The sequence below is a fragment of the Canis lupus genome, chromosome 6, assembly GCF_011100685.1.
Source record: "Canis lupus familiaris isolate Mischka breed German Shepherd chromosome 6, alternate assembly UU_Cfam_GSD_1.0, whole genome shotgun sequence".
NCBI classification, from domain to species: Eukaryota; Metazoa; Chordata; class Mammalia; order Carnivora; family Canidae; genus Canis; species Canis lupus.
The window spans coordinates 18,649,363-18,720,014 of NC_049227.1; the positions used below are offsets into that span (position 1 = coordinate 18,649,363).

The 70,652-nt window shown below is 51.6% G+C and overlaps 1 protein-coding gene across 2 annotated transcripts; it reads right to left on the reverse strand.

Moving 5' to 3' along the window:
* Nucleotides 1-10,152: 10,152 nt before the first annotated feature.
* Nucleotides 10,153-58,180, reverse strand: SBK1 (SH3 domain binding kinase 1). Of its 2 annotated transcripts, none has more exons than XM_038539971.1 (4): nucleotides 56,082-58,180; nucleotides 12,529-12,761; nucleotides 11,621-11,823; nucleotides 10,153-11,025 (listed from the first exon to the last, which is right to left on the reverse strand). In XM_038539971.1, exons 2-4 carry the CDS (start codon nucleotides 12,752-12,754, stop codon nucleotides 10,153-10,155), a joined length of 1,302 nt encoding a protein of 433 aa, XP_038395899.1. In that variant the 5' UTR covers nucleotides 12,755-12,761; nucleotides 56,082-58,180. The 2 variants fall into 2 exon arrangements, with proteins under 2 accessions (XP_038395899.1, XP_038395900.1); XM_038539972.1 differs by lacking the exon at nucleotides 56,082-58,180 and adding an exon at nucleotides 30,707-31,436.
* Between the last annotated feature and the right edge of the window lie 12,472 nt (nucleotides 58,181-70,652).

Genomic DNA, 70,652 nt, shown 5'->3' on the forward strand with positions numbered 1-70,652 from the left:
GGGTCTCTGCCTCTTTCTCTGTGTCTCTCATGAATAAATAAATGAAATCTTAAAAAAAAAATTGACAAACAAACCAGCTAATAAATTAAAACAAGAACACAAACAAAACACTAGCCACTAAATTGTAGACTGATCTTCCTCTGATTTTGATGCAAGCATTCTAAATCAAATGCTAGCAAATACATACAAGTTGTATTTTATCAATAGCAAAGGAATAACATACTTTGAGCAAAGAGAGCTCATTTCAGCAATGCAAGTCATTTATCAACATAATTCTTTACATTACATTGAAAGAGAGTAACAATGTGATCCTATCAACTGATGTTGAAAAAACTCAATTGCTTTCTTAGGGAAAAACTACTAAAAAAATAAGAAACTACTAAAGTATGATAACGGTTCTTTGCCCAAACTAACAGCAAACATGATTCCAGATACCAAAACCATTTATGTTAGAATAAAAAAAAAAAAACCAGTGTTTTTGGAGGTTCTATCAAATGCACCAGGATAAAAAACAATGAAATGCTCACAACTGAAAAAGATGAGATAAGGCAACTTGATATTGTAAGGAATCATTGGCTGGAAATAGAAAAAGAAAAATATTTCATCGCATTTATATTATTAGGGGAATCCATCTAACAGAGGAGGTGTAGGAGCTCCAGGAAGAAAAAATGTGCTGAAGGATAAAGAAGACAGAACTAACATCAAAATACAGTATGAGTTAAAACTTCAGAAAAACATGATTGTCCCCATGTGTATTGGAAATCAAAATACAACAGAGCCTTTCATAAATTAGATAACTCTACATTACGTTGCACACGGGAAATGCCCCAAATCTGCAACCATGGTGACTAAATAAACAACCCAGGAATGGAACCCATTATCCCATGGGAGTTGACGCCAGGACAAAAGTGGGAGTCTGAGTCAGTCAGAAGAGACCAGTTTACTTACTAACAGGTGCCAGCACAATTGGCTATCCATTGGAAGAAATAAAGAAATCAAATTGGATCAATACCTAATACCAGCAGCAAAAGTAAATTATAGATGAATTAACACGTCATAAAAGTCTTAGGAGAACACTTAGAGAACTATACTTAAAATCTAGGGATTGGGGACCATTTCCAAACCCAGAAAAGAAGCTGAGAGGCCATAGAAACTCTTTTAGCTGAGTCTATTTAAAATTAAGAGGGAAGATTATGGGAAGATACCCAAGCTAAGTTAAAGGATGATTTGTGGGGGCACCTGGGTGGCTCTTTCAGTTAAGCGTCTGCCTTCAGCAGGTCATGATCCCGGGGTCCTGAGATTGAGCCCTGCATGGGACTTCCTGCTCTATGGGGAGCCTGCTTCTCCTCCTTCTCCTCCTCTCTCTGCTGCTCCCCCAGCTCCTCTCGCTCTCTCTGTCAAATAAATAAATAAAATCTTTTTAAAAAAAGATGATTTGTACTTGCAAACCTGGCAGGTGAATGAGCCATCCCTGCGCCGCACAGACAGTCCATACAGCAAAAGACCAACAGCCTCAAAGAAAAATGGCAAAGGGTACGAAGAGACTATTTACAGAGGGGCAAATTCAAATGGCAACTACATAAACTAAAGATTTTCAGCTTCACTAGAAACCAGGGAAAGGCAAATTAAAGTACCCATGAGTTAGCCCTTTATTTTTTTAATCTTTATTTTTTTTTAATTTATTTATGATAGTCACAGAGAGAGAGAGAGAGAGAGAGAGAGAGAGGCAGAGACACAGGCAGAGGGAGAAGCAGGCTCCATGCACCAGGGAGCCCGACGTGGGATTCGATCCCGGGTCTCCAGGATCGCGCCCTGGGCCAAAGGCAGGCGCCAAACCGCTGCGCCACCCAGGGATCCCTTAAAAAGATTTTATTTATTCACTCATGAGAGAGAGGCAGAGACACAGGCAGAGGGAGAAGCAAGCCCCATGCAGGGAGCCCAACGTGGGACTCGATCCCAGGTCTCCAGGATCACGCCCCAGGCCAAAGGCAGGCACTCAACCGCTGGGCCACCCAGGGATCCCCAAGTTAGCCCTTTATGCTGAGAGGTAGGCAACAATGAATGACTGGGGAGCTTTAGGGGAGGCACACTGTCATTTTTGCTCATGGAGAGGCAAACTCTTAATAGCTCTTTTAAAGAGAAATCTAGCAATATCCCATACTACTTGTTTGGAAGATCTTAAAAAATTTACTTCTTACACACCCCTTATTGGATAATTACACGACAATGTGCTCCATCAAAATGAGAGAGTAAATCAAGCAAGAGAAACATAATTCAATACAGGAGTAGGAGCTCCAACATAGAAAAGAGGTAGAGAAACCCCTCAGACAAATGATGAGAGAAGACAGATAGATCCCAGGATAATCCTGCAATAGGTCTCGAGAGCAGCCAGTTCATCCAGGAGCAGGGCAGGGGGCTCTAGCCATTTTCTAGAAGGTTAAATTTGGAAACCACTCAATCAAACTGAACCTCTTGAGAAATGATGTAAACAACTGGTGGAGAGATTGCAGTTGAATTAATAATAAGTACATAGATTATTCTACACAAATAAAAAAGGAGATACCAGGAGAATAAAATATCGTACAGAGAAGAAAGGTAATCATAATTTACTACATGGCTCGGGTAATATAATAATAAATGTTCGGTAAGATTCTTGAGTGGATGGGATCCCTGGGTGACTCAGCGGTTTGGCGCCTGCCTTCGGCCGAGGGCCTGACCTGGAGACCCGGGATCGAATCCCACGTCGGGCTCCCTGCATGGAGCCTGCTTCTCCCTCTACCTGTGTCTCTCATGAATAAATAAATAAAATCTTTAAAAAGAAAGATTCTTGGGTGGACATTCGTGTTTTCCACCAAACTTAGGAAGTTTTCCGAGGCACCTGGGTGACTCACTCCATTAGACGCATTAAGCGTCTGCCTTCCGCTCAGGTCATGATCTCAGGTTCCTGGGAAGTAGAGCAGCTGGAGAGAGAAACCTATCCGAGTGTCAAAGTTGAAGCCTTTGCATTAAGCTACACTTGAAGTTGGTTCCATCTCAGAACTTTTCTTTTTCAAATCAGTCACTTTGAGTTGGGTTTTCTGTCAGTTGGGACCAAATGAGCCCTGGCAAATACTCTGGTAATCTCAGCTTCAGAAGTGAGCATCCAGCCCCAGAAAGGCCCAGTGGCTTCTCTTGATCAAGGCCACTTGTCAGTCAGGAGATGCTGTAAGGCAGAGCTTCAGAGATCTTGTGGATTAAGTTTCTCTGGATATTAGCCAGAACTTCTTTGTTTGCAGACTACGCACACCAGACTCAAATGGATTTATGAGCATATATTAGCTCATGTAACTGAAAAACCTACTTATATCTAATTCCAATCTTGGATCCTAGTGCTCAAATAATGTCACCAGATTCCTTTCCTCTTAATCTCTTGGCCTTGCTTCAGTTGCTCTGCATGGGTTTCATGCTTGGACAGAATTTACCCGAGTGGTGGCCCAGATGGTCAGCAGCAGGTCCAGCCTTACACCCCACAAACTTTAGCAAGTCTAATGAAAAGAGAACACTTGACCCCCTAATAGGTATAGAAAAAGGCCAGGAGCTGCCTCACTTGGGTTATACTTCCATATCTGAGCCAATTGCTGTGGCTCAAGGGATGGAATGTGTTGGTTGACTAGACGTGGGTCATGTGGCCACCCCTCCCAAACCACGTGGATCAAGAACATGGACGGGAAACTTAGGGGGCTGTCAACCAAAAGGGGGTGTGAATGGATGCTAAACAGGCAAAAATAGCAGATGTCTACTACCTCTTATGCTATTCTTAGCATCCATGATTCTTATCACAACTATAATTAAATATAACCCCAGGGACGCCTGGGCTCAGTGGTTGAGCATCTGCCTTCAGCTCAGAGTGTGATCCTGGAGTCCCAGGATGGAGTCTCGCTCCTCTTGAGGAGCCCGCTTCTCCCTCTGCCTATGTCTCTGTTTCTCTCTCTGTGTCTCTCATGAATAAATAAATTAAAAAAATATATATATATACCCCAGCCCACATATATAAATCCTCCACCTTCTGCAGGAACCTTCTGTTTTCCTTTAACTCCCAAATAGAATGACTTAAGGCTCCCTTACCACGTATTAAGGACAACCAGGTCCCGCCATAATCTCTCTGAGGATTTCCAAATTGGGGCTCACGGTCTCGAGTCAGTCATGACCAACCTACTTCTCTTTCTTCTTCTTGGCTTTATTGAGGTGTAATTGGCAAATTAAAACTGCATATGCCTCAAGTGTACAACTTAGGTTTTGAAATATGTGTACATTGTGATCACCACAAGCCAATATATGTATCACCTCAAATACTTAGGGTTTGTGTGTGTGATTGTGTGTGTGTGTGGTGAAAACACCTAAAATTATGCTCTCTTAGCACATTTCAAGTATACAATACTTGCTAATTACACAGCCTACTTATTTGGCTGTCCCTGTATGCTCTTGGCCTCTGGAGCCACCATACTCTTTCGTCCTTCTTTGGCTCCAAATGAAAACCCCTGAATTTCTCCATTGCCCTTCAAGAACCAAAAACCAAGCTGGGTGAGGAACATTCTTCTCCGCTCAACTGCCAGTAAATAACTCTAAATTACTTTTTTTACACCCACATTCCACCCTGAACCAGGCACGAGATGGGGGCGGAGGGTAAGGCTCTACATTTTTTTTTAAAGAGAAATGCTGTTTGGGGACTCTTTCCCTCAGTAAGTAAGTTGAGTTGGCCTCTACTGCCCTGTGTGAAGGGTATAATGGGAATTTGAGGGTGGCCTTTTTTTTCTTTTTTTAAGATTTTATTTATTTGAGAGAGAGAGAGAGAGAGAATGTGAGAGAGCATGAGCGGGGGGGGGGGGGGGGAAGGTCAGGGGGAGAGGGAGGAGTAGACTCCCTGCCAAGCAAGGAGTTTGATCCCAGGACCCCCAGATCATGACCGGAGCCGAAGGCAGAGGCTGCCCTTTCAATACTCCCTGTCTGGGCACGGTAAGCTGTTGCTGGCAAGTAGCTGGGAAAACTTGCCTAGAACTCAAGAAGCATGTTGAGAGAAAATGAAGAATACAAAGAATACAATCCCTTCCCTTCTGAAGTTCAATGTTACTGGAACCTTTTTGGTGGACTGAGTCTAGCCTGAAGACCATGGGCAGGAGAAGACTAAGTGCCCTTGAGAAGGCACTTGCCACGAACAAGGGCAGGTGGCCCAGGCTAAATGGGAGAACCTCTGGGGTTGCAGGGGTTGGTCTGGTTCTGATACCGTGTGTGGGCGGGCCTGGAAAGCCTCCTGGTCAAGCCCCGTGGCAGGGCAGAGCACACTCACCCAGTTCAGTAGGGATGCGGAGTGGCAGACACAAGCAAGAGCGGCGGAAAACCAAGGCCCCCTAGTGGTAGGTCCTGGCATTCTCGGACACACTGGCAGTTAGCCCGTGTTATTTGAACACGGAGGGGTGGGGGAACCAGGGATGCTATTTCTAGTTGTAGATTTCCCCTCCACCCCTTAATAAGCCATTAAAGTGTTCTGTGAAGCCCCTGGGTGTCTACCCTTATCATTTCAGAGAAGTGGCAGATGGTTTGAAATGGCAGGTTTTTGGGGTTTTTTTTGTTTTATTTTGTTTTTAAAGATTTTATTTATTCATGAGAGACACACAGAGAGAGGCAGAGACATAGGCAGAGGGAGAAGCAGGCTCCTTGTGGAGAGCCCGATGATGTGGGACTTGATTTCCGGACCTGGGATCACATTCTGAGCCGAAGGCAGACACTCAACCACTGAGCCACCCAGGCGTTCCAACAAGGTTTTTCTTTAACATACCATAGAGAAAATTCTTGGGGATGAGTCCTTACCCCTCTGATCTAGGTTGGGTGGATTTTTTTTCTCTTATTTCTTTCCTATTTTTTTTTTTTTTTACCCTCACCCTCATTTCATAGATAGTTGTGTGATCTGATTAATGTCTATTTTTGTCTTCAGGGAGTAAGCTTCAGGGGTTAGGGATTGTCTTGTTTGTTGCTGTATCCTTGGCCCCTAAAATAGCATTGGGCATTCATTCATTAAGCTGACAAATCATTAGGGAGGGTCTGTCCTGTGCCAGGCCCTCTACTAGGCATCGGAGGGGGGGGGGGATAGCAATTTGCCAAACACTGACTCTGTTCTTATGGAACTTCCGTTCTAGAGGGTAGAGATGGAGAACAAACGAGAACATGGTACCGCGAGTGACGGTGAGCACTCAGCATAGGAGGGTAGGGTAGCTTCTGCAGGGTAGGAGGCTTCTACTCTAGGAAGTTTTCTCTGATTGCTTGAGATTTGAGCAGGTGCCTGAAGGACTGAGGACTGGAGGGAGGGGGGAGATTTGGGAGAGTCCCAGGCAAAGGTCCAGGCCCAGAGCAGAGAGCACGCTGGGCAGTCCTAGGGGCCGATGTGGCTGGGAGGCAGCACAGGACAAGGCAGGAGCGCAGGGGGTGGGATCTTGGAAGCCACCCTAAGGACTTCAGCTTTGATTGGGTGGTCTAAGGAGCTATGGAAGGGTCTGGAACAGAGTGACAGATCTTATCTATGAAAAGGAAATAAATCTTTGCTGAATGAATGTGGAATCATGAATCTCCTTAAAGCCCACCCAACCCTCCCCCCACTTCGCCCCCTTGCCTGGAGTCTGCAGGCACCACCCATGCAGCCTCTGCCTCCCGGCCATGTCCCGCTGCCCAGAGGACTCCGACTCCTCTGGTTCCTGTCTTTGGTGAGCTCCCGACACCCCCAGACTTGATGAGCTTCCCAGTTACATACTTTCCCAACACCCAGCCTTAAATATGGGTTATGTCTGTCTCTATCATTCCATTGCTGGCTGCCTGAGGACACCATCTGTCCCTGCTCACTGCTGTATCCCGGGTGGGACACAGAATGTGCTCGGTAAATATTTGCTGGGTGGCGACCGGATGAATCAGCCTGCTCTGTTCCTCTGGGCTATTGCGTCAATTTTCTGCCCAGCCTGAAGGGCTCCAAGCTGAAGCTGGACATCAGGCTGGGGCCAGGGCGCCACCCCTTCCCTCCCAGAACCTGGTCCTTGTTCCCATCGCCTTCAAGCCTGCTCTAGGCCTGAGTGGTCCCAGGGGGCCTGAGGTGGGTGCTCAGACGCTGCAGACCCCACCTGAGAACATCTGTCAGGTTCAAAGTTCAGGAGTAGTTCTGCATGTCCCCTCCCTGCTCCATCCGTATCTGAGGCAAGACAGCCACCCAGTGGTAATTTTTCTAGACTTTTGTTTATTTTATAGCAATTGTCATGATTAGAGAAGTAAATAACACATTTAAAAACCTTCTCAGGGCCAAAGGATGCCAGAGTATTTACAAACACATGGTGGGGGTGTGTGTGTGTGTGGCGAGACATGAGGGGCTGCGGCTCGGGGGCCCCGGATTCCGCCCAAACCCTGAGCCAGGCTTGGGTGCTGATGCTAGCCACCACGACTGTCCCACGGGCCACAGCGCGGGCTCAGGGAGTATTGGCAGCTCTGCTCGGTGGGCCTGATGGGAGGCCCTCTAGCTAACCTGTGGCCCTGCCTCCCGCCCAGGGGGCTCCCCACACCCCACAGGCCAGCTCAGAGGGGTCTCTGGGAAGCACCGAAGGACGGGGCAGTGTGGGGGCCTAGGGGCAGGGACAGAGATCGAGGATGACCCGGCCTGCCCGGAGTGGGACACACACATACACACACACTTTCACAGAAGAATCGAAAGAGGAAGATTTTGTGTGTTGTCTTCTAAGTCTTCGTGTCTACGGTGTTATTAATTTTTTGCTATTTGTTTCTTCGACAGTGACGTAAACTGAGGTAAACATCTGTAACCAACACCTCTCCTAAGGGGCAAAGGGTCCCAGCCCAACTAGCAGAGGTGGTGGTGGCGGCGGCGGCGGCAGCAGCAGGGCCCCGACAGCTAGGGAGCAGGCCTGGCTGGGGTCCTGCTCCCGTGTGGGGCAGTCGCTGGCCCTCTCTGTGCCTCTGAACACGGGGGCTGGGCTACGTAACTACAGTCCCCTTTCCAACTCTAACATTCTAGATACTACGACGAGGGAGAAACTCCCGAATAGGATCTTAACAGAGAGAGAGAGAGAGAGAGAGAGAGAGAGAAAGAGAGAGCGCGCACGGCGAGGGACATCTACTTGGAATCTTGCGTCCGTGTTATTGCAGGAGAGACAGGATGTCAAGAGGCCTAAGGCAAAAGGAGACGTCGCGGCTGGGAGAGAGAGGTGGCCCGGGTGGGCTCCAGCTGGGCCGGGGGCAGTGATGGGGGGCCTTCTCTGAGACAGGGCCCATGGTGGGAGGAGGGTTTGCTACTTACCTGGCATGTGGAGGGCCCTGGGGCCCACTGCAGAGGTGGGTCTCAAGTGGGCGGGCACACCGAAGAGGGGAGGGCCAGGCCCTGGGGCAACCGCACACTTTGTAAACTGGACCCGGGCAGGGCAGGGGGACCTATAGCCCTTTTGCGCGGTGGGAATGAGGGAGGAGTGGAGAGGTGGGGGCTCCAGGCCAGATGGTAGTTGGGCCCTCTCTGGTCAGCCGGTGGGGCTCATCAGAGGGCCCCCTCGAATGACCTAGAACCCCAGTAGGACCCTGGCAGGTGTGGCCCTGGATGGCGGAGGGGACCCTGCCAGGCAGGAGTGGCCTCACCCATGTTGAGGTTATTGCGGGGTCCTGGGCCTCCACAGCAAGGGCAGGGGTCACGAGGGAACACTGGGTGAGGTTGGGGTCCTGTGTTGCTGCCTAGGGGCCCGAACCAACCTGCGGGTGCCTCCTGGCCAGATTCCCTGAGGGGCGCGTGGTGAAGCGTAGGCCTGGACACCTGCTGGCAGCTGTCTGGGTTGGATCCTGGGGCCAGGAGGAGCTGCTGAGGCGTCTGGATGCCATCGCTGAACACATAAGACTACACGCATACATGGACTCTACTCACACTCATGGGGCACACACCGATTCACCCCCCCACCCTGTGTTTCCACAGACCCCCACCCTCGTTCCCACTGCATCCTCACACCCACGGGGGCACACTTCAGTACCAGGACGTTGGGATGGCGGCAGCCGTAGGCTGACATGTTGGTCCCCAGCAGAAACCCAGGGGGATTCCTGGCCCAGATCACCTCGCCGCCACCGGCCAGAAGTCCGGCTGTGTCTGGGCTCAGAGGGTGAGCACCCAGAGGATCTGAGGTCCCCGGGCCTGGGGAAGTGCGGCCAGAACGGGGAGCTGCGCCGGCCTGGGGCTCTGCACTCACTGCCCCTGTCCTGGGGATGCCCGGGCACTGAGGCCCCCTCTGGCAGCCCTTCCCTCTGCGACTTTGCCGGGAAATTCCTGGGGAGGACACAGAGGGCTTCTAGAGCCCACCTGTCCGGGTCGGTTGCCCTTCCCAGGGGCTCAGTGTTCTCATCGGCAAATGGGTTGTGGGGGTCACCAGGTTCTTCCGGCTTGTGCCAGCACACACACACACACACACACACACACACACACACACACGCACGCGCGCGCACACACACACTTTTGCCACATCCAGACATTTGCTACATTTTGCAGAGGGCTTGGCCTCTCCCCCGCAGCCTCCTAGGAAAGGGGCAGGGCGCAGCTGAGCAACATTCAGCCCTCAGCTCCTGGCCCTCCCCTCCCGGCCAGCGTCCGGCCCCAACGCGTCCTTCCTCTTCTGTGCCCGGGTGCGTGCGGGGGGTGGGGGGCGGGGGGGGCTGGGGGTCGCAGGCTGGGGCGGCCAGGAGAGGGGATTAGGGGTGGGGCTGCGGGACGATCTGCCAGGGGGTGCGAAGGGCCGGGAGCAACTAGTCAGGGTTCCAGGGTCCGGGACGGTGTGTGTGCTGGGGGGTGGGGGGGGGGGTCTGCCCGCAAGCTCTCTTGCTCCGGTGTCAGGGGGGCCTCTGAATCCTCGGGTCTGTGGGGCTCGGCTCCGCTGCGCCCAGCCCCCGCCCCACAGGCGGGCCAGAGGTCTTTGGGTGGCTGACCCGGCGCCCGCCCGCCCGCCGCCCCGCGCTCCTGCCTCCCGCCGCCGCGGGTGGGGGTGGGGGTGGGGGTGGGGGTGGGGGGGAGGCGGTCGGACTCGCAGCGGCCCCCGCCCCCGCCCCCGGCGTGGCGCGCGCGGCGCGGGTGCGGGTGCGGGGGTCCCGGCGGCGGGGGCGGGCTCAGACGCAGATCTCGATGGCCGTGGCCAGCACCACCTGCCCTTTGCTCTTGTCCGCGCGGCCGTCCGTCCTGCCGGGGGGCCCCGGGGGCGCCAGGCCGGCCTCGGGCACGGGCACGGGCACGGGCACCGGCACGGGCACGGGCACGGGCACGGGGACGGGGACCGGCACGGGCGCGGGCGCGGGCGCGGGCCCCACGGCGGGGGCCGCGGGCCGGGAGCCGCTGCCGCTCTCGGTCAGCACCGTCCGCTTGAGCGGCCCGGGAGCCTCGAGGCGCAGCGGCCCGGCGGGCGGGCGGTCCCCGGCGGGCTTGCGCGCGCGGTGCGAGGGCCGGCGCCGCAGCTCGGACGTGAGCTCGTGCTTGAGGAAGCGGAACACCTCCTTGGCCGGCCCGCGGCGCTCGGGCTCCAGGGCCAGCAGGCGCTGGAACATGCGCAGCGCGGGCTCGGTGAAGCGGCGCCACTGCGACGGCAGCCCCGGCAGGCGGCCCCGCTGCCAGCGCACGAACTCCTCGAAGAAGGCGTCCGCGCCCGACGCCGCCTCCCACGGGAAGTTGCCGGTGAGCACGCAGAAGATGAGCACGCCGAAGGCCCACACGTCCACGCCGGTGTCCACCGCGAAGCCGTCGGCGCGGCCCGCCTGGCACACCTCGGGCGCCGTGTACGGGATGGTGCCGCTGACCCGCTTCACGCGGCAGCCCACGCGGCGCGTCATGCCGAAGTCGGCCAGCTTCACGCGGCGGCACTCGCGGTCGAACAGCAGCACGTTCTCGGGCTTGATGTCGCGGTGCACCAGCTGCCGCCCGTGCATGAAGTCCAGCGCCAGGCCCAGCTGCTGCACACAGCGCTTCACCGTGTCCTCGGGGAGCCCCACCTGCGGGGGCGGAGCGCTCAGGGACGGCTGGTCCAGGTCCGCCGTCCCGTCCATCCCATCCCTCCCCACTGCTGCCAGTGCCCCCTCGCCTGTGCCCCTACCTGCTGCCCGCCCCCACCCCACCGCGGGGGGTGCTCCTGCTCCCAGTCTGGCCCGCTAGTTTTCACCCCGCACCCTTCTCCCCTGGTCACTGAGCGCCCACGGTGGGCAAGGCGCCCCACTGAGCGCCCTCGCCCGCACCATCTCACCAACTCCTGGTGGCTGCGATTGCGCTGCTTCCCTCGTAGGGACCTAAGGCTCCGAGAGGCCCTGCCACTGGCCACCTGGGCGCCAGAGCTGACTCGCACCTAGCAGGCACCACCAAATGCAGAGCCAGGAGCCTGGAACCCTCCTGGCACTCTCCCTGCTCCAGGAGGCCCCTGGAGGCCCTGCCGCCTCATCTCCCCTCTGGTGTCCCCACTGTTCCTACGTAGCTGCTGAGAAAGGTGTCCACTGGACCTTGTCCCATCCTCCAGCTGCCGCCCTTGGAGTGCCTGGCCTGGCTGTCCTGGGGCCAGGAGGCCCTCTCCTGTCCCTGCACCACCACACCATGTACCTGAGGAGGAATGATGTCAAACAGGTCCCCGGCGGGCGCATACTCTTGGGCGAAGACATAGCAGTCCTCCGTCTCAAAAACCACGTCAAAGACCTTGATGATGAAGGGGCTGGAGGAGAGGCTGTTGGTGATGCTCACCTCCCGCAGGAAGTTCTTCAGCTTGGTCTTGTTCTTGTTCACAAACTTCAGCGCCATTTTCGTGCCTGATGGGGCAGCAGCCACAGCAGTGAAGGCCTCTGTCCCTGCGCCCCTGCACCTGACATCCCCGAGACAGCGCGAGCCTGTCCATGTCTTACTGGTAGGAAACTGAGACCCCAGCAAGAGGAAGGGACTTGCCAGAAGCCATGCAGGGAAGTCATGCAGTTCCTGCCCCTGACTGGCTGTGAGCCTATGGCGTGGGGAAGGCATCGCACTCCTGGTTTAGTGAGAAAATTCTGGAGCAGACTACTGGGGTCTGGCCCTGGCTCTCTAGTTGCATGACCTTAGATGACTGACTGGATCTCTGGGTCTCAGTGTCCTCATCTGAGAAATGGAGTTGGCCATTCTGACCTCCCAGAGAGATCACCTACCTCTCCTTAAGAATGGTGCTCTGTTTCCAAGGACCCACCCTCAGCTTTGTCCACTTCCCTGGGGTCAGCGATCACTAATATGCCGGTGATTCCCCAAACACCACTGGCAGCCCTGACTTCTCTCCTGACCTCAGCTGGCCCCAAGCAGCCCACCCTCCAGTCTGGGCTCTGTACCTCCCTCTCAGGTCTCCCTGGGCTGTTCAGGTTGCATCTCTCCCCCTGGATCACTAACTGTGTCTCCCTGCTGACTTCTTGGCTCCTGAAGAGAGTCCCCGAGAGCCCGAGACAAGTCCCTACCCTGGCCCTCAAAATTGGCCACCCTGTGGCCCAGATGCTCACCTGTGCCCTTATAGGCCACCAAGTCGACCTTCCCATAGGTGCCCTTGCCTAGCTCCCGGACGAGCTCGTAGTGCTTGGTGACATCGCTAGCTGCTAGTGTGCGGAGGGTCAGTGCCTGCATGTCTTCAGTGAGGAGGGGCACGCCTGCACCCAGCCCAGGGGCAGTCCCTGGCCCACAGCAGGGCAGGGAGCGGGGTGGCTCGGGCTCTGGGCAGCCCACGCTCATCTTCTCCCTGTTATGGGGGATGTGGCATGAAATGTGACGTCAAGCTGGGGGCCCCCTAGTCCACCCACCTCCTCCCTCCCCAGTACCTAGGGCCCTGGGACATCAGGCTCAAGATGACCACAAGGGGGCGACAAGCATCTTTGTTGGATCCCCTTTCCCCAAAGCATCAGGGCCTTGGGCTGAGCCAGCACTCCCAGGAGACACCACCAGTCACTGCCCCCACAGTCCCCACTGGGTACCACCAGCCTGTCTGTCTCAAGCTGTCATCCAGACACAGCATTGGACAAGGCACACCCTCATAACCTATGTCACACAAAGACACTCCACAGACCAAGTCCACACGGGTGCTCCGATTCACAGATACTGATCAGCACCTGCTGTTGGCCAGGGGCTTGCTGTTCAGAGACATGGGGACGCAACACTAACAAGCACATAAGAATCCCACCCTCATGGGACTTGTGTTCCAAGGAGGGTGATGGACAATAAACCTAGTGAACACATGAATTATATATTATGATAAAATGTGGTCTAGGCTTTTGAGAACAGAAGGCAGGAGGTGGGGAAGGTGATATCTGAGGGCAGGGGTCACAGTATCAAATTCCTCAACCAAGTAGTCTCAGCCCAAACTCGGGCAGGATGGCACAGTTATGGCCACACACCCAACCACGGCCTTCTACCCCTGCCCCTCCACAGACACCACCGCCCTGCTCAGGTACATGTGTCCTCTCAGGGTGCCACCCAGCCTCCCCCAGTCTCCCCCAGACACAAGGAGAGTGCAGGTCCCGCAAAGACCCACCCTGCCCTAGCCCCACCCTCCACATTCATAGCCTGACTGACCCTTTTGGGACTCACACAAACTACACCCACGCATCAGAGGTACTGAGTCTGTCCCCAGTCGGTGTTGGGGGGCAGAGAGCTGCCGTGCAGAGTCCAGCAAATGCCCATCTGGGGCCTGCATTTCTTGTCTGTCAAGTGTGTGTGTGTGGGGGGTTGGGCTGGGGAGCGGAGCTTCCAGGAGCAGGTGTCCACATGTCTGTGCGTGTACCGGCAGGAGAGGCACAGAATCCTCCATAAGCTGAGCCCCAGGAGCCTGCCTCTCAGTGCACCTCCTCTGCCCTCACCTCACTCCCTCCTACCTCCAAGTCCCAGGTGACTCAGCCAGCATTCCCCCAGCCCCCCACCTCTACAAGACGGCCCAGGGCTCTCAGAGAGAAAGCAGGCTTGGAACCAGCTGGCCTGGCTTTGAATCTAGCTGTCACCTGCTTAGCTGGATGGCCTTGGGCAAGTACCTTCATCTTTCCTTGCCTTAATTTTCCATCCACATAAAGGATATAGCAGTGCCTTGTCCCTATGGGCTTGTGACTTCCTAAATGACTTAGCCGGGGTACACAGTAAGTGCTCTCTAAGTGCCAGGTGTCGTGTGCCCTCAGTAGTGTGATCTGTGTTCCCCCTCAGCTGAGCCAGCGGAGGCCGTGAGTAGGGGTGGGCTCTCCGGGAGCCCCTCTGTGCTCCCCCTGGCCCAGCAGCTCCCCTGCCAGTCTCCTCCTCTGCCTTCCCCTTCCCTCTTGGCACGACCCAGACTCCCACTTCACACAGAGAGGAGGAACATCAGGAGGGAACTTCCTGGCCTCCCACCCAGCCCCAAACGGAGCTCCATCTGCACGTCCTCCGGCTGGCTGGGGGAGCAGGGGGCCCTCTTCCCCTCCTCCGATTTGGCTCCTGCCCCTTCTGCTGCCTCAGGATCCTGCTCCCCCAATCAGCCCCCTTCCCCTCCATTCATGAGCAAGCCTTGTTCTATAGAACCTTCCCCTGCCACATCCACTGCCTTTCCCTTCCTAATTCCTTTGGTCTGAACATATGCCAGGAGTCTGCCTGAAACACCACATGAAAGCCCTCAGAGGGGCTGGCCTGGGGCTTGCATCAGCCTGTCTCAGAGACCCCCCCAGGGGGAGGGATGGTGCCAGGCCCAAGGACTCGGGGTCCTGCTGCCCCTACCGCCACCACCCTCCATGTGCTAAACCCAACTGGGCCATGGCACCTGTCACCAGGTCTCTGCAGTCCCAGCCCTGGCTGGATAGCACTGGGTCCTTCTTACTGCAGCCACCAACTAGGCTAAAGTGGACGGCCTCTCTCCACGATGGTCTTGCCCTGCTTTCAGGGCTGGAAGGGGTCACCCCTCCTGACCTCTGTCCAATGCCCATACACAGTGGGAGTGTGGTTCTGAGTGAGGAAACATGGGCGATCTGCTTTGATGCAGCAGGGAGAGGGAAGGCCGTTTGTGGGTGAGCGGCCTCAGGCCCTTTCTGAGGGGAGTGTGGGCCTCTCCCCCAGGGGTTCCGGTGAGTACACCCCCTCGGTGCCTTGAACTCTTCCCCCTGGCCGCCAGTGAGAGGCTGTGAGCTGCTCTGCTGACCTACTTCTCCTGATGTGTGGACTCTGCGACGGTTGCTGTGCTGGGCAGGCCGTGGGTGTGCAGGCACAGGGGCACACGTGTGTGCAATGCTTCCACTTCGGGCTTTGGCCCTGCCATTTTGGGCTGTGTCTGCATCCTCTGGGAGACTGACTGGCAGCTGCAAGTTGCTAGCTCTTCTTCCTTCTCTCCCCTCCTCCCTCAGCCAGAGACTGTTGGGTGCGTGGCTCATCTCATCCCTGCTGCTTTGGCCTCAGAGCTGCACCGTGCAGCCACCAGTCTGGGTCAGGCGCACAGCCACAGCGGGGTGGGTCTGGGCCCCACATCTGCTGCCTGCATCCAGGTTCAGCCCTTTGACCACCACTCTGCACTGCCTCTCTCTGGTCTCCTTTGCCGGGTTTGCTGCCTGCCTTTACCTACCCCTGCACCAGCCGCAATCTTCTGGGTCTTCACCCTCAGGTCCCCCTCCTCCAGGAAGCCTTCCTGCTGCCCTGGGTGCTGATTTCTGCCTCTGCCGAGCCCCAGGATTCACACAGCGTCTGTGCGTGTCTCTGACAGTTCCTGTTGAATGTCTTGGGGTGGTCTCAACCCTGTCCCGTCTGTCCCCATCAACAGACCAAGAGCTTCCTGGGGCTAGGGGCTACATATGATCCAACTTTCTTTCATCCCTTTCCTTGGTTCCCAGGACCCAGTTTTGGGGGTCTTCACTACTGACCCGTCCCTCCTTCATGACCTCCCCCCACCCCACCCCCCCACCCCTTTCAGGCCTGTTCTCTGCAAGGCATCGGCAGGCAACAAGGAATTAATCCACACAGCCTGCGTCACAGCCCCAGGTACACACTGCCTCTGACCCAGTTACCACGCATGTGATTTAAGAGTCACAGTGGGGAGTGACAGAAACAGCACGGGCCTCGGGGCTCAGCAGGCTTGCCCTTGATCCTGCCGCACGCCACTTCTTAGCACGCCACTTCTTAGCCGGGTGACCTTGAGCCAGTCACTTGTCTGGGCCTCGGCGGCCACACCTTTACAACCAGGAAATCACAACAATGAAACGGCAGCAGCTACCACTGACATTGGGCCCTGCTCTAAGGATGAGCTCATCTTCACGATTCAGCGGATAAGTGTTCTCATGATCCTTGTTTTAGGGGCACAGAGGGCCTAGAGAGCTTGCCCAAGGTCACACGGCTCACGTTGGGATTGGCTCCAAAGTCGGTGCTCTTAACTACTGTTTTCCCAAGTCAGAATGTTGGAGCGTCTCGTCTGGATCCCTGGGTATCCAAGTGGGGAAACTGAGCCCAGGAGAGCACAAAACCTGAGCCAAAGCTACTCATGCCTTGCTGGGCCCCCGCTGAGAGCGGCTTGGGTGGCAGGTACTGTCCAGGTGTTTCCCATGTATTAACTCACTTAATCTTCACAGCAGTGGGTTCAGAGCAACTTCTTTCAGGCGGGGGCTCGAGGCCAGACAGTAAAGGAAGACACACTGGCTCCCTGAGCACTTGAGGGCATATACGCCTGCCTGGCATTGGCAGGAACTTGACCTAAAATTAGTTTACCTTCATCACCATTGCCTGTGGATTTGGTGACTGTGAACTTCCCACCAGCAGGTGATGGAGGCCCGTGGCTACCCTCTTCCCCTCCCCTTCCATCCTGTGCGGTTGACACTACTATCCACACTCAAGCTGACTGTGCTGTTCCGGGGGACCCCACAGGCCTTGCACCTCAAGTGTGTGTCCTCACTGGCCCCGAGGGAGGCCCTTGGTTTCCCGTCTGTTGCTGAAGGCAGGTGGGTGTCACCCGATCTTCTCAGCAGCCGTTGCACTCTCGCCCTGTGGGCTGGGTCTTCCGCCACAAGCCAGGAGGGCTTCCCAAGCACGAAGCAAGACAGAACCGCCTACCACTTCCTGTTGGCAGGTGGCTTGAGCTGGGTACCTCTCTTATAAAAACTACACCCAATGCATAACCCAACTCAGGCCCACTTTGGAACCTCTCTTCCCTATCACACACACATACACACGGTGCCAGCCTGGCAAAATTTCAGAGTCCTCATAAGTATCCTGAGAAGGAGGGCAAGATGTCTCCTGTGTTTTTTTTTTTTTTTTTTTAAACAGCTTAACTTTGTATACATCACAAAATTTACCCACAGAAGGTATACAATTCAATGATTTTAGTAAGTGTCCATTGCCACAACCGAGCGATACTTTTATATATATATATATTTTATAGATGAAGCAGAGAGGCCCAGGAAGTTGGTGATTGACTATGGAAACTTTGTGTTTCCTCTTTTATAATACAGAGCTGCTGCTGGAAAGCAGCTGTCAGCAAGGAACTAACTATACGGTTTCTGCTCGCCTCACATCTAGGTGTGGCCACGTGACCAGTTTCCCCAGTTGAACGTGAGCAGAAACGACAATGGCTGTCACTCCTGGGTGGGGTCTCTTGAGAGTGGGCGGGGCTTCTCTATTATCTCTTCTATACCTGGGCTTGATTCAGAGGCCTCCTGGGTTCTATAAGACAGTGAAGCTAGGAGCTAGGAGGAGCCTGGGTGCTTGGCTGTGGGAGGTCTCCTGCTGATGAGGATGACCCACTCAGCATTTTATGGAAGCCAGAAGTAAATATCTGTTGTGTTAGACTGCTGAGCTATAGGAGCTTATTTGTTATAGCAGCTAGAACTACACTAATCCAGGGATTATGTAGCAAGGAAGCCAAAGAGCTAGGACTTGAACCTCTGTGTGTCCAACTGCCTGGAGGATGACCAGTCTGTAAAGAGTGGGGGGCCTGCTCTTGTCTCTTGGGAAAATAAGAATACTGGTAAATATATATTGAGTGTTCCCATATGCCAAGTGCTGGGCTAACTATAATGGATTAAATTATTGGACAATCACAAGTCTAGGCGGTAGGTGCTACTATTATTACCTCATCTTACAGAAGGGACAGTGATGTATTGATGGGCTAAGTAATTTGGATTTTAATATAGGGTGTCAGGCTTCAGGTCCCATGCTTGTATGTACTGCGTCCTCTGAGGCTCCTGAGGGTAAACCCAAGCAGAGAGCAACCCCAAATGAGACCGTTCTCACGTCACATCAGGGAGGAAATGCATTCTCTATCACTGGGGGTAGAGAGGCAGAGACTGGATGCCCATCTGTTGGAAAATTGGAGGGTGGGGGTGGGGTGAGGTTGGACCAAGTGCCATCAGCCAGCCCTTTCTTACTTTCACTCTGGGAGTCTAATTCTCTTTCCCCATGCCCAGGTCCCCTCCCTCAGGTCACCACACCCATGCTGTGCCCTTAGCACAGGCAAGCCCCAGGGGTATCCTTAACAAAGTCCTGTCTGGAAGGATTCCTTTGAATAGACGATTGTTGCTGGGTAGTGGGTCACTGCTCTGGGTTGGTCTTATTATTAAAAGCCACGTGACAAATGCAGCCATAAGCCATTATTTCAGGTATTGAGTGGGGACAGAGGGCCTGCTTCACTTTGCTTCTATGTAGAGTGAGGGGCTGCAGCCTCACTCCCCTAGCCTACATGGCTGAGCTGGCTTGGGATCCCCCCAACCCCCTTTCCTGCCTCTAGGCTTTTCCCTCCAAGTCCTCCTTATCTATGTCTTAAAACCACATTTAACCCACTCCTTGCCTTGCTCAAGCATTTTCAGTGGCTTCTTGAGTCAGCCTCTGGTGTTTTTCCTGCTCAGCATGAATTTCCCTCTCTCAGGCCATGTGTTTCAGGAGGGTTGTCTACTGAAGATCCATCCCATCCACCAGATCACTATGACTGGTTCGGAGATGAACCTGTGACCAAAGGGGACCCACTGGGATCTAGACCTAGGACTCTGGCTGCAGCTATTAGGAAAGAGATACCTCCTGACCCCGGGATGCAAAGCGGGAGGACAAAGTCTGGAACTGTGGGGGCTGGCTTTGCCACCGTGTGGGGACTGCCTGCCAGAGAATGAAGCATCAGAGAAGAAAAGCAGAGCTGTAAAGTAGAGAGGTTTCTGATGACTCTGGGCACCTGGGTGTAGGCATGACTAAAGCCAATTATACTCCTGACCATTTGTTTTGTGCATCGATACATTTCCTTTTTGGCTTAAGCCACTTTGAGTTGAATTTATGTAACTTGCAACCTAAAGATTCCCGACAAGCGTATCTACTCAGGCCTGGGCACTGTGCTGGGTGCTGGCATGGGGTGAGTAGGTTAGAGAAATGCACCAGGTAAAAGACATGAACCTATGAATTAGGAAGGCAGACAAAATAAGGACTCAGATAATGGGAAGGCCAGAAAGGCAATGTTAAGTGCTCCAGCATTTCAAGGAGGGCATGGCAGTGGGGTCAGGGTGGCTTCCTGGAAGAGGTAACACACAAATGGGCTTTTTGTTTGTTTGTTTTTTCACAAATGGGCTTTGAAGGGGATTGACAATCCAGCAAGAAACCTAAGAGCTCCTTGAAAGCAAGCCCCAAGCCTTAATCACCTCAGTATTCCTAGCACTTAGCCAGTGTGTGACAAATGCTAGGTGCATAATTCTTTACGTGTTTGGCAAGTTGTAACTTTTTATGTCTTGGCTTTCTTGAAATGACCCTGCAGGCACATAGTTATTTTCCCAGGGGTTGTGTAAGGTATCATTAGCCCCATTTTAACGACGCAGAGACTGATGGCCAGAAGAAAACAGTGATTTGTTCAAAATCACACAGAAGGTCAATGGCAGAGCTGGGCTAGAGGCCAGGACATCTGTAGGGTGAGGTGTGCTCTCCCTCTCACAGCCCAGCCTGAGCACAGCAGAGGGGGGGCGTGGCTGGGAGTGACACTGGTGGGGACAGAGAGCCTAGAGGTGCTATGGAAGAGGAAAGTGATATAACTGTAACACTAAGGATTCCTGATGTGTGCCAAGACCTCACCGAAATTAACTTATCTAAGCCTCACAATATCTTACGACACAGGGACTGTTATTCACTCCAACTTACAGATGAGGAAACTGAGGCCCAGAGCACTCATGTCACTTGATCAAGATCATCCAATAAATGGCAGGGCTGGGATTCAAAGCCAGGCACTGTCACTGCAGTGTCCAAAAGCCTAACCACTCTCTTTGATTGCTCCTAAACTGATACGGTGCAAATCATCACTCATTCTCCATATGCCAGTGCTTCATATCGGGGCTGTCATTGTCACAGCAACTCCATGTTGCAGATCAGAATGCTGAGGCTCAGAGGGGTTAAGCTGCCTGCCCAAGGCCACTCAGCTGGTAAAGGGTAGAGACAAAGACTGAACACTGAACTTCCCGGCTCATCTCCTCTTCTCTACTCTTGGTCTCTGGCCCTTCTGTCTTCAGCACCACAGGCGAGGACAGCACCCAGGCCTGCCCAGCACCAAGTGCAAGGCTAGGAGAGGCGGGAGGAGGGGAGCGCCTCGCAGCCCCCACGGAGGCACCACTGCAGACCTGGAACCCGGGCCCTCCCCTCCCCGGGGCTGGAAACGTATGCGTGCATATACTGCCATTTATTTAACCAAACTCCTACTGGGTCATGTTCACCTTTTGGCTACTGTCAACAAAGAGTAGCCTTGTACCTAAGTCATTTTGCAGTGTGCAGATGTGTCTCTATGCCCAGTTCTAGAAATGGGTGGCCAGGTTAAAGGGTGAGTGCGTTTGGAATTTCTGTAGAATGTTCGGTGTCCCCCAGAGGGCCGCGCCGATCACTGGCCCTCCTCCAGCCATGTAAGAGAGAGCTGCTTCTTGGTGGAGCACAGCAGCTGCCACCAGCTCCCTCGCCCTCTCTGGGCCTCTGTATCACTTTATAGTTTAGTATGCTACTTTGAAATGGCAAAAAATACGAATAGGTTTCTCGCTTGCTTGTATCTGTATAAAGCAACCCTGGAATCAACACCAGACATTAATAAAGGTACTGCACCACCCTCAGCACTCACTCCCACTGGTCTGAGCCATCCTGGTCCGTCAGGTACTGCAGGAACTTCCTAACTGGTCCCTCCACCCCCCACCACAATCGGTCCCTGACCCAGCAGCCAGGGAGCCTGGCAGGAACCACTCAGGGCACATTGTTCCCCAGCTCAGCACTCACACCCACCCTCAGCTCCCATTTCATTCCAGAGTCCTTACAAGGGCCCTCAATTTACCCATCTGACCTGTCTCCTCCTTCCCTCTGCTCTAGACACACTGGTCTCCGGGCTGTTCCCCAAACATGACAGCTCCCGGCCTGGGGGTGGTTCCCTCTGCCCTTAAACGGCCATATGGCTCCATTCCCCTAAGTTCTGCTCAAATGACATCTTCTCAGCTTGGGCTACCTTACCGCACTCCCCTTATTCTGCCCTAGCGTCCCCCATGAGAGGATGTTACTCTAATTTATTATATAATTTATTGCCTGCCTATATCTATTGTGGCCGTCTCTCCTCCCCACTGGAACTTGAGCCCTAGGAGGGCAGGGATGTTGTTGGGTTAGTTTTGTTCACTGTGGATCCCCCAGCAGCTAGCACAGTGCCTGTACATCATAGGCACTTAATCAATATTTGGTGAATGAATGCATGAATGCGTGAACAAATCTCTGGGGAGAGGAGTGGGAACTGAGCGAACAGAGGCAGGTCAGGAATGGAACTTTTCACTTGGTACGATCCTAGGGAGTAAAAGAGTCTAGGCGTGGCTGGTGGTCCAGCAAAGCCAAAGGAAAATGCAAGGGGGCGGGATCATGCCAATCCACCCAGGCTCAATAGCCCAGGGCTGTGATACCGCCCCCCCCCCACCGGCCCCCTGGGAAGGGCCAGAGGAGGAGTGGCCCAGCCCATGCTCAGGAAGGGTGAGACTCCTGGGAGAGGACACCCCACCCTGAGCAGAGCCTTTCTTATGTCCCCAAGGCAGGTGCCCCAGTCTGGCTCTCTGCTGTTCGCTACCTTCCCTAGAGGGGTTCTTGACCCTCCTTTGTTTACCTTAGTGCAGAATTCAGTTCACGTGGGTTCTCCTATCTGCTGCCAGGGAGTGGGGAGGGGACCCAGAGCCTGGTCCTTGGCCCTAGAGAAAGGTCTATGAGGTGCTTGGAAGAACACAAGCCCCTGTTACTGGTCCCAGGGAGCTCTGGGCAGCCCCGTGTCTTTCCTTCTCTTAAGTTTTCCAATGTATGAAAGGAGCTAGTTAGTGGTTCTTATCTCTTCAGGGGTCACCGAGGCTTAGCACCCTCTCCTCTGAAAAAGTCTCCAGTCACCCCATGCACGCTTCTACATGCAACACTAGGGGGTTGGGGCCTCGGAGGGAGCCCTTAAGAGATTCCAGATGAGGCCCCTCCCTCCCCTTGGTCCTTCAACACAAAGAGAGGTTCCAGCAAACATTCTATTCTGTTTAAAAGGTGGAAGAGAAGAATATTCTCAAACACCTCCTTGTCTTCCCCTCAGGGTGCAAATTCCAGCTCCATCCCTTCTTGCTGTGTGACCCTGGACAGGTGGTACCCCTCGTCTAAGCCTCAGTCTGCCCATCAGTAAAAGGGAGCTGAGAATGCCCATCTAACTGGGTGGGTCTCTGTAAGAATGAAACTGGCATTGCCTGGACAGAGGGGACTGGGACCGGGGTTCTGTCCTGGCTTGGACAGGACTCTGCACCACCTCAGTTGAGGCCGTACCCTGACTGCACCTTGGTTTTCTTTTTCTTTTTTTTTTTTTTAAGATTTTATTTATTTATTCATGATAGACACACACACACACACACACACACACACACACACACAGAGGGAGAGAGAGAGAGAGGCAGAGGGGGAAGCAGGCTCCATGCCAGGAGCCCGATGCAGGACTCGATCCCGGGACTCCAGGATCATGCCCTGGGCCAAAGGCAGGCGCTAAACCACTGAGCCACCCAGGGATCCCACACCTTGGTTTTCTATGCTGGAAATTGGGGCTGTCTGGGGTCTGCTAAATCTCACCCTCTGAACCCGCTTGATCCAGAAGGGACTTTGGAGACCATCCACCCTGGGTGGGGAGACCGAGAGGAAGAGCGGGAATGTTCACAGGATCAAGAAGCAGAAACTGGAAATAACCTTCTTTCCACTGCCCTCCCCACTAGGGGCGGCCTGGGGTTCCCCTTGCTGCGAGGCTCTGCCTCAGCCTCCCCTCCAGCTGGCACAGTCTGCCCCTTCCCTGGGGCACATCCGTGGTGGTTATTAATAGCTTGTGACGCTATTCGCCTGCAGCTGGTGCCCAGAGCTGGAACAGGCTCTCTGCCTCTTTTCACCCTCCCCAGCCAGACCCTGTGGGGGAAGCAGCAGGCTTGGCCCTCACCCCTTCCCACCTGCCTGAGGGCCCAAGGCCTGTGGCAGCCCTTGTGGGTGTGGGAGGCGGCATGAGCCTTGTTGCTTGGGTGAGGTGGGCAGCCCAGGACCCAGAGAGATCAACAGGAGTGGAGGGCTAAGAGCACAGAGGTGGCCTGCCACTCGCGGATTGGCCCAGGGGCCGTGGCTGGGTGTCCACCAGTGGACAGGTGGTGACCACTGAAGAGGCAGCTGGGTGAGCCAGAGGCTCCCTGAAGAGAAGAGCCCTTCCCTTAGCTACAGTCCTTACCTCTTCCCTGAGAACCCCCAGAGGGGAGAATGAGGATGGAGCTGAGTTCAGGAGACTGGAGCCCACATTCTGGCACTCCTGGGTAGGACCACCACCATTTCTGGCTATGAAGCTCTGGTTAAGTCACTTTCTCTGTGCCTCTATTCCTCATCAGTAAAATGGGGATGATATGGTGCAGGTTAAAAGGTTATTAATAACAGCTAACAAAGGGCAGCCTGGGTGGCTCAGTGGTTTAGCACCTGCCTTTGGCCTGGGGTGTGATCCTGGAGTCCCGGGATCAAGTCCCACATCGGGCTCCCTGCGTGGAGCCTGCTCCTCCCTCTGCCTGTGTCTCTGCCTCTCAAGAATAAATAAATAAAATCTAAAATAAATAAATAAACCAAATTAAAAAAAATAACAGCTAACATTTATGAACCACATAAAGTATTAAGATCTTGGGGCACCTGGGTGGCTCAGTGGTTGAGCATCTGCCTTTTGTTCAGGCTGTGATCCTGGGGTTCTGGGATCGAGTCCCTCATCGGGCTCCCCACAGGGAGCCTGCTTCTGCCTCTCTCTGTGTCTCTCATGAATAAATAAAATCTTTTTAAAAAGTACTAAGATCTTTATGTATATATGGAGACTCATCTAAACCTCACAACCAGCTTGGGAGAAGTTCATATTATTCCCATTATGTCCCTTAAACTGATACTCAGAGAATTTAAAATTAGGTGATATGCCTGGTGTCACACAACTAAGAAGTGGCTTAGAGATACCTGTCTGGCTCCAGAACATTCAGTAAATATTTGTTGAGCATCTCCTTTGTGCTTGGCACTGTTCTTGGATCTGGAGTCCATTCAGGAACCAAACAAACAGACCTGCCCTCAAGGAGCTTATATTCTAGTTTGGAGGCAGACAATCAGAAAGGTAGCTAAGAGATGTAGGTAAGAGGGTACGAAGTCCTAGAGAGGAAAGCAAAGCAGGGAGAGGTGAGGAAATGTTGGGGATGAGGGAGGAAATTATAGATGGTTGAGGGGTCAGGAAAGGCCCTAAGGACGAGGCAACAGGCAGGTAGATATTATGGTGGAAGAGCTTTCCTGGCAGAGGCTGAGGGAACAGTGAGGAGGCCAGCGTGACTGCAGAGTGGAGGGGGAGGGCAAGGCGCAGGAGGAGCCAGAAGAAGCACGGAGTAAGTGGCAGCATGTAGGGCCTTGGAGGCCATGGCAGGACCTGGCCTTCACTCTGTGACATGCACTCCAAACCCCCGACTGGAGCAAACCCTTCCTGAAACTAACCCACGTGCCAGGCTCTGGGAGGTGAAGAGACAGCATGAACCTGATCTAGCTTACCCTTAAGAGACTTGGAGTCCAGTCCCCCACAGCAATTCCACCACTGTCCTAGGCGTGGGGCTGAGGAGTAAGGGCTGAGGGAAGCCTTAGAAGCTTCTGGAAAAGGACTGGGCATGCACTGCAGATTCCCCCGTGCTGCAGTGCTCGCCTGTCATGGCCCCATGTGAGCAGAGGTGAGGGAGCAGGAAAGCTGAGAGAGATGTTCAGAACTGCAGCCAGAGCCCAGGTTAGGTTCTGTGGTATCCTTCTACCTGGCCTTGCCCTGCGAACTGTATGTGAATGGTGGGAAAGTGGCCAGAATGTTCCCTGAATCCTAGATATGGAAGCCTGAGTAAAGACCTTCATCTCCAAGTCTCCATTTTTTGTTTTTTAACCTGTAAAACTGGGGCTACCATTCCCTTTCTGCTCAGGACTTGCAGAGACTAACATTAACAGCAAACCTTCCGGGAGGGTACTCCGCGCCATTCACATTCACTTAATCCTCACAGTGATCCTACAAGGCAGGTACTAGCACCACCCTCTTTGTAGATGAGAGATCTGAAGCACAGAGAGGTAAGCAAAGCACTTTGCCCAAAGTCACAAAGCAGTGTCTGGGAGTCGTGGTTTTTGATGCTAAAATATGTTAACTGGGGGCCTCGCCACCTCTCCTGGAGACACTTGGGGTCAGGGCCAGCAGATATCTGGGCTCTCAGGGTGGGAAGATCTCCCTGCAGGATAGTGGGCCCTGGCTAGGGAATGGGGGGCCTTCCTGATATGATGGGGTGGGTGATCTGACAGATGCAGAGGAACTACCCTTGGAGAGAGGGGGGATTTGAGCAGCCTCTCTGAGGCCTTACCAGGAGATGAGGCGGCTCTGTCCTGTCCAGGCTCCTACCCCGGTCCTTTCAGGGCCATCTCAACAACCAGGGGCAGTTGGAACATTCTCCGGCTAAAGTTGCAGGGGAGGAGAGCTGGTGCAGTGGGGAGTCCCCAGGCTTCCTCCCGCCTGGACCAGCTCATCTGCAAACCCCTCAGGGTGTGGCCCAGGTGACAGTGCAGACACTTAGGTAGCAGGCACTGCTAAAGTACTTTACCTGTAACAGGCTCATTTAGGCCTCGCCATAACTCTTGAAGGTAGGAGCTACTATCACCCCCATACTGCATCAGAAGAAACTAAGGCACAGGACAACTGCCTTGTCCAAGGTCACATAGCTCGGAAATGGTACAGGTGGGATTTGAACCCAGGAAGTTCAAATGCCAGTTTCACTTTGGTGGCTCACAGAGGGCGGTCAAAATCCTCCCTCTGGGTTAATGTGGTGCTGTTCTCAGCAATAAATGAGAAAGCAGTGCCCAGTGTCCAGCATGGAGCACTTGACATTGAAAAATGCTCCACCGCTTCCTCCCAACCCTGATATTACACGGCTCCCCATGTGGGGGCTGAGCTGGGAATCTGTTCTCTCTTCAGACTGAAGCCAATCTATGGCAGGGAGACAGGAGGGGCTCTAACTGGACCCTTCAGACCTATTGCTGCTGCTTCCTTAGGCCAGAAAGGGGGCTCAGGGAGCATGAGAGGGAGTAGGTGGTTTGGGTAAGACTCAGGATCTGTTGGAGGTGCTGGTCCTGGCTTTGGCCTGATGCCCAACTGCCTGGGGCAGAAAGCCTGGGAACTCACTCAGCAGAAGCCTGGCAGGTACCTCACCTAGAAAGCAGAGGTGAGATGGAGGAGGACCTCAACGACAGAACTCTGGCCAAGCTGCCCTAGATCGCACCCCCAGAGCCTCAGCGCAAGGTTCTGGAAGGGCCCTCATAGCCTCTCAGGCTTGAACCCCACTCCACCCCACCCTCACCAGCAGCACCAAGACGCTTCATGCTCTCAAGCACCACACTGTACCAGCTCTCAAATGCTCCCTTCCCCTTTTGTGGGGACAGCAGAAGCCCTGTGGTCTCCCCAGACTGGCTATGGGGAAACCAAGGTGGCATTACCACCAAGGCTTAGTCACCCACTTGCCAATGCCCCTTTTAATAAAAGCCAATAGTGGGCAGCCCTGGTGGCCCAGTGGTTTAGCAACGCCTTTGGCCCAGGGCGCGATCCTGGAGACCGGGGATCGAGTCCCGTGTCGGGCTCCCTGCATGGAGCCTGCTTCTCCCTCTGCCTATGTCTCTGCCTCTCTCTGTGTCTCTCATGAATAAATAAATAAAATCTTAAAAAAAAAAAAAAAGCCAATAGTTATTGAGCTTTTTCATGTGCCAGACCCAGTCTCTCTTCATGCTTTAGCTCACTTAATCCCCCAGATGACCTTGAGGTGGGTATTATCTTTGTTTTCCACGGAAGTAAACGGAAGCTCAGGGAGGATAAGTAACTTCCTCAAGGTCACCCAGCAGCTAAGTGGAAAACCCTGGCAGAGTCCAGAGCCTGTGATCTCAACCATGGTGCTCTGCTATCTCCCTTGACCTCGGGCTGCTACAGACCTTCATCCAGGAAGATGGCACACTCCCTTCCAGGGCAATGCCCCATGGCTGGGGCCCAGTGCTGGCCCCTGGCCCCTGGCCCAGCCGCTTGGCAACACCCGTTGGTTTTATTAATATTTAGGAAATGTCAATAATTTTGAGTGACTCCTGCGTCTCGGCCCCCACCTTTCCTGCCTGACCAAAACTTAGAGTAGCCTGGACTCAGTCCTAGAAAGTCAGAGCAAGAAGGAGGCTTATAGAAGAAAGAACCTGAGAACCTCAAGTCATATTCCTCTCTGGACACATGGGTAAACTGAGGCCCAGAGAGCAGCAGTCCCCAAGAGACTTCAGCAGTAGCTGGGCCTAGAGCCTTGGACTTTTGCTCCTGAGCAAGTGGGACAATTAAAAGCAAGTTTTTGGTGGCTGAGTCCTTCTGGCACAATGAGCGGTCACAAGACAGAGCCTGGAGTCAAAGTGGGGCCCGGCTGGGGTGCTCTGGCTGGAGGGATTCAGGTTTACTTTACCACTTAGCCCCAGAGGGATACTGCCCTGTGCCTGTTCTAACTTGGCCATGGGGGAGGCAAGGAACACCCACGTGTGCAAAACACACAGACGAAGGTCACCACTGAGCAAACAGTTTTTGGCTTCCAACCTGGGCTTGCAAAGCCAGATGCCTACGAGAGGGGCCAGCAGGTCACGTAAATGAATGAGCAGGCCAGGTGAGGCCTTGGGGTGAGCTGGAGGGCAAATGCCCTAAAGAAGGTGGTGATTCTTCAGCTCTGGCCTGGGGATGCCACGTCATCTGATGTCTTCAAGAGGATCCAAAAATCAGTATTCGTGTATGAAACTGTGTTTTTTTCAACACTGGCAACAAATGCAAACATGAGAAAAATACTATTTGGATCAACAGAATGCATCTAGAAGCTGTATCTTACAATAGGTGCTGTACAATACTCTGGCCTCTAGGATGGGCAAAGCCATTGTGGTGTGGACAAGATAGACCTGGTTCCATCTCCTGGAGCTCAGGGTCTAGATGTGGGGACAAGGTCTCCTAGCACATGTAGACACGTGTGACTGTCTCCAAGCCACCAACCATCAACTAGTCCAAATCAGCTCTGCACTCTGTGTCCCAGGCCAGTTCAGGTCAAAAGGGGAGGTGGAGGCAGAAGGCTGCCCCTAAGCCATCCTATGGCAGGGCTTCTCAGGGTGTGGGAACAGCCCCCAGTGAAGGGAGGGAGTCTGAAGACACAGAAGAGAAGAGCCAGAAGTATAAGATGGTGAGGAGTGAGAGCTGACATCTGAGAGGTGGGGTAAGGCCACAGCCATGAAGGGCTTGGACTTGTGCTTTATTCCAGACTCAGTGGGGAGCCACTGCAGGTTAATGAGGAGGGGAGATCTTACTCCTTGTCCCTTCTGGCCTCTTTGATGGTTTTCGCTAGTCGCAGTGACTCTAATCTCTGCAATTTGGCCTCTCGCTCCACTCCCTTGCCTGTGGGTCATATGGTAAGGCTCTGGGCTCCTGGGAACCCCCTGAAAATGAACTCCTTCGGAGAGGAAGAGGGAGAGGACACACCTGGGTGCTCTTCGTGCCCCAACTGTGATCTATATACTGCAGAGTGAGTGGCTCACTCTCTGTCATTATCTCTGGGGGATGCCACGCACTTGCCCAAGGTCACCCAGTCTTCAGAGCAGCTGGCTCCTTCACTGCCTGGGCTGAGGGTGGCTGCCTCAAACTGTCCTTGAATTTGCAGGAAGGGTTGCCAAAGGTCTGGCCTGAAGCACTCCCAACCTCTTCTCCTGCTAGTCACATCCCCTCCCTTGGGTCAATTCCAGCAGCAGGTGGGGTGGGGGCACCTGGTATTGGGAATAGTGGAGTAAAGGGATCAGCCCCGGCCCAGGGGTCCCCAGTCTGCAGCAGGATGAGGATCAGGTGCTTCAGATGTGGGGTCAGAGCTGGTCAGCGGGACCTGACTGGGCCTACCTTCACTGGCCCAACCCAGAGTGGCCTGGGCAAACAGAACAGACCGGGGTCTTCTGACCAACAGATCAAGAAAAGCGGATTGGGATGATGTGGGGGAAAAAGCCCTGGACTCCAGTGCCAGGCACATCACAGACACTAACTAAAGGTTTGTTGAATAAATAAATGAACAAAGGAACTCCCAGTGGAGCTACCTGTACCAAGTCCTGCCTTCCTCAGCGTCACTGCTTGCCTGCAGAGGGCTCAGAGAGGAAAGACTGGGGGAACCCCAGGAGCCCAGAGTGTGTTCCCTCAGCCACGTCCAGTCCCTTCTTGGGATCTCTGATCCAGAATTTCAGGGTACAACATCCCCGGGCCCTCTCATTTTCCCATGAGCTGCAGGGTCTGGGGTTTGGGACTTCACTGAGGGCTGGGCTGGGCTGCTGCTTTGTATAGCCTGCAAAGCTAAAGCAAGGACCTAGAATGCTTGCTTGGTTGTCCAGGACACACTGATCCAACCTGAGGTTTGGCCCTGGATATTTTGGAGGCCAGGAGGAGAAGGGAAGGTCTTGGGTTTGCTAGCCCTAGGGCACATGCGGACAGAAAGGTGCCCTGACCTGAAATGGCTTCTTTGCCCAGACTACCTCTCCTCCTCAGAAATCACTGCCTCACTTTGGAGAGAGCCGTCCCCGCCTGCAAAACATACAAAGTATGACTTGGGGGAAGACCCTCCCTGTGGCCTGGGTGGGGGGCAATGGGATCGCAGAGAAAAGATGGGATGATTCCCACCCATTCTCTCAAACACACCCCTTCCCTACCGTTTCACAGACAAAGACACACACCCGAAGCCCCAGCCATCACCCTAGGGCCCCAAGCCACAGGCTCCCTCACCTGGGCTCATCCCCAATCTCCCTCCCCTTCCCAGGGGGGACTTCACTTGAGAACTCAGCCCGGCCGGGGGGATGGGGTACAGATACTCCAACGGCCCAGAGTCCAACAGCTCCCGGCTCACAGTTTACAGAGGTGGGGGGGGCTCTCCACCCTCTTGCCCCCCTCTCCGAGCACAAGGTGGCTCTGCCACTACGCCCCCCCCACCCCCCGTGGGGCCGGGGAGCAGCGCCCAAACCCCAGGGCTAGGGTGTGAGGTGGGGGAAGGGAGAGGAGGAGGGGGCGGCTCCTCCGAGCGAGACACAAAGAGACGTCCTTCAGCCTCCGCTCCATGGCGACGCTGGGGAGGGGGCAGTGTGCGCCCGATACCTCCTTCCCCACCTGCAGGGTTAGGGGCGTCGGTGGCCACTCACCTGGGCCCGGCTTCCCTGGGCTGGGGCCGCGGGGACGCCGCGGCGGGGGGCCTGGGCGCCGTCTCGGTTTCCTTCGGCCCGGCCCGGGGGGGCTCAGGGCGCCACAACCATGGGCTGGGATGCGGAGGGCGCCGCGAGGGCTCGGCCGCCCGGGTCCTGGAGCTCTGGGGGGGCCCCGAGGCCTCCTGCTGGTGAGGGGCAGCTCCCGCTGTCCTCGGTTCCCTAGATTCGGGGTTCCTGTGTACCGGAATTGGGGGGTCCAGGAACCCGCTGAGCTAGGGGCGTTCTGAGCTGGGTCCTCGTGTCTTGAGGTGTGCAGTTGTGATGACCAGGCTCTTGGCAGGGGGTCCCGGCAACCCCGGACGGGGGGTCACTGCGTTCTGGGTCTTGGGGGGCCCGGACTGAAGAGGGGGCGTCTTGGCCGTACCGTAGGGAGGTCACTGTCTTCTGAATACGGAGGAGTCTCCGCTTTCCCCAGCGGGGGGTCGCTCTCTGTTGGATCTGGAGGGGTCTCCCGCTTTCCTGCGGGGGGGTCTCCGGGTCCTGGACGTGGTCGGGGGGGACCCCGCGCTGCCCGGCTGCGGGGGCTTGCCGAGCCCCGGCCACCGGCAGGAACCGGGAGGAAGCCCCTCAGCCGCTGGGGGGCTCCGTCGCCGCCGCTACGAGCACCCCGGCTCTGCGGGCCCGGCCCCCGGCCTGATCCGGGCTCTGGCTGCGGCTCCGGCTCCGGCTAGCGATCCGCCGGGTGCTCGGGCCCCGGCCCCGGCGCCCGCCCGGGCAGCGCTCCATCGCTGCATCGCGGCTCCGCCCTCCGGCCCGCGCGCACCTGCCCGCCCGGCCCGCGGCTCCGCCCTCCGCCCCGCGCGCCGCCGCCCGCCCCTTTGTCCGCCCCGCGTGGCGCGCGCTCCCGCGCACGCGCACTCCCCGCGGCGCGCGCTCGCCCCCCCGCCGCGCCCCCCCCCCCCCCGCCGCGGGGCGCAGATTCTCCCCGCGCGGAGCGGGCGGCGCCCCCACCCCGCCTTCCGGCCGCGCCGGGTCCTAGCGCCCGAGGCTCCCGCTCCGTCTTCCCGCCCCCCGTCTTTTCTAGGTCAGAACCCACGAGGGGGCGAGAACGAGGTTAGAGAGGACTCGGGGGAGTCTGAGAGGGTCACCTGGTCCCCGCGGGACCAGACTGCCCCAGACTGTCCCAGTCTGTTCTTGTGGGGCGGAGCTTGTGTCTGTTTCAAGGAGGGAAACAGTCAAGCTCTGCAATCGCGTGTGCATCTGTCTCCATTCATCCCATCAGTCGGTCCTATCCGGCCGCCGCCGTGTGCATCCATCCATGCACCCATCCATGAACCCATCCATGCACCCATCCATGCACCCATCCATGCACCCATCCATGCATCCATCCCTCCATCCTATTTTGAGCTAGACTTGAGGCAATTACCGGTCTACTCAGGGAAGCATAGGGGAAGAGGTCGCGAGCTGGGGGGCTTGGGGGCCGTGTCCAGCCCAGGTCCAGCTTGTGACCCCCGCTGTGAGCAGTGGCTAGTGGTGGGATACAGCTGATATGCACAGTGCTCACTGGAGAGAAGGGAGGAAAGGGGATTCCAAACAGAGGAGCAGTGTGTGCAAAGACACTACCCGGTGGATGAAGGAGCATCATCGTCTGACACTGGAGATTGGCAGCCCGAAAGGAAGCAGGGTAGATGACGAGGGCGGGGGAATTAGATAGGGACCACTCGTCCTCCCAGGCTCTATTCTGCCTCTTTCTCAGACACATCCAGGCTGCCCCAGCCACACTTGTTTCATTAATGAGAAAGCCCCCCCCCCCCCCCCACACACACACACAAACACACCCGGCACCTTCCCTATTTCTTCTCTTTGTTCAGGCTGTTTTCTCCACCCAGCATACTCTTCCCAACCACCCTGACTGTGTCTAGATCGTTTAGAACCAGGGATGGCAGACTCAAGTAGCTATAGATCACATAAATTAGTGACTGGGGTCAGGCATCAGGTGACTGCAAGTAAGTGGTGGAGATGAGGCAAAGTGGAGCATCATGGGCCTGTAGGGACAGATGATCTTTCAAGAGAAGCAGGAAATCCATATCCTAACACAGAGTCTTCCAACTTTTCAGTATTTGAAACAAATCCCCAAGTTTAGAAATAGAGAATGGGACAAATAAAACATACTTTGGAGCCAAATCTAACCCGTGGGCCATCATTTTGCAACCTCTGCTACTGAGAATACTGCCTCAGTTCCCCTTTTCTCCCTCCTGCTTCTATCCAGCCACTTTTGTTCTAGAATCCAAGTACTATGCGATCATCAATCAGCTCTGTAAAACACAAAGTAGATTTGGTTGCTCCTCTGAGTAACATTGCCAAGGATGCCCTGTTACCTCCAGGGCGGAAAATCTAACCTCCTTGTTCTGGTGTTCAAAGCCTGTAACCTTTGGGGTTTCTACCCCTTCCGCTAATGAGGTCCCTTCTTCTTCATTAAGCCTTGACCTCAGCCCGTGTTCTTAATATGTGCTTTCTCCTACCTCTGTGCCTTCATACACTTGGTTTCCTTTGTCTAGAACATCTTTCCTCTCTTCTTTGTTCTCTAAACAAGTTATCTCCCCACCCCCAGATATCTTTGTCTGCCTTTCCTCTCTCACCCTTCCTGTCCTGCCAATGTTCCAGAGTTTCAAATTTCAGCCTTTGTTCTACTCCTCTCCAAGTAAGGCCTGCTTGCCCCAAACAAATGGAGGGGTTTGAGTTGTGGGGCAGAAAGAAGTGAAGTGGGAGATCAGAGAGGGAGGAAGAGGGAAGAAAATATCTTCCTGTGTCTAGTAACCAAGTCCCAGAACATTAGAATTTAGAGTGCATTTTCCTCTCGTTATGAAAAAACAAAACAAAAAAACAAAAACAAAAACAAAAACAAAAAACAAAACAAAACAAAACAAAAAAAAAAGGAGGCCTGGAGAAGGGCAGGAACAGAATCTGGCCTTGAAATGCTCCCAACCGTGGTCATCAAAGGTTATCAAGGCCACTTTGGATGGAATCCTTCCCAGATTCCTTGCTTAGGAATTTGATTATCCACAATGCAGTTAGAAAACGTTGGCCAAAAAGCATGGTGGGTATTCAAGTCCCCTTCCCCCCACCCTAGGCTCTGCAGAGTGAGAAGTCCTGGTCCTCAAAGGGGGCACACTCTTATAAGGGGTCCCATCAAGGGTCCCGTCAACATTTAAGCTGCAGCTGCTGCCAGGGCATTTTGGGCTCCATGTGTTCATAACCAGCAGGCAAGAAGAGTCACTTCTCTGGCAGCAATCATCGAAGCTAATTAGTTTCTAGAAGTTACTACAGAAGTACCCTGATCAGTTACTAGAAGAAGGCAGGGCTGCTCTTACAAAAGGAGAGCAGGGACAAATACATGTGGAACCCAGTGATCCATTAGAGTGATCCATTGGTTATGATAACCAAGAGTTTTAGACCCCTCAGGAGGGAAACCTTGGATCACACCACCGAGTGATCCTTCAGGACCTGTCAAGTTGAGAGGCACCTGGGTGGCTCAGTGGTTGAGTGTCTGCCTTTGTCTCAGAGCATGATCCTGGGGTCCTGGGATCAAATCCAGCATTGAGCTCTCTGCGAAGAGCCTGCTTCTCCCTCTGCCTATGTCTCTGCCTCTCTCTCTGTGTCTCTCATGAATAAATAAATAAAATCTTTAAAGAGAGAGAGACTGGAGGCACCCATGGAGGAGCTGTGTGGCCAGAGGAGTGGGATGTGGCAGCCATGAAAATGGACCATCCAGACCACAGGGGTTGGTGGGACGGGATGGTGACTGCCCAGAGCAACAGCGGTGGAGGCTCTCCAGAGTTCACAAAGAAGTCTCCACTTTGCTCCCTTCTAGCTGATCCCCATCAATGACTGAGTGCCTCGAAGACACAGAAGTGCCCAGATCCCTAGAGACACAGAGCATCCCCAATGGGCAGCTGGGGATCAAGGCCTTCCCATTGGCTCCATCAAACTCTCTTAACATTCTTATCTCACCTTCCTTCCTTCTTTCCCTCTTCCATGCTTTAGATTTATTGAGCCTCATCGTTCACCCAGCCGCCTTTGGCTCCCTTCTGATTTTGCTACCCAAGCGTTTTCTCCCAATAAGATAGCTGCTTACACATCTGACCCCATCTTGGCCCACTTCTTGGAGAAATGAACCAACACAACACATCTGAACACAGGAACTAAAACAGCTATTCATAATGCTGCAGTCCTTTTCCCTTGACACCTGGGGATAATCCACTCTTGCCAGCTCAAAGTTTTGCACCCACAGCAATGCTGCCCTTCCAGAGAGGGTCTTGGTGGGTATGATCTGGATAGCAGAACACAAAGATAAAACGTCGCTATGATCTCCATAACAACACAGAAAAAACATCAGAAAACAGATAATCAGTTAGGTTTCCTCTGCCTGGGGCCCATACCCTCTTCAATGCTGGTGTGTCCTCACACTCCTGGGCAGTCAGTTTGCTGCTCCTGGCTCATGGACCGTGGGGCCAGGAATCTGTCCCAGACTTCCTTTTAGCTGCATCTTTTTTTTTTTTTTAAGATTTTATTTATTTATTCATGAGAGACAGGGAGAGAGAGAGGCAGAGACATAGGCAGAGGGAGAGGCAGGATCCCCACAGGGAGCCTGATGTGGGACTCGATCCCAGGTTCCTAGATCACAACCTGAGGCAAAGGCAGACACACAATCACTGAGCCACCCAGGTGTCCCTTTGGCTGCATCTTATGTTCACTGACGTATCAGAAGTTTTTGCTACTGTTGGGGTTGGGGAAGGAATCAAAACAGAGTTCTTGTCCCCTAGAATGTATACATCATGTTTCAAACTATTTGAGTTTGGGTGACTCTCCTAGCTGTATGGAAAGTGATGTCTTGGCCATATCGGTAGTCCCCATGCTGGAGGTCATGATGGTGTCTGGGGATTTCCCCAGTCTGGTCTATGTTGTACGATGCTCCTTGTTGCTCATGACCCCAGTCACGACAAAGAGAAGGCATTCCTGGCTTGTTGGTCCGCATTACAATAGTGCAGGAAGAACCTTCTGACAGCCACCATTACGCCCAGGACACTGACACTGGTGACCAACTCACCAGTGTGGTCAGAGATCCTGGTGGCACTGGTGACTGGTTCATTCAGAGAGCAGATCACGTTTAGGAAACTGAAGATCATAATGACATGTTGAGCAAAGGTTTGGAAGCTGTTCACAGTCAAGAACAGGAGTATCCAGTGCCACCAGGAGACACGGGTCAAGCTATTGCCAATAACGAAAACCAACAGTTGCACCAGAACCCAAGATGGATCAGAAGGAAGACAGCAGAGCAGCCCAGGATGTACAACAGCTGGAGGTGATGGATCTTTAAATCTCTCATTACCTTTTTGGAGAATATATTCTGAAGTGAGAAACATAGTGTTCCAGCAAGAGTCCTGATGAGCTCCCCACCTCCCGCGTCAAAATACAACTCTGTGACCGCGGCCAGCAGGATGCCACTGATGATGGGAAGTACAGTATAATGGCACTGCAGAGAGGAAAGAACCTGCTTCTTTATGACATTGCCAAGCTGCTGAGTTGTACTTGGAGTGGCTTTGAAGGGAATTCTGCTCCTTGTAGCTGAAAGCTTGCCAACGGATATGAGAAGAATATCTCTAAAATCATGAGAGTGGTTGCTCCTGGAGATGGAATCCAGGAAATGGGCCTGGGGTCGGGGTGGATAATGGGAACTCATCTTTCTGTGTCATGTTTTTTCTTTTTTTCTTAAAAATATCTGACACCGGCGGTGGGGGGGGGGGGGCGCCCCTGGGTGGCTCAGTGAGTTGAGCATCCAACTCTTGGTTTGGGCTCAGGTCAAGAACTCATGGGTTGTGGGGGCCCTGGGCTCCTTGCTCAGCGGGGAGTCAGCTTGAAGGTTTTTTCTCCCTTTGCCCCTCCCCCCACTTGCATGCATGTTCTGCTTTCTCTCTCTCAAATGAATAAATAAATCTTTAAAAGAACATCTGACACAAATATGACAAAATGTTAACATTGATTCTAGTTGTGGATATGTACAGGCTTATACTTTTCTCTATTTTCTTTTACAATTTTCAAAATAATTAAAAATTACTTGGTGGAAGTCTTTTTAAATGAGATCCGGTGGGGGGAAAGGGGAGAAGAAAAGGAATAGGTTTCGCAGTATGTGATTCTGTGCTTCCTAAAGGAAAATCCAGGAATTCTCTAAAATGATCTCACCTTGTACTCTGAGAAACACAGGACTGAAAAGTAGTTTGGCTCCCTGGCTCCTGACACCTTAGGCCTCAGGGTGGGATGTGGCTGTTTCTCTGGGAAGTTGTGGAGCCAGGATCTGGTAGGTGCTCACCTCCCCACCCCCACGCTTATTGCAGGGGAGGAAGAAGCGTCCTCTGGAATCCTCACAGCAGAGCCAGGGCTGCTCAGAGCTTGTTCACTCCCAGTTCCTTCTTTGGGGATGGATCGCCAACGCCATCCCCAGGAACACAGGCATTTGGAAGGAGACAAGTGCTGTCTAGTACACATCCCCAGGGGTCTAGATTTAATGATGTCCTAGTTTGGGTTTCCCAGAAACAGACCCTGAGACAGGAATTGGAAAGGAAGTGGTTTATTTGGTAGGTGATCTCAGGTAGGGGAGGGGAGAAGTGAGCCAGGAAGGCAATGCCAAGCAAATTATCGCTGTGGGCAATAGGAAGGGAATCCCACTGGGGAGCTCTCAGAGACAAGTGTAGAATGTGTGTCTACATGCACAGAGCACGTATTATACCCCAGCTCCTGTCAGTCACCAGTGAGAGCTCCCGCGGAGGCAGGCAGTGCTGTGGATGTGGGCAGAGCACGCGGGATCAGATAAGGCCCATAGGAAAGGTGATGAGGATGCTGGCAAGTAGAAGTGGAGGAGGGGCCCAGGAAGACTGGGTGAGGAAGCGACAGTGTGTGCCACCATGGCTAGCACTTACTGCGGTGCCCTGGGGCTGGCATGACACTCACGTAGTCCAAGTAGAGTAGAACTCTCTTTCCAGCATCAGCTCTCCCCCATCTCTTAGCAACAGAACCCCAGTTTTCCCTTGGGGACCCCTATTCCTTGACATATCTTTCCCCCCTTGTTGGGGGGAGGAGGGGTTCATCCGTTTGGCTGTAGGAGTGGACTTGGGACCCAGTGCCCACCAATTAATGTACGTCAGCCCCCTGGCCACCCTGATGTTTGGGAGATAGGTCTGTACCCCAAGCCAGGCCAATAGGATAGAACTCTCTTCCCACTGAAGTGAAAGATGTAAGTCTGGAGTTCATATTACCAGAGAGGCCCTCCCGGGGGGTGAAGCCAGAACAGTAGACAGCAGAGCCAAGAGATGAAGAACCAAAGTCCTCATGCCATTATTTAAGCCCCTGGATCCAGCCATACCTGAAGACTCTGGACTTTTTGGGTATGTACCGCCCTAAAGTTCCTTTTGTGCTTAAGTCCGTTGGACTTGGGTCTCTGCCACTCACAACTCCGAGTTCTTTATACTATGTATAAATGTGGATTTCTGCAGTGTTTAAAAATGCAGGGGTAAATGAAAGATCCTGCCATCTATCCCCATACTCACTATTTCCTCAGCATGCCAGGTTGTGAAAGGGAATTCTCAGAGGGCGCTCAGCCTGCCCAGGAGCAGGGGTTTCAGATGCCTAGAGTTCAGCCTCTGCTCCCCAAGGGCACTTGTTCTTGGGGCCACTTGAGGAGCTCGGGGTGTTCATGGCAGAGCACGAAGGTGAGTTCCTGGGCTGCCACATGGGGACCCTTTCCCTTTAAGCTTCAGGAACCTCTGGGTTCTAGGCCAGGGCATGTATGCATTAATTCGTTCATTCATTCATTCATGCATGCATTCGTTCATTCACACTTGATAATGAGCACCTACCATAAAGGGGCATTAGGGTAAATAGATGAGCTACACAGACTGTCCTTGTCTTCAGGAGCTTCCAGCCTAGTGGGGGAGACACTGTATTAATCATACCAATAAATGTCAAATTCTGCCCAAGATCAGACTACAAAGGAGAGACAAAAGTCAGGGCTTTCTGGAGGAAGTGACGGCTGCACTGGGATGGCAAGGGGTGAGCAGGGGCCTTTACGTAGGTAAAGGGCCATCTCAGTGTTCAGGCCCCTGCTCCTCGCTTCGTGCTCACTCACGGGTATCAACCTCCGTGTCTCCCCTAGGGCCTGCTCAGCAGCTCAGACACACTTCCTTTTCCCACCTTCCGGAGCCCGTACCCCTCAACTCTAGGGAGCTCTGCTTCGTGTCTGACCTGCATCCTGCCTGCTGCCAGCACAGTGTACTCTCCTTGCTTTGGTCCCAGCAGAGGTGAAGGGCAGCTGAGCACCTGCCCCCCAAATGGTTTTCGTGTCACCTCTCTTCTCAGGGATGAGTCTCTGGACGTTCATTAGGTATCTAGGGTACATGCCAGGTACTTCCACAAGACTAGGCCTTCCCCCAGATGGGGAAACCGAGGCACGAGCTATAGAGGTCCTGAACAACAAAGCCTGCCTCTTCCATCCCTGGAGTAGGAATGGACACTGTGTTCTTCTCCCTTTAACGTCTCCCCGGCCAAGGGCTCTGCCCAGTAGGCAGCTTCCATCTGTTGCTGGCACTCCAGAGCCTGCCTGGGGAGGGGGTCTCCTTGACCCCCGGGGACAAGACCCTCTGGCCATCCCATCCCTTCCTCCAGCCTCTAACTCTCAGGAAACCTCTGTTCATCCCTGCCTGCTTATTTCACAAGCACAGATTTGTGCCTGGTCAAGTCCTCAGCATCGTACGCATATTAACTCATTCAGACCTCACAACAACCCTACAGTGAGTCTGTTGTCATCATGTCTGAGACACAGGAAGGCGACGAGTTTGCTGAAGTTCACACCCTAGCAGGGACTCGAACCCAAGCAGACTCCAGAGTCTGGGCCCCCAACCACCGCACCGCCTAGCCCATCCATCTCAGCCAAGCCGTCCTCACCTCCTCCTCTCCCCCAATTCCGTTCTACCTCATTCCCAGCTCTCTCCCACTTCCCCTCCCCATCACAGTTTCCTGATTTCTATCTATTCCTGCCTATGAGCTGCTGCCCTGCCCAGGAGGGGCCATTCTGGTGTCCAGGGGCAATGGTGGGGTTGGGCTGCTGTGGGGGGGTGGGGGGCTTGAGGGGAAGGGAAGGGACACAGGGCAGAGGTCTGGGTGCTGGAAGGGCCAGGCCACCCCCCCCCCCCGCCCCCATCTGTTTCCAGCCTGCTGGTGGCTTGGCTGAGCCCAGGCCTGGAAGAGGTGGGCTGGGTGGAGCAGGAGGGGGCTGGGCGGAGCCGGGACTGCCAGCCCTAATTAAGTCAGTTAATTAGGTGGGGAGGAGAAGCCTGTGGGAGTTAATGAGCTTGGCTAATTAAGTGGATCTTGGAGAATGGCTCAAATTCTAATGGCTGGGGAGGGATAGGGGCTTAGGCGGGATGGAGGGAGGGGAGCTGAGATGCCTGGTGCCTCCCAGGTGTCACTAGGGTCTGTCTGCGGGACTCTGGGGGTCTGAGGCCACTACCAAGACCTGAGTGGCTATTGGGTGTGCAGCCATGCCAGGGATTGGTTAGAACTTAACCATCAAGATCTGACGCCCTCTCCAAGGCCCATACTATTGACATCTGGGTCTGAAGTCATTATTGAGGGCTGGTCCCCTGTCACTTATCCCTTTGGGGTTAAAGTTAGGTTCCTTTGGGGGATGTGGACAGAAATTGAGCCCTGGCCCAGGAACCTTTCAGAACAACCATGGCAATCCCTGTGTGCCATGCACATCTCCCACCGTGTTTAAGTTTGCAAAGCATTCCAGCTGTCACTGCCAGCAAGGAGATGTGTGGGGCCCTTGTCCCAGCTCACAGATGGGGCAACTGAGGCCAGGGAGGAAGGAGCTTGCCCTGGCTCATCCTCAGCCTCCTGCTCACAGCACATATCCAGGAGGCAGGGTCTTGGGGGACGTCAAGGGAATGTTCTCTTCCAGGCCTGAAGCCAGATGTTCCCAGAGCCTAGGGGCCCTCTCTTGCTTGAGCCCTGTTCTGCTTGTGGAATCCTCAATAACCACCTCCACTGCCACCACCATGGTTCCCGAGGGTAGAGCCCTTAGCACTGGTGACGTGTGAGTATGTGATACCAGGGCCAGCCACAGAATGTGGGCCTCTTGCTAAGAGCAGAACAAGGGGATCCCTGGGTGGCTCAGCGGTTTAGCGCCTGCCTTTGGCCCAGGGCATGATCCTGGGGTCCCGGGATCGAGTCCCGCATGGGGCTTCCTGCATGGAGCCTGCTTCTCTCCCTGCCTGTGTCTCTGCCTCTCTTTCTCTCTGTGTCTCTTATGAATAAATAAAATCTTAAAAAAAAAAAAGCAGAACAAAAGCTTTTCCCTTCTACCCAGCTCTCTCTCTCTCAGCCCGTCCTGAGGGTTTTTGTTTAGTTACTGTTCAGTGTCATGCTCCACTGGGCACGGGGACACGCGATACGCCAGTGCAGCCCCTCACAGGTGCCCGGGGCCACTGCACTACACACTCAGTGTGGGACCTGCCTGCACCCAGGCCTCTGGGACACCAAGGACAGCAGTGGTGACTGTGTGGGGCACAGAGTGGGTAGCTGGGAGCCCACGCAGTGGATGTGGGAGGGCGGGATGGTGCATGGCACACGCTCTATGGTCCCAGCAGCCTTTACTTACAAATTCTAAGATGAAGTTATTAAGAATTGCAAGATGCTAGTTACAGAGCAGCAAATCGAAGTTCGGGGCTCTAAGTGATGACACAGGTCATGCCCTGAGTGACACACAATCTGATAGTCCACACAGCCCCTCCGTGCACTTGTTGTCCTCATTTTTCCCATTTGTTCATTCGCTCACTTAATCACCATATATTTATTGAGTGCTTCCTCTATGCAATGAACAAATCAGAAAAAAGTCTCTGCCCTCATCCGTTCCAGTGGGGAGCAAAGAGGGGGGCAAGACAACAAACAGGGTGCCTAAGTAAATAATTGTGCTTCAAGGGATTCATGTGAGGGAAGAATCAAAGCCAAGAGGGACGGGAAGAACAGGGAAATCCTCATAGAGAAGGTTACATTTGAGCAGAAGCTTGATGAAGTTGAGGGAGGGAGCCGTGCAGTTATGGGGGGGGGGGGCAGAGTCCAGGAGGCCGGCCAGGGGCAACAGCCAGTGCAAAGGCCCTGGGGCCAGAGTGTGCTTGGGATGTCAGGAACAATGAGGAGGCTGGTAAAGCACAGGAGGGGAGGAGAGGTAACAGGGACAGTTCACTCAGGGCCACCATAAGCCTTTGGCTTTGATTCTGAGTGAGGTGGGAGTCACTGGGGGGTTTTGAGCAGAGGAGGAATAAGCTATGTCTTAGGCTTTAACAGGGTCCCACTGGCTGCTGTGGGGCAGACAGCCTCTTGGAGTAGGGGGAGGAGAAATGAGGAGGTTTCTGCACCCAGCTGGGTGAGAGAGGACAATAACTTGGACAGTTGGACCAGGGCAGTGGAGGAAAGGTGGATCTGCTGGCAGATTGGACTATGGGGGTGATGGGTGTGTGCGTGCATGCGTGCGTGTGTGTGTGTGTGTAGTTTACCCTGGGCATCTCGACCACGAACCGGTGAGGACACCAAGCAGCTCTCTGGTCCCCAGGATTCCTTGCCCTTGAGGGTCTGCCGTCATTTGGGGAGCACTCCCATCCTCAGGCCAGCATACGCGTCGTGAAAAGCTTCCAGGAACTCTCAGGCCCAGGGCCACAGACTGAAATGTTCACAGCAGGCCCAGGGAGGGACTGGTTGGGGGCCACAGAGTGGTAAACCGGAGAGCCCTGGCTCACTGCGAGGGTGGCCTCCTCTCCCCTGCGACCTACTGTTGTCACATGGGAATGTAAACTCAGGCTCTCAGAGCCTCCAGTTGTTCAATGGAAGTTGGAAATCTAGATCTTAGGAAGTAATGCCCTGCTTTTAACAATATTGGCAAATTAGTGTTTAATGTCAGGGCAGGCTATACCTCTTTGTGAGCCCGAAGAAAGGACAGAGGGGCTGCTTCTGTGGGCCTCCTTCCCATGGAAACCTCTGCACCTGGGGTGTTTGCAGACTGGGAAACATAGATCTCCCTGGGGTGCGACATGATAAGCCAGCTCTTGACTGGTGTGGGAAGGAGCCAGGGTGGGGGGCAGATAGGGGAATGACTGGGAAGGAACACCCTCTCCGAGCCTCTTGGATACCAGGCAGTGGCACTGCATCAGGGATGATGTGGTGCCAGGCAAGGGTAGGTGTGGTCTCTTGGGCATCCCAGAGGAGGGAAGAAGGTACAGTGGCCAGTAGGGTGAGACCATGACCAAGAATAAGCCATAAGGTGAGATTTGCTCCAAGACAAGGGGACCAGCACGACTGAGCAGGAAGGGAAGACGGCTGGGCTTCTCCTTGTCCCTGCCCTAGAGACCACCCTCTACACCCAGAAAGCCCATCTCCACTTTCCTGGATCTGGGCTGGGCCAGGGGGGCTGCTTTTGAGAAGCAGAGAGAGACAGAGGCAACAGAAAAAGCTCTTCCACCATCACATCGGGTCGGCACCCCCCAGTGTGGCACCGTGCGTCCCAGGCATGACCTCATTCGGGCTGCCAACAATCTCAGAAGGTTGGAACCATGGGTGTGCCCATTTTACCGAAGGCGAAATTGGGTCACAGAGCTGTTGGGTAACCTGGCCAAGGTCACAGGCCTTGGAAGTAGTGAGAACTGCAGTTAAGCCCAGGGGTGTGTGGCTACAAAATCTGAAAGGTGAACATAGAAGGTGTCAGATGAAGATGCCCGAGGCTCACGACTGGCTGCCTGCTGGACCAGTCCCTGCATGTGTGGGCGCAGCGCTCCCTCTAGTGGCTGGTCCCACACAGTGCAGGGCGGACGGCGGGACTGGCTGGCTGGTCTCTCACACACATGCACCGACACGCTTGCACACACACCTGCTTACCATCTGGCTCAAGCTTACACCCCAGATCTCATAATGACCCCACACCTCACCCCCTGAGATCCCAGTGTCTCCCTCTCCCATCCTCTTCATCACTTACTCTGGTACCCACATGCAACAGCTCCTTGACCTCACCGAGGCCACCGGTCCACTGCCCATCAGCCCGTTCAGCCACCAGCATCCCTCTCGTCCTGTGTGGGCTCCGCACAACGTCACCGGAGCTGCTGTCCGGAACCCCCACTCCCGTGCCCACCTCTGCTGTCCCTGATCCTGCCTGCACTGAGCAAGCCAACTCTGCATGAGCGCCCCACACCTGGCTGCCAGCCTCTCTCCCGGTTCACGGTCCTGAACAGGCACGTGCTGCTGCCCCACGACCCCCGCTATGCCTGCCAGCTCCTTCCCCCCCTTTCTCCGAGATGGCAAACTTTCATTTGTCTGTGGACCCCCTGGGGATCACGTCTAACCCGCCCCCAGGTGGTGCCAGTGCCGCTGGTCTGTACACCCCACTCGGAGCAGCAAGGTCCTGGATGACTCCTTCCCACCTTCTCCTTTTCCTCCAACCGCGGCTCCCACTTCACTGAGAAAACAGATGGATCGGATTGCCTCCCGCCGTGAAAGCACAAACCCACCCAGCTGCTCACTTCTCACTTCCTCCCATCTGCTTTGGTCGGGGGAAGCCCTCCTCCTTGTGAGGCCCAGCCTCCCTTAGGACCCTGTTTCTCCAGGACTCCCCTCGCTCCCTATTCCACCAACCTTGCCCTTGTTCCAGGATCGCTCCCAGACACCTGCAGGCTCGGGCATCACCTCCTTTACCCCGCGCCTGGGGCGAAAAGCTCCTGGCAGAGCTGGCTTCTTGTCGCTGCCCTGCCACCTCCAGGTCTCTCCTTTGTTCTTACTGTTCTTTCCACTTTCCTTTTGTACATATAGCTTTGGTTTTTATTCCAGTTAAACGTGCCCATAGCTTAGAGTCAAGAAACATGAGCAGCCCCCACTGCCATGTACTGCTGCGTAAGGACAATCACTTCGACTCTTGCAGGGATTTTTATTTCAGCGTTTCCTACCTAGCACCTTCACATTGCTTCTTTCCAGTTTTAGGTTTTCCCTGTTAATTTCCCACTTTGGAAGATGAGGATTTAGCTCCCTTACGTCTGTCCCCCACACACTTCCTATTCCCGCCCTCCTAATACATCAGCGTCAGATTATTGCTGGTGCCTACATATCAAGGAAACCTTATGGATTTTACTTTTATCTTTTAAATATTTTTAAGTGTATTTGTTAGAGAGAGAGAGCAAGAGAGAGAGAGAGAGAGCAAGAGAGAGCATGAGCTGGGCTGGGGGAGAGGCAGATGGAGAGGGAGAAGCAGACTCCCCACTGAGCAGAGAGCCCGATATGGGGGTGGATCCCAGGACCCCAGGATCATGACCTGAGCTGAAGGCAGACGTTTAATCAACTGAGCACCCAGGCGCTCCTAGATTTTATTTTTTTAATCTCTATGCCCAACATGGGGCTCAAACTCATGACCCAATAAGAAGTTATATATTAACTAATTGAATTTAAATAAAATTTTTTAAAAAGGAGAAAACCCCACAAAGTAGCTGTACCATTTTGCATTGCCATCAGCAATGAATGGGAGTTCCCATTGGTCCGCATCCTCACCAGCATTTGTTGTTGTCAGTGTTTTGGATTTTAGCCATTCTAATTAGTGTGTAGTGGTATCTCATCAAGATCAAGAGTTGCATGCTCCACCCATGGAGACAGCCATGCACCTTTAGACTTTATCTTTTAGAATAATTTTAGGTTGAAAGAATTGTGCAGAAAGGACACACACCCTTCCTTCACGCCCCCAGTTTCCCTTATTATTAATGTCCTGCATCAGGACGGTACATTTGTCACAACAGATGAACCCATAGACATACTACTAATTAAAGTCCATAGTTTACCTGAAGACTCACTCTGTTGCACCTTCTATGGGTCCTGACAAATGCATAATGTCACAGACCCACCATTGCACTATTATACAGAATAATTTCATTGGCGTAAAAATCCCTTGCTCCACCGATTCATCCTCTTTCTCCCTCCCCACAAGCCCCTTGGCAACCACGGATCTTTTCACCGCCTCTATAGATATGGCTTTTGCAGAATATCAGATAGTTGGAATCATGTAGTACGTGCCCTTTCCAGACTGGCTTCTCAGCAATGTGGATTTAAGGTTCCTCCATGTCTTTTCATGGCTTAATAGTTAATCTCTTCTTATTGCTGAATAATATTCTATTGTATGAATGGACCACTGTTTGTTTATCCATTCACGTGTTGAAGGACATTTTGGTTGCTTCCAAATTTTGGGCAATTATAAATAGACCTGCTATAAACATTCATGTGCAAGTTTTTGCATGGACATAAGTTTTCAACTCATTTGGGTAAACAGCAAGGAATGTAATTGCTGGATCCTATACTGAGGCTATGTTTAGCTTTATAAGAAATTGTCAGTCTGTCTTCCAAAGTGGCTGTACTGCCACCTAAAAAAAATGAAATCTTGCCATTTACAACGACGTGGATGGAACTAGAGGATATTATGCTAAGCAAAATAAGCCAATCAGAGAAAGACAGTTATCATATGATCTCACTTGTGTGGAATTTAAGAAACAAAACAGAGGATCGCAGGGGAAGAGAGGAAAAAATAAAACAAGATGAAATCAGACAGGGAGACAAACCATAAGAGACTTTTAATCATAGGAAACAAACTGAGGGTTGCTGGAGGGGAGGAGGTGGTGGATGGGGTAACTGGGTGATGGGCATTAAGGAGGGCATGTGATGTGCTGTGCTGAGCACTGGATGTTATATAAGACTGATGAATCACTGAGCTCTACCTCTGAAACCAATAATAAGTTATATATTAACTAATTGAATTTAAATAAAATTTTTTAAAAAGGAGAAAACCCCACAAAGTGGCTGTACCATTTTGCATTCCCATCAGCAATGAACGGGAGTTCCCTTTGGTCTGCATCCTCACCAGCATTTGGTGTTGTCAGTGTTTTGGATTTTAGCCATTCTAATAAGTATGTAGTGGTATCTCATGTTGCCTTAATTTGTTATCCCCTAATGACATATGATGTTGAGCATCGCTTATATGCTTATTTACCATCTATATATACTCTTTAGTGAAGTATCTGTTCAAATCTTTTTCCCATTTTAAAATTGAACTGTTCATTTTCATTTTCTTTTTTATACAAGGAGTATACATGAACTCCTTGTATACTTTGGATAATAGTCCTTTATTGGATAAAGAGTTCTTTATCAGGGGCGCCTAGGTGGCTTGGTCGGCTAAGCATCTGCCTTCAGCCCAGGTCATGATCTCAGGGTCCTGGGATCAAGCCCCATATTGGGCTCCTTGCTCACTTGGGAGTCTGCTTCTCCCTCTCTCTGTGTCTCCTTCCCTCTGCTCATGCTCTGTCTTTCTCTTTCTCTCAAATAAATAAGTAAAAAAAAAATTTAAGAGTTCCTTATCAGATCAGTTGTCTTTTGCAAATATTTTTCTCCCATTCTATGGCTTGTCTTCTCATCCTCTAAACAGTGTCTTTCAGAGAGCATAAGTTTTATTTTTTTATTTTTATTTTTTGGATGAGCAGAAGTTTTAAATTTTAAGTTTCCTTCTCTTTTCTGCACAAAAGGTTTTTTTCTATGTGTTTATGTTTTTTAAAGATTTTATTTATTTATTCATTAGAGACACACACAGAGAGAGAGGCAGAGACACAGGCAGAGGGAGAAGAAGGCTCTATGCAGGAAGTCTGATGTGGGACTGGATCCCAGGACCCCAGGATCATGCCCTGAGCCAAAGGCAGATGCTCAACCACTGAGCCACCCAGGCGTCCCTTCATAATTTTTTTTAAAGTAGGCTCCAGCTCAGCGTATGACTCAAACTCACGACTCTGAGAGCAAGAGTCCTATGCTCAACCCACTGAGCCAGCAAGGCGCTCTCTTTCTGACTTATTTCAGTGTGAGATGCCGCCTGCAGTCCAGGGACACTGCCACAGGGAATCTCCCTTCACCATAACCTGGAAGATGCCCTTTACCTTTCTCTCTTGTGTTGGCTCCCTTGTTTCCTGGATCCCAGGTCCTTCTCTTGCATCATTTACTCCCTTATTTTAGTGAAACACATCCTTCTTAATAAAGATGTATGGGACCACAATAGCCAAACTATGGAAAGAGCTCAGATGTCCATCAACAGATGAATGGATATAGAAGATGTGATATATTTATATAGCAGAATATTACTCAGCCATCAAAAAGAATGACATCTTGCCATTTGCAATGATGTGGGTGGAACTAGATGGTATTGTGCTTAGGGAAATAAGTCAATCAGAGAAAGACAAATACCATATGATTTCACTCATATGTAGAATGTAAGAATTAAGATGAACATAGGGGAAGAGCAGGAAAAATAAAATAAGATGGAAATGGAGAGGGAGGCAAATCATAGGAGACTCTTAACTCTAGAAAACAAACTGGGTAAGAGATGGGGCAATTGAGTGATGGGCACGAAGGAAGGCACTTGATGGAATGAGCCCTGGGTGTTGTATGCAACTGATGAATCACTGAATTCTACCTTTGAAACTAATACTAGAGTATATGTTAACTAAATTGATTTTAAATACAAAATTTAAAAAAAAAGGTGCATGGAAGGTAAAATTTTTGAGTACTTGTAAATCTGAAACAACCTTCTTCCTACTCTCACTTTATGAATAGTTTCGCTAGATATAGAATTCTAGGCTAACAATCACTTTCTTTCATACCTTTGAAAACAGCTCCATTGTCTTCCGGTTTTCAGGATTTCTGTTGAGAAGTTTAATGATATATCAATTCTTGATCCTTTGTAGAATCTTGTAGAATGTTCTTCTTGTCCTTGTGTTCTAAAATTCACTGGTGACTGGCCTCAATGTAGGTCTCTCTTTTTTTTTTTTTTTGTAGGTCTCTTTTTATCCTTTGGTTGGACACACAGTGGACACTTTTGATCTAGAAATGCAGATTTTCCATCTGGAGAAATGTTTGAAATATTTCATTGATGATTTCCCCTCTTTTCTTTCTGGAACTCATGTTAAGATGTGAGATTCCTGCGCTGGAATCTTGCTCATTTTCTTATTCTTTCTTTTCTACTTTTCACACCGTGGGAGCCCTGGAGGTGCTCTGCTGGGTTCTCCCTTCCTGAAGAACTTGTAACTCAGCTGTGAGGAGTGCATGTGGCTGACAACCTCCAAATACAGGGTCTTTGAGATCTGCCACAGCCTTTGATCCAAGACCAAGGTCTTTCTGGGCAGCCCCAGCTAGCAACTGAGCTCAACAGAGACACCAGTGCCTGGCCATTTCTACCCAATGTGGCTCCTCGAATGGACAGTCTTTGCTCCAGGAGCCCCTCCTGGGTTGGCCACGATTTTGTTTGATATGTATCCAGGTCAGACCCTCCTTGCTTAGATCTGTTTCCTTCCAGTATCCATTTCATGGGGATTGGCTCTACATCACAGTCTGAAGACTCTCCCTGCCCAGTCCCGCTTCCTCTTCCTATCTTTCCTTATTTCTTTTCTTTGTTTTTTTTTTTTTAAAGATTTTTATCTGTTTATTAGAGAAAGAGAGAGAGCACAAGCAGGGGGAATGGCAGGCAGAAGGCGAGGGAGAAGCAGGGAGCCTGATGCAGGACTAGATCCCAGGACTCTGGGATCATGACCTGAGCCAAAAGCAGATGCTTAACCAGCTGAGCCACTCAGGTACCCCTCTTCCTTTCTTTTTATGAACATCAGCCCCCGGGATTTCTTGCATTCCTCACTCTGTATCGAAGCATCTATTGACTGGAGGTTCCAAACCTACTCATGTATCTTTACCTTTTTGTTTTACTTTTTGAAATTTTTCTTTTTCTTCTCATTCAGCAACCAGCAAAATTTTAAATTCAGGGCCCAGTTGGGAAATATTTGAGGCTTGTGGGCCATATGGTCTCTATCACAACTACTCAATTCTGCTTATGTGAAAGCAGCCATAGTACATAAGACATAGTAAATAAGTGGGTGTGGCTGTATTCCAATAAAACTTTATTTAAAAAAACAGGTGACAGGATGGATTTGGCCTGTAGGTGGTAGTTTGCTGACCCCTCTTCCAACGCATTTAAATATATTTTTAATTTCTGGATGATATTAATCTCTAAGAACTTTTTTGTTTTGTTCATTTTTCAGAGTGTTTTTCTTTCAAAATAGCATCTAGTGTTTGTTTCATGGTTGCAATGTAGTTTCCTAAATTTCTGAATATAGTCATAATCGTTTTGTTCTGAGGTTTTCTTTCTCTTGTGTAGTCTGTTTCCTCCAAATTCTGTTTTTCTGTTTGTTTTTGTTCTGCTTCTTATATTACAGGTTTTTCTCCAATGTTGGCAGTCCCTGGCTCATACTTAAAAGATTTAAAGAGCTGATAGAATTGTGGCTGCTTGTGTGTGTGTGTTGGGGCAGGTATGGATCTCGGCATGAAGAAACTTGCAAATGTGTTACCTTACACGGCAATGTTCTTGATCTTGATTGAGGTGTGGGTTACATAGGTGTATACATTTGTTAAAACTCATTAAACTGGCCACTTAAGACCTTTGTATTTCACTCTACATTTTGATTAAAGAATACAAAAATATAGCTTATGAAAGCAAGCTGATGAATAGCCCTGTGTTGGGGCAGGGGCTGGCTGGCTCAGGGGTTCAAACTAGAAATTCTTTTCGGGCTGTTTCATTGGGAAATCCCTTATGCCAACCTACGTTGGTATTCTTTTCCTGGCCCATCAGACTCTTAAGATAAAGGACAGAAGTAATAGGAAAAAAAGCAGTTTGGGGAAAACAAATGCTATGGAGGGAGAAGACAATGAGAACGAATAGGAAACCAAGCGACAACACTAACCAAATACCCATCATCAATCTATCCGGAGGCTGAACGGAGCAAACTCTGGAGTGCCCTGCCCTGACCTCACTATTCTGGAAGCCCAGAGGGGGAAGAAGGGCTCAAGTGATGGTGGGTAGGGGGCAGGGCTTCCCACTTTCAGGATGTAGACTTCAGTTAATCTTTCTAGTTGGGTGTAGCATTGCCTGTTTATGGTGCTGTGCAGAGATCCTGTGTTTTCTCCTCTTTGGAGGATAAATCTTCAACCTTTGTCAGAGCAGGGGATGGGTGGCTGCCCAGCTGTGCAGAGTGGGAGAAGGAAAGCTGAGGATTAAAGCCCTTCTTACACCAATCCTCCTGTTTTGGGATGCAGCTCTACTCCCACTTCCAGGGAGTACTTAATCCACTAACACTGCAGCCTTTGGGGGTTTTGTGGGGTTAACTGTGGAGCTCCTTGCTTTTCTCCCTCCCAGTTTGGGGCTGGCTTCAGGTGCACTGCCACCAGGCTGTGAAACCACTTAGTACGCATATATCTGCCTTCTGGAATCAAAATTTTTTGTTGTTGTCTCCTGTCCAATATATTAGTTCCTGCTGATTCATACTGCAGTAGGTAGAATAATGCCCCCCCCAGCCCCCAATGTCTGTGTCCTAATCCCCAGAACCTTTAAGTATGTAACCTTACCTGGCAAAAAGGGGCTTTGCCCATGTGCCCTTGATGTGAGGAGAGGATCCTGGATTATTCAGGTGAGCCCAATCTAATCACATGAAGCATAAGGAGCAGAAAAACCTTTCTTCCCCAGCTGTGATCAGAGAAAGCGATGTGGTCAAAGAAGCAGAGCTTGCTACCTGCTGGTGGGAGGGAGGGAGGGAGCCACAAGCCAAGGAGTGTAGGTGTCCTCTGGAAAAGGATGCCTCAGAAAAAAACTAGGAAATGGATTCTCTCCTAGAACTTCCAGAAAGTTCTTCCAGAGAGAGCTTCCTAGGGCAGCCTTGTCGACACCTTGATTTTAGCCCAGGGAGACATATGTTGGACTTCTGACGTACCATCTGTGAGACAGCACATTTGGTTGGCCTTAAGCAACCAACTTTGAGGTAATTTGTTATGGCAGCAAATGCAGGACTGAAAGGCATCCCTTGAAGCATCCACTCGCTTCCTTTCAATGGGGTTTCAGAGAAGTTAAGTGCGTGTGTTCCATCCGCCGTCCTAACCAGCCGGCTCCACTCACATCTGCTTTTATCTCTACCCCTTCAAGAGCCGTCTCTTTTCCCTTGATTGTTTGGCATCTTTGAGTCCAGTTGTCTCCTCTCCCTTCTCCTGGAGACGCTCTTCTCTTGGCTGCCGGGACTGCACACACGCGGCTTCCAATGCCACCTTCCTGCTGATGTCTCTGACAGTCTCTCACCAGCCAAGAGTCTCCCCCTTTGAGCCCCAGACTTTCAGGACCGAGCCCTCACTTGACATCATCACGTGGGTAGCTCACATGCTTCTCCAGTTGAAAACATCCGAGGCAGAGTTCTTGAGTTTCTCTCCACACCTTCCTTCCCCTGAGCCTTCCAATCATCCATCTGTTTCTCCCACCCTGAAACCTCTGATTCATCTTCCATTCCCTTCTTCCTTTATCCCATCAGCAAATTCTCCTCAGTATACCTAGGAGACATCTGCTTCCCTGTCTCCAAGGCCTGCCTTGGTCCAGGCCCCGGCCCCTCCGTCTTCACCGTGACCTCCACACTGGTACCCATGTCTGCTCTGGCCCAGCTGCCCGTGATAACTCCCTGGAGCTGCCTGAGACATCATTTAAAATGTCAATCAGATGTTATCTCTTCCTCCATTTAGAAGCTTCTGGAGGTATCCTGATCTCATCCAGGATAAGATGCATTCCCTCACCACTGTCCACCAGGCCTACGTAACAGCCTGTTCCCCACCTCATGCCACTCTCCCCACCATTTGCTCTGTGGAGTCATGTTGGCCTGATCGTTCTCCACACTCCCCGAACTCTCATCTGCCCCTGGGCCTTTGCACGTCTGTTCCTCAGGCCTGTGATACTCCTACCCCCAACTCTGCCCAGCTCCCTCTCATTCTTTAGCTCTCAGATGAAATATCCTACCTGCCCTGTTCACCTTATGCAAAGGGGGTGTCTCCCCTACCATCCTTCTGGTTATTTCCTTAACAATGGGTTTTGATCATATTTATTTGTTTACTTATGTTTTGTGTGGCTCCTGCATTGGATATAAGCCCCACGCGCACACAGCATTTTCACCTTCCAGTCTCTAGTGAGATTTGTAGAATGAATGGATGAATGACCCATCGGACACACTGGGCACCTGTTATGTTCCAGGTGCTTTCACATAGTTCAAATATTTCATTTTTACATCCCTAGGAGGTTGTCACAGCTGGACTACATTTCCCAGGGTGTTTTTTTTTTTCTTTTTTCTTTTGCAATTAGCTGTTCCAGCCAATAAGTGTGGGCAGAGGTAAAGTAGGCCACTTCCAGCTTTGGCTCATAAAACCTCACATGTGATTCCTGTGCTCTTTCTTCTTTGTCTGCGAGTGGTTGCAGAGAATCCAGCTGTGGATTCTGAAGCCCTGGATGACAACTGAGTCACAAGGTGGGAGGAGCCTGGGTCCCCGGAAGACTGTTTGGGGAACGGTCTCCTTTGATACCCCAACCCCTCTAAAACTTTGCATGGGCAGGACATAGGCTCTACTGGGTCAAGCCACGGTGATTTCCAGGCTTATTTGTTATGACAGGTAGCTTCACCTTAATTAATACATCAAAGCACCATAGGTAGGTGGCTGGTAAGCAACACCATGCATGATGCTTTTGCTGACAAGCCTTCATCAAATGCAGATGTATTCTCAGTGGGGCGGTTTCTTGCATCATCCCACAACAGAAACCCTGCATGGTGCTCACATCTCTATTCTTGCACGTTGCACTGCTGTGTGCAATCACTTCAGTGGGTGTCCTCCTGTCCTCACCAGGTGTGAGCTCCTCCAGGGAAGTGCCTATGTCATGGGCATGTCTGTGGCCTCAGCACCTAGGGGACCTCAGGGGAAGCATGTTGAATTTACAAATGAGTGACCTGGTTGCCTGCACCCCTCATTGCCTCTCTGTCCCTAAGGGTCTGAGGCCCAGAGAGGGTTCCAGAGAGGCAGGATGCCTCAGAATCAGCAGGACTCAGGGCTACTAGATATGGCAGTGCCTACTGGGAGCGAATCCTGATGCCTTCCAGGGGCTGGAGGAGGGCTGAGAGGGACATGAGTAGGGGGGCACCTTCTCCCTTCTCTAAGCCCCTAAGGAGACCCCACCAAACGTCACTACTCACTGTCCCTCCTACAGCAGGAAAGAAATATTCCAGAGCCTTCCTTCCCACCCGCCCCAGCCTGCAGCCTGGGTGTCCACATCATTCAGTATTTTTAGCTTCACCACCTGGCACCTGTGGTCACTGTCTGCCCAGCCTGGTGGTGTCCCCTCTCAGGGCCTTAAAGGGCCAGAGCCCACCAACTGAAAAGGAGACTGGCTTTCAGGCCATCGTGTCCCCGGAGGCAGAGGGGCATCCCCCATGGCAGGGGCGGGGGGCAGGGGATCAGAGGGAGAGGGAGAAGCAGAGAGCCAGACTTGGGGCTCAATTCCAGAACCCCAGGATCATAACCTGAGCTGAAGGCAGACACTTAACCAACTGAGATACCCAGGTGCCCCCAGAGTATTTTTTGACAGTCCACTCCAGTGATTTAGGTATCCTATATCCCCATGCCATCTTCACTTACACAACAAGCATTTTGAGCCCCTACTATGAAAATAATAGTAGCTCTCAGGAGCCCATTGCTTTGGGACTCACAGTGGTGCTGAGTCTCCTGCTTTGGCCCTCTCCATCTCTCACTCCACCACCTACGGATTAAGTCCTTGGCTTGGCAGTCAAGGCCTCTTGTGACCTGGCCCCCCTGGACCCTGCCAGACTCAACTCCCCATCCTCAGACAATTTCTTTCTCATACCACCAGGCCTTTGCTCTTGCTGTTCCCACCCCCTGTGACACATGCTCTTTCCTCAACGTCACTCACCACCTGGGAGAGGACCTGGATAGTAAGACAGACCTGGCAGGTCTCCTAGAGGCCCTGCAGGCACAAGTGGTCTGGTCTGTCTTCCCATCGGACTCCCTAAGGATAGTATACCCACACCCATCCGGGGGCCCATCGCTCTGCCAAACTGATCTGTTTGCTTGTCTGTCCCTCCTAGCGGCTGTGACCCTGTGAAGACTAGGGGCTCTGGTGCTCTGGCGGGGGGAGGGCTCAGTCACTGCTGAGTGATGAGCTGACAACCATGGCAGGGGGTATTGCCCCATTCAACAGATGAGGAGACAGAGGCCCACAGAGGGAAATTTATAGACTGAGGGAGTCCAACAGAGAAATTCAGGGAGGAACCTGATCCAGGCTACAGCAGTCCACAGTCCTCACGCTCCTAAAAGAGGCCCAGAAGGGGCACCTGGGTCAGCCCTCAGCTTGTCCTTCTCCCCCTCCACACACCCCAGGGGAGTGCTGACTCAGGCAGTGATGGAGGCGTGGGCGGGCTGGGTTGGAGCAGAGGTGACCCCTGTGTCCCCTGCAGACTTTCCATCCATTCCCGGAGCCTGTGGTCACAGCTTGGGTAATGCACTTGGCTGGAGCCTGGGCTTCCCTGCAGGTGGGGGTGGGGAGAGCTGGCAAAAGGGCCAATGGCCCCTAGGGCACGAGCCCTCACCCGGTCAGAGTGCACAAACTCTCCTACATAGGTATATAGAACTTACACCAACTTCCACAAGCATGTATGCACATTCACAATCACACCCCCAGCAAATGCTCAACCACATAACCACACAAACCTTCATTTCCTACCCCTTTGCTGCTCTCTCCCTTTAACACACACACACACACACACACACTCACACACACAAGTATATATACTATATATATACACACACACACACAGACATTTTCACTGAGTAATTCAACAGACTGAACATTATTAAGTGTCAGTGTAGAGAGGAAAGGTGACTCTCAGTTCAGGGTGGGGCTGGGCTTCCTGGAGGGCTTCCTGGAGGAGGACACATTGCCGCCGGGCCTGGATGGATGGGAACTGTGGAGAAGGAGGTTTGGGAGGCTTCTCTAGGGGTGAATATAGGGGAGCAGAGCACAATGAGGTGGGTGGGGTCGGCCCAATCACACAGGCCTCAAACGCCCAGCCGAGTGACAACTTCATCCCGGGGGGTGGAGAGTCACGGGGGGCTCTGCGCAGGGTGGTCATGAGCGCGATGGGAGAGGACAGGAGAAGCACCGTGGCACCAGAATGGGAGAGCCAGGGAGGAAGCTGCGGTGACGACCAGGTGTCTGCGAGTCTGACTCAGGGAGGCAGCAGTGAGTGGTAAGCAGTGGACGGACAGGGAGAGTCTGAGGCAGGTGTGCCAGGCCCTAGGGAGGTCTGGGCACTGCACCCTCAGCCTGCCCACCCCCCACGTCCCCGGGGGCACTGACCTCTGCAGTGAGACCTCTTCCAGCAGCTCCTCCTCCTCCTCTCTGTGGAAGCACACGAAGCAGAAGGCTGGCACATCTTCGGCTCCACAGCCCAGAGGCCAGGCTGGAGGCAGCTCCAGGACGGGGCAGGGGTGGCTGGTGGTGGCCTCGTCGGCATCGTCCCCAGCCTGGGCAGGGGGGCCCGAGCCAGAGCGCTCCAGGGTCAGCAGCCTGTTGGCCTCGGGGCCCCGCGCCTGCCCACCTGCCACCTGTGCCTTTTCACTCAGGTTACCCGTTGCCTCGGTGGGTGGAAGAGCCTGTGGCTCTGTCTGCTGGGGACTCCTGTCCTGACCCACAGGGCCGGCCTCGGGGCGCAGGTAGCTGCCTGCACTCGGAGGGAGACACAGGTCCGGCAGGACCCCTCGCTGCCCCCCGTGGAGCACTAGGCCCCCTGGCTGCCCGCTCTGCTATTGCCTGTCAGTCGGGACTGGGCGGGCAGGCTCACAGATGCCCTGTCCATCTGTTCATCTGTCTGTCCAGACGTCTGCTCTTCCCTGTCCAGCCAGCCCGGCAGCAGAGGTGATTTCGCTAAGAAAGTTTGTGTTTCTCTCCCGGGGTGGGTGGCATGGGTGGCCTCCAGGCGAGAGGATCAGGACCTGAAGCTCGAAGGCGGGTGGAGACCAGGTGAGGCTGGCACAGTGCCCACGCTGTCCCCCAAGAAAAGTTCTGGCCCTTGGAGTCCTGGCTCTGGCTCTGGCTCTGACTGGAGCTCGCTCCCTCCTGCTCCCTCCGACTCCAGTGGCTGCTCTGGCAGACCGCTTGGCTGTGGGTATTAATAGCTCCACATTCACGCTGAGAAGCCTGGAGGTTAACTCCTTCCCTGCCAGAGCTGGGAAGGCCGGCGGGGAGGCAGCGGCCACCACTGGGAGCAGAGGGAAGGGGGGCTCCTTAGGTCCAGCCCCACCCGAGCCTGCCTGCCTCCGCAGGACCCTGAGATGCCCCCTCCTGCGCTGGAGTCTCTGTGCAGCACCGGGCATCGTGGTCACAGTGCCTGGGCCACCTCAACCCCCCATTCATACCTCCAGGGAGCCAGGTAGGAAGGGGCCTCGGGACAGCACCCCTGGGACGGACAGGGCTCTGAGCTCCAGGGAGCATCTTCAGGACTCCTGCACTCACACATCCACCCCTCAACCCACTGGATCCTCCCACCCCATTCCCTGAACAGTCACTGTCGCTGACTTTGGGTCCAGTTCCCTGACTGGCTTCCTTTAGGACGCCCCCCAGTTGAACTACATGCAACCCCTGTGGGACCCAGAAATGGATTACATGCAGTCATATATCTTATTGAGGGGCTTGGGAATAGGGTGGGAGTAGGGGAACCTGGGTAGAATTTGCTTGCTTGAGAAATGTTTGAAGCATCTCTGTGCTAGGCACTGTGCTGAGCGCTGGGCACCCAGCAACAGAAAGGGCAGATACTATGCCTGCCTCAGTGGGGGCTTGCACATCCCGGCAGGAGGCCAGTGAGGCCCCAGCTCATCTATGTGGTGCCCATGTATGGATTAGAAAAAGGCAGACACGGCCCTAGAACAGCAGCGTGTAGCGTCCATCACAAGCTGGGCTTCAGCCCCACTCACCTCCTCTGCAACTTAGAGCGCACACAACCATTCACAGTGGCCCTGGAAACACCAATCAACGGAGGAAACATAAATTCCGAGTGTGAAAAGCGCTATGAAAAAATAAAGCAGGGAGATGTGAGAGAGGCTGAAGATGGGGAGGTGGTTCGATACGGTGTTCAAGGAGGACCCCCAGGGGAAGTGACCTTGGAGCTGCAACCAGCAGGAGGAGGGGGAGGAGGCGGCGGCCAGAAGATCTGGAGGAGAGACTGTCCAGAAAGAGGGATCAGTAGGTGCAAGGGCCCAGAGGCAAGAACTAGCCGGCTTGTCTGAGGAAGACAGGGAGGAGCCGAGGAGCAGGTCTTTAAGCTGGGTCTTAAGGAGCGAGCAGAGTTTTTCCAGGGGCTCAGGAGCAGAGAAAGCAGAGTAGATGCAAGGATAGGTGGTGAGGTGCAAGGCAGGCAGATGGAGGTGATGCGGTCAGGGCTGCAGCAGGTAGTCATTGCAGAGGCGCCTCTCCCAGGGCTCTGGGGATGAAGGATGGATGGGAGGAGGATGGAAACGGGAACTTGGGTCAGCTGAGGGGCTGAGGAGGTGGACGGGGGCGGAGAAGCTTGGAAGGAAACATCTATATTTGTTGAACTGAATTCCACTGGCTGGAAGGACAGATCTGCACCTCCTTGGCTTAGAGAAGGTGGGGGCTGGGGACACAGCCCCCACATGTAGTTGTTCAGGCTATGCACAGTGCACGGGGCATCCTGGCAGATGGTGAGGAGGGGGGCTGATATCCAGCTCTTCCGCTGCTCTGCCAAGCCTTGTGTCTTTAGCCCTGCGGCAGCGTGGGATGTGTCTGTGTGTGTGTGTGTGTGTGTGTGTGTGTGTGGTGGGGGTCAGCCTCAAGAGTGCCTTCTTAACATCAGTCCACCTAGAGGCATGCCTTCTTTGAATCGGTCTATCCAAAGAGGGTGATGTTTCTGATTTGCACAAAGGTGCCCCTTAGGTGAGGTTGGGAGGAGTGGCCTAGGGGTCCCAGGCCCTGGTGTGGGCTCTGCTACAGTCCTGCCATATGCTTTGGGTCAGTTACTGTCTGTCTCAGGAACCACAAACCTATAGACTTAGCTAGAAGCCCGCTGATCCAGCCCCGACACTCCATAGAGGAGGGAATGGTCGTAAAAAGGAGCTGACTCCCCTGGGGACATACAGTGACACATACAGTGACACACACACACCCAGTAAAGCTGGGCACCCTGACTCTCTTCCTAGTGCTCTATCTTCCCTGCTCCTGTGTCTGCCTGGGTTGCTTACCTTAGAGGCTTGATATTTCCTGGAGAAGAGGAGAGGAAAGGAGAGTGGGCAGGAGGAAGAGTGGAGATTCAGGGAGGAGGAGGAGGAGGAGGCCAGGTCAGGTTAGGCTATGGCTCCCTGGGGTAGGAGTCAGAAGGGGTCAAGGTGTCCCAAGCCTCCAGGTGCCCCTTCCCCCTCCTCTGGGCCTCATGGGTTGTCATTTGTGGATGTTAATTATTCACGATGCTGGTGCTTTGCCTGGTTTTAATGCACTCTGATGGCGTTCTCTAGCTAATGGGGAAAATCAATAGGTTTTAATTCTCAGTGGCTGTGAAGCTCTGTCTGTCTCCTGTTTGGGTGACTGGGCCTGGCTCTTGGGCTGGGGGTGGGGTTGGAGCTACGAACCAAGTTCGTAGGGGTCTGAGACCTCACTTTTCCCTCTCCCACTCCTACCCTCTTCTGATTCCAGCTGAGGAGGAAAAATTAGGGATACCAGGCAGCTCCAAACTCTACCCTAAGCATCTTGGAGGGTCTGAGCCCTTAACTCTCAGCTGTTCGCTCCTCGCTCCAAGAGGGATGGTCCCTTTGCTAGACCTATGGGCCATCAGCTTGTGGGTGCTAGAGTTAGGCCTGCAGCCCTTGGCTCCAGTGTTTGCAACTGAGGGGAGCGCTCCCTTGCCTAGAACTCAGGGTCAACCCCAGACACCCTCCTGGGCTCAGCCCAGGCTCACAGACCCACTCAGGGCATGGGGGAAATCTGGTCCAGGCCTCACATTCCCGAAGAGACTTCAATGTAAGTTTCTGATATGATTTCTATGTGCAGTTATATATTCAGGCATGAGAATTTCCCTGATGGGACTGAGGAGTGGGAACATTCATGGGACATTAAGAGTATGTCCTAGCATCCCATCTCAGACCACATCCTCCCCACAGCATCCCATGGGGTGCCCTGAGTCAATATCCTTTATGAATCCTGTAATTAGCTTGTGAACAGAACAACTATGTTGCACTGTATTTGTGTGTATGTTTAAAGTGTTAATTAGGCAAGTGTAAACATTTAAGAAATCCTCTGGTCTTCCTGAGGCTATTTTTGGCATTTCTTAATGTTTCCAGAATACAACAAGCCTCCAAAAAAGGAACCCAGGCCTTTCCTGAGGGACCCCGGACCCATGCCTGGCTGATTGGAAACAGACCACCAGCAGGGGGTGTCTGCTGGGTTCCTAAGCTTAGAGCCAGGGCTCTCTGGAACCCAGGGACCAGGATGTGGAGAATGGTGACTGCCAGGCCTCACCCAGGCCCCAGAAGAAGTTCCCTGACATCCCCTTATTTTCCATTTAGAATTCAGGTGTTAGTTAATCCACCTCTTCAGTTCGTGACACATTGCTGTTCTTGGTCAACACAGGGCCCTTCCCGGTTTTTATTCATCTTCCTATTTCCTTTACCCCCCATGGATGGTGGGCAGGCAAAAGCTGCTGAGGTTTCTTCCAAATACCCACCTTGCAAGCTCTTGAAATTCTATGAGTCAGAGCTTGTAAAAAGCCTGGCAACAGTAACTGGTCAGTTAAGTTCCATCTCCTGGGCTGGCCGTCTCTCCCAGGGCTCTCTGAAGCTTGGACAAAACAACTTCCCCTTCAGCATAGTGAGCACGGCTGGTTTTCAGAGTCCTTCACTCAAGACCTGCATGATCACTGGGGTGAACCTCACAGTCTGGTGAAGAAACAAATATGAGCACAGCTACCTCGCATTTCAACTTCAAATGTAGCAGGCACTGGGTACATGCTCTAGGCCAGGCCATGGGCTGGGCAATGCATGTAGGGACCCAGACAGGCCCAGAGAGGAAAGGGTCCCACCTGTGGGAGATTTTCTGTCCAGTGGGGGTGGGTAGGAGATGGTTTTTCTCTCTCTCTTAATTAGGGTACAGCTAAGCCACTGTAACGAAGAGGTCCCATATTACGAGTCTTTTAAGTTAATTAGGAGCATATGCCAAAGTTTTATTTCAAGTTTGCCATGAGGAAAGAGGCTTATGACCAGCTAGGTTCAAAGAGTTCTTTCCCTTTTATAGGGAACAGAATGGTTAGGTATTCAGTGTTTGACACAAGAAAATAGAATGTCTGATTCTGGATCATTCATGGCACTGACTAGCTGACAGCTGAGTAGATAGGAAGCTCACTTCCTAGAAGAGGTCTTACATGAATTAAAGCTTATGAGAATGTTGCTCAAGCATTCTGTCGAGAATGTCAATGTCTTCCCAGAGTAGCATGTGAATTACATCACATGGGAAAAGTTTTGTGTCGATCCAGGTCTGGTCCAAGTTTATCGTGAGGTGGAATTTTATTTCTCTTCAGGTAATAGTCCAGAGGTAGGTGATCCTCTTGGCTGAAGCTGGCTTATGAGCACCCCATTCATGTTTTAGTCCTCAAGATGGAGTGATGCAGAAGTGGTATTCCTTACATCTACTCATATTGTCAGTATTTAGTCCCCCAGCTTGAAAGGACACTGGGAAATTCAGCCTCTATCAGTACAGCAATATGCATAGCTAAAAACTGGGGCAGGAATGGAGTATTATTAAAAGGAATAAGGGAGATTAGGATGCAATGAGCAGTCATGAAGTCCTAATTTACAGCTGAAGAACTGAACACTCCTCTCTGCTTTCTGCCACAAACTCTGTTTACCTATTCATTTCTTGGTCTTTTTAATTGAAGAAATATATGTAATAACTAATCTATATTGGACCAAGAGAACAGAGGCTCCAAGATTTAGAGTATATGATGTGTTTGAATCTGTTAAGAATAGATTTTCAGTTTTGTCAGGAGAGTCTGAGAATGCAATAATAAAGTTAAGATGAAAAATAAAGTAATTATTGGGACTCCTGGGTGGCTCAGGGGTTGAGCATTTGCCTTTGGCTCAGGGCGTGTTCCCAGAGTACCAGGATTGAGTCCCACATCTGGCTTCCTGCAGGGAGCCTGCTTCTCCCTCTTCCTGTGTCTCTGCCTCTCTTTCTCTGTGTCTCTCATGAATAAATAAATAAAATCTTAAAAAAGAAAAAAGAAAAAGAAAGCAATTATTAACTCCAGGGAAAACAAAAAGTTGCACAATAAGGGAAATGTAATCATAGCATACTATATGGCTGAGCTGTGAGTTTTATCTATGAAGGCATAATAATATAAATACTAAAAATTTATTTTAACCAAAAAGAGTATATAACTATATTGGGAGGATGAAGACAGGATGCATGTGTGTGGGAGAGGCTGGAGTGAGGGTGTAAGAGAACTAAGTTTTCATTTTCTATATTAGGAATATCAAATACAGAAAAATCAAGAAATAGGTTATTAGCATGTTACTTAGAATCTTGCCATTTAAAGAATGATCCATGGACCAGCGCATCAGCATCACCTGGGAACTTGTTAGAAATGCAAAATCTTGGAATCCACCACATACCTGCTGAACCAGGACCTGTATGTTAATAAGATCCCAGGTGATTCACATGCTCCTTAAAGTTTGAGAAACTCAACTTAGAATAGCAAACAGAAGGAACAGCTATAAGAGTTGAATTTGTTGCCTTTAGGAAAAGACCTGCAGTACAAAGGGATGGGGTAGGAGACTGCCAATTTTTTTATATAAGCCCTATAGCTTTTTTTTGAGTTTTAAACAATGTGGAAGATCTATTATGCTGTAAAAAAAAAAGTAAATCATGCTCATGATTTAAAACCCCAACAATACAGGGATGCATGGATGGCTCAGTGGTTGAATGTCTACCTTTGGATTGGGGCGTGATCCTGGAGTGCCAGGATCAAGTCCCACATTGGGCTCTCTGTGGGGAGCCTGCTTCTCCCTCTGCCTGTGTCTCTGCCTCTCTCTGGATCTCTCATGAATGAATGAACAAAATCTTTAAAAATAAATAAAATCTCAACAATGCAAAATGGAATGCAAAGGCTTCCTCCTATGAGAGACCCCCAAAATCTCCTTTTGCCTTGTCAACCATTTCTGTAGAACTGTATCCATTCTGTATCCATTCAGAACTTTTCTCTGCATATCCAACCAATGTACGTATGATTATCCTGTTTATTTTTTATGGATAAAAGCACATGCAATGCACTCTTTTGAGTCCTGCTATTTTTTACTCAACAATATCTTGGAGACTGTTCCAAAAAGTGCATATAGATTTGCTTAATTCGTTTATAGGTTGGTTTTATAGGCTATTACAGGATGCCTAGTATTGTAATTTATACTGCTCCCCTACTAATGGGAAATTAGGTTGTTTCCAGGCTTCCTCTGTTCCAGGCAATGCTGCAATAAGCATTTTGTAACCACAATATAGTGTAGAGATAAGGGCACAGGCGCTGGGCACATGCCTGGGACTGGAAACTCACAGCTGCTGCTAAAGTCAGTTACTTCACCTTCATGTGCCTCAGTTTCTGTGAAATGAGAATAAAAACAATATTTACCTCTAAAGTGGGTGGGAGTAATTTGTTCAATACATATTTGTTGAACATCTATTATGTGCCAGGCACTGTTTTAGACATGAGGAATTCAGTAATGAACAAAACCTAGAAATCCCTGCCTGGGTGGAGTTTATATTCTAATGGTGGGAGACAGATAAGAAGCAAGATGAATTAGTAAAATATATGATGATGAGTGCTAAGGAAGTGAATCAAGGAAGAGGGTTGGAGTGGGAGGTTTGCAATTTTAGATAAGGCAGTCACAGATGGACTCCTGATAAAGTGACACTTGAGTGACAGACCTGAAGGAGATGAGTGGTGAGTCATGTTAATACCAGAGGGAACGCACTACAGGCAAAGGATCAGGGATGGGGAACTCACTCCTTTCCAAGACAGCTCCTAGCAATGGGAAAGGCCCTGTGCTCTTGAGCCTGTCCTTGGGGAGTCATACAGAATAGAACCCCTCCCCTGAATACAGCAGTCCTGCCAACAGATGCCAGCAAGAGAACTGCTGCCCCATGATCCTGTGTTATGATGGAGCTGCCCAAAGAACTAGGGGGCGCCAGCTACAACTGAAGAAGCCTGATGGCCTCAGAGATGGGCTGGGTTCCCAGTCTCGTGGGGTCCATCCCTGACACCAGGGGACTTTGCCTTGAGACCGGGGTCCTTCTTCCGGATTGGTATGTGGCTGGGAGGAGGAACCAGAGAGTGAAGGGATGGGAATGCTATCTCTGAGTTGGTACCCTCGTGTGGGCTCAGCTTTGCAAAGACAAGTTTCACGGGCTGAGGGAGCTGTGTGTAAATCTCAGTGAGGCTGGTCTCAGGTCTGGGACAGCAGCCCCTTAGGTTTTGTTGATCTCTCCTTCTGAACCCAAGTAAGATCAGTTCTAGAATTTCTCTGTAGGCATCTTTGGGAAGGCAATCTGATTGGAAGAGGAGTTTGTTTTGAGGCAGGGAGAGAGAGCAGGGGTATTGCTGAACTTGGAGTATGCTTATTTGGGATGACTTGACGGGGATCTGATGAATTGGTAGGAGGTTGAAAGCCCCTCAAACCACCCCTTAGCATCACCACAGACCCTGGGTCCTAGTATCAGGGTCAGGAAGGTCCTTTCTATCCTCCAGCCTTGAAATTTATCTCTAGTACCCCCTCTGTGTACACAGATCACTGACCCAGAAGAAAGCTAGTTTGCAGAGCCCTGCCCTCCGCATTGTAGAGCAAGTGTAAAGAGGTAGGTTTAAGCTTAATATCTGGCATGAGGGCGTTTCAAATTAGTGAGGAAAATATGAGCTTCTCTATTTTCTTTCTTTTTCTTTTTTTCCCCTATTTTCTTTGAAAAAGATAAATCCAGATCCTTACTCACTGGATAACTCACTCTTTAAAGCATGGGAAACACCAAATAGAGCAAGGGTTTCAAACTTAAAAATAAAACTATAAAAGAATTAGGAGAAAATATGAATGAATTTTAAAAACCTCAATGGGAAAGTGTCCTGCTGGTGAGAAACCAAGTTCGGAAATCATAAATTTAACTATGGAAAATGTTAAAATTTCTACACAGTAAAAACTACTGCAAACAAAATAAACACAAACGGCTATTTTTTAAAAAGATTTCATTTATTTATATATATGAGAGAGAGAGAGAGAGAGAGAGAGAGAGAGAGAGAGAAAGAGAGCATGAGCAGGAGGAAGGGCAGAGGGAGAAGCCCACTCCCTGCTGAGCAGGGAGCCATACCACGTGGGCTTGATCCCAGGACTCCAAGATCATGACCTGAGCCAAAGGCAGACACTTAACGAATGGAGCTGCCCAGGCACCCCAACAAATGGCCAACTATTTTTAAAGCATGCAATCCAAAAGATAGATAAAGGTTAGTATCCTTACTACAAAATTAGCTCTTACAAGTCAGTAAGAGATGGTCCATGAACCTAATAAGAGAAACAGCAAAAATCATGAACTGGCAGTTCCAAAATAAAGAAATAAAAACTGCCAGCAAGTATGTGGGGAAATATATTCAACTTGTCTTGTTCCTCAAGGGTCTTTGTACTTCCTGGTCTTTTACCTGGAACCCTCTTGCCCCAGCTAGCAACATAGCTTGCCATTCAATTTCTCCAGGTCTGTCACTCAAGTGTCACTGTATCAAGCAACACTAAAGGCTGTAAATGACCAGAGGCCTGAGTTACAGGATATCTCAGGTAGAAAGTCCTCTTTATTTTATTTTATTTTTTTTAAATTTTTATTTATTTATGATAGTCACAGAGAGAGAGAGAGAGAGGCAGAGACACAGGCAGAGGGAGAAGCAGGCTTCATGCACCGGGAGCCCGACGTGGGATTCGATCCCGGGTCTTCAGGATCGCACCCTGGGCCAAAGGCAGGCGCCAAACTGCTGCGCCACCCAGAGATCCTAGAAAGTCCCCTTTAGACACCTGGGTGGCTCAGCGGTAAGCATCTGCCTTTGGCTCAGGGCGTGATCCCGGTCTGGGGATCAAGTCCGGCATCAGGCTCCCTGTGAGGAATCCGCTTCTCCTTTTGCCTATATCTCTGTCACTCTCTGTCTCTGTCTCTCTCTGTCTCTGTCTCTCATGAATAAATAAATAAAACCTTAAAAAAAAAAAAAAGAAAGTCCCCTTCAATGTCTTCTGGGGGCACTGATCCTCTCTGCTGCTATGAGAGAAGGCTGGCAGGTACCAGGCCATGCAGTAGGTAAAGGGTTTTGATTTGATCCCAAGAGCAAGTGGAGGCCAATGTGGGATTTGAAAAGCTCCCCGTGGCTGCTGGGGGGCAGGATGATGATGGAGAACATACAAAGTTGACACAGTGGTCCAAGGTAAAGGTGATGGTGACTTGGAGCAGACTAGTGGTAGTGAGAATGGGGAGAAGTGAATGAATTAGAGAGATATTTGGAGGCTGCATCTCAAGATGTGGTGAGACTTGATGAAGAAGACATCATTGAAGATGACGTCTCAGCATCTGGTTCACATATCTAGACTGATGGTTTTACCAGTCATTGAGGATGGTATTGAGGACCAAGCAGGCAAGCCTGGCCAGGGACCTTGGAAACATCTGGGTGGAACTGTGAGCAGGAAATTAGTGCTACAAAACTGAAGCTCCAAGGTAGGTTCGGACAGACAGTGATTAAAGCCAAGGGTGTGTGTGATGTCAAGTAGGGTCAGCATGGCGTGAGAGGAACCCAGCTTTGAGGAATCCCAACACTGGATTGCCACATATGGGGCATGAACCTATGAAGGGAATGGAGGAGGGAAAGGCCAGCATCACAGAAGTCAGCTTTTCAAAAAGGAGGAAGGGAGGGTCAGTCAACACGCTGAATGCCATGAGGGGATCAAGCAAGGTACATGAAAACTTAGAAAAAGTCCATCAGATTGAACTCCAGAGATACTCTTTTTTTTTTTTAATTTTTATTTATTTATGATAGTCACAGAGAGAGAGAGAGGCAGAGACATAGGCAGAGGGAGAAGCAGGCTCCATGCACCGGGAGCCCTACGTGGGATTCGATCCCGGGTCTCCAGGATCGCGCCCTGGGCCAAAGGCCCGTGCCAAACCGCTGCGCCACCCAGGGATCCTGAGAGATACTCTTAATGCTGGGAATCTCAACGTTGGCCATGTTGACATTTGGGCTGGATGATTCTGCGTTGTGGGGTCTGTCCTGTACCTTGGAGGATGTTTAGAAGTTTCCCTGGCCCTTACTCACTAGATGCTGGTATCACCCCACCCCCCAGCTATGACAACAAAAATTGTTGCCAACATTGCCTGATGTCCCCTGGAGGGCAAAAACACACCTAGTTGAGAACTCCTGCTTTGGCAGTGTTTTGGGTAGGCTCACAAATGGAGGCAGTGACATTAGATAGATGTTTCTAGAAGTTTGCTTGTGGAGAAGAGATGAGAACTAGGATAGTGCCCGGAGAGCACAAAAGAGACCACTTTGAAAATGTATAAATAGTAGGGGCACAGTCAGAAGAATATGCGACTCTTGATCTCAGGGTTGTGGGTTTGAGCCCCATGTTGGGTATAGATAATACTTTTAAAAAATTAAAAACTTTAAAAAAGAGAAAATGTGTAAATAATGATGAAATGTTAACCTTTGAATTTTTTTTTGTTACTCTTTAATAGGTGAAAAATAGCCTCTTGGTATGGGTTTTTTTTAAAATATTTTATTTGAGAGAGAGCGCACAAGCAGGGTGAGGGGCAGGAAGAAAGATAATCAGGCTCCTTGCTGAGCAGGGAGCCGAACATGGGGCTCAATTCCAGGACCCTGAGATCACGATCCAAGCCGAAGGCAGATGCTTAACTGACTGAGCCACCCAGGCACCCCATGACATGGTTTTGATGTGCATTTCCCTTATTTATTTTTTTAAGAAATATTTTGTTCTTTTTTTTAAAGATTTTATTTATTTATTCATGAGAGACAGAGAGAGAGAGAGAGACAGGCAGAGGGAGAAGCAGGCTACATGCTGGGAGCCTGAGATGGGACTCGATCCCGGGTTTCCAGGATCACACCCTAGGCCGAAGGCGGCGCTAAACCTCTGAGCCACCTGGGCTTCCCTGCATTTCCCTTATTATGAGTAAACTTGGTCCCTATAAGTCTGAGGAAATGATTCTTCAGAGACTTTTTTTTTAATGTTTTTAATCCATTTTTCCTATTGGTTCATTGGTCTTTTTATTATTGATTTTAAGAGTTGCATATATTAGGCAGGAGAGCTCTTCATTTGTAGTGTGAGTTACAAATACTTTTCCCTAGTTTGTCATTTTTCTTCTAACTCTAGGGAGCCGAAAGAGACACAGACAGTTGTATATATTTCTGAGGGGTTTTGCAAATGTGTACAATTCTTGTGATCGACAATTTGTCACTATCTATCAAAATTACAGGAGCATTTATCCTTGACTCAGCAGTCCTGCTTCTGGGAATTTATGCTATGGAGCTACTTGGAGTGGATAAAATTGTGTGTGTTGGTTGGTCATTGTTGCTGCTGACTTTTTTCTCATGAGACTGGAAATAGCCCAATAGGGCACAGATTAAATAAACTATGGCGTATGCATAAACGGAATATTTTGCTGCTATAAAAAAAATGAAGAAAGTTTCTATGTGCTGTAATGGAAAGATACCTAGGATATACCATTAAATGAAAAAAAAGAGGCAATGGGAAGAAGTCTGTATTTGATGTACCATCTTTTGTGTAAGTCATGGGGGAAATGGGAAATATGAAAATATTTCTGTATTTGCTTATATTTGCATTAGAAACACAGGGAAAAACAGTAAAACATGGTTCTACAAGGAGTTGGGGCATGGGGACGACAAGGATGACAAATATAGCTTCATTTTTGTTTTAGGGTTTGTTTTTTTTTTAACTGGTGAACTATCTTTAAAAAGTTAATGGGATGAGTCCAGTTGAAAGGGGTTGAAAATACAGAAGAGAGAAGTTTTGGAGAAGGTGGGAGAGGGTGAGATTCAAGGCCCAAGTATAAGAGTAGGGATTTGCCTCAGTTTCTCCATCCGTAAAACGAGGGTTCTCAAGCTAACCATGAAAGGCATCTAGCATGGACCTTCATTAGATGTAACTCTCATCTCTTTTCTGAAGTCCAGGGCAGGCTGGCCACAGGGATGGGCCTTGTCCTCAGCTCCTCCAAGTGCATTACGGTGGTCAGTGGAGGGCCTGAGCTAGTCCCAGCCTCCTGGTGGGAGAGGGAGGGAGGACAGGAGGGAGGCTGTGGGACTGCAGCCAGCACTTTGTCATCTGCCCACACCCTTCTCCAGCTACACCAAGCCCACGGTGGGGACAGATTGGCCCTAAATTTAGCTCCCCAGAGGGAGCTTTTGAGAAGCAACATGAACAGCAGCCCTCAGCCTGGTAAGGACCTTGCTTCACAAAAGAGGAAACTGAGTCACAGCAAGGGCAGGAGTGTGATTTACGCAGAGCTGCCTCACAAGTTAGGCCTGCCTCCTGCGAGCAAGGGTGTGTGTGAGCTGAGCGGTGTCCCCCCTACAGTGCACGTGTTGAAGTCCTAACCCCAGCAGCTCCGAGCGTGAGATGCGGTCTTTAAGGAAGTGATGAAGGTAAAGACGAAGTCATTTGGATGGCTCTAATCCACTATGACTGCTGTCCTTAGAAGAAGGGGACATTGGGACACAGAGGGAAGACCATGTGAAGACAGGGAGAAGGTGGCCATCTATGTGCCAAGGAGGGAGGCCTGCTGATACCTTATTCTCGGGAATCGTGAGAAAATGTTTCTGTCCTTTAAGCCGCTCAGCCTGTGGCACTTTTTTACGGCAGCCAGGGCAGGCTGATGTAGTGCGTCTCCCACTCGTGTCAAGGACGTCTGGAGGTAGGCAGGCTTCGTCACAGACTCAGGCTCCACTTTCTCTCCCATCTTCTTTTTTCAAGGTCACCTCCTGGACGAAGATGCCTGCTGGAACTGCCTATGCCAGACAGCAAGGAAGAAGGGATAAAGGGCAGTTGCCTCCCTTATTTATTTGTTTATTTATTTGAGGGAGGGAGAGAGAGAGAGAGAGAGAGAGAGAACTAGTTGAAGGGGAGGGACAGAGGGAGAGAGAGAGAGAATCTTAAGCAGGCTCCACATACACTGCGGAGCCCCACTTGGGTTCTATCTCACGACCCTGAGATCATGACCTGAGCCAAAATCAAGAGTCAGATGCTTAAGTATCCAAGCCACCCGGTTGCCCTAGGTCCTTCCCTTTTAAGGCGACTTCCTGTTAGTCCCACAGAGCAGTTTTGTTAATATCTTTCTGGCCACCATGTGGTCACATGATCACACCTTGCTGCAAGGGAGTCTGGAAAATGTGTTTGGCTAGAAGTAAGGATTTCTTTCTTTCCTTCTTTCTTTTTTTTTTTTTTTTTTTTAAAGATTTTATATATTTATTCATGAGAGACACACACAGAGAGGCACAGACAGAGGTAGGGGGAGAAGCAGGCTCCCTGCGGGGAGCCTGATGTGGGACTCTATCCCAGGATCAGGACCTGAGCCAAAGGCAGATGCTCAACCACTGAGCCACCTAGGCATGCCATGGATTTATTCCTAAGAAACAGAGGAGAATGGATGTTGGAGGAGGCAACCAACCATCTCTGTCACGGACTATCGCCTCAGTCCACATACTCAAGGGTGCATGAGTGACCCTCTTTACGTTTTTCATAATTCATCATCATTTCTATTGCAAGCCAAGAAGGTACATGCGCCTTTCTGTGTGAATGTGTCTAATTCCTGGGTGGCTTTTGAAGTGCCAAGCTATGG

What these genes read in the sequence shown, in the direction of transcription:
- SBK1 (XM_038539971.1), bottom strand. Translation starts at nt 12,754, where the DNA reads ATGAGCGTGGGCTGCCCAGAGCCCGAGCCACCCCGCTCCCTGCCCTGC. An exon ending in GGTGGCCTATAAGGGCACAG is followed by an intron (nt 11,824 to 12,528) that starts GTGAGCATCTGG and finishes CTGCCCCATCAG; the next exon opens with GCACGAAAATGGCGCTGAAG. An exon ending in TTGACATCATTCCTCCTCAG is followed by an intron (nt 11,026 to 11,620) that starts GTACATGGTGTG and finishes CCGCCCCCGCAG; the next exon opens with GTGGGGCTCCCCGAGGACAC.